Source organism: Prunus avium, chromosome 3 (genome assembly GCF_965620075.1).
Source record: "Prunus avium chromosome 3, drPruAviu1.hap1.1, whole genome shotgun sequence".
NCBI classification, from domain to species: domain Eukaryota; kingdom Viridiplantae; phylum Streptophyta; class Magnoliopsida; order Rosales; family Rosaceae; genus Prunus; species Prunus avium.
In genome coordinates, this window is record NC_142286.1 from 26,090,268 (window position 1) to 26,144,296 (window position 54,029).

Consider the following 54,029-nt stretch of genomic DNA (forward strand, 5'->3'; position numbering starts at 1 on the left):
TTATAAGGATTGCCTTTTAAGAACTGGTCCTTACATTGCCGTAAAATAAATAGTTGAAACTTTTGGTTTCAATAAAAGTGATTGAAGAACTTCTGGTCTTTTATGCCTTTTGAGAAAAATGAGGAACTTCAAGTCCACAAATAGTTATTTTACAAGTATTGATATGGGAGATCTTCTTGTCCCAATTAATTGAAAATGAATTTAGGAATATGTAAACCTTAATTGACTATAAATATAATATAGTATGCACCAATAATTTCCTCATATCACTTAGAACTTTTGGTTCTATAATTATCACATTTGTTCAATATTTAAACTTCATGTTTAAATTATTATGATATGGACTTCGGGTTCCAATATCTGAATTAACGAAATCCCTTTTTCATTCAGGTACATGGTGCTAAAGTTGTTCACAATAAATTGAACACATTACTGTACAATGGGATTTATAGCTCAAACGAGACTACACAACTTATGAGTGTCTTCAAATTTATAAACCATAACAATTAGAGAACCAACTAATATTTGGTATTGATCAACGTGGTTCACGTTAACATTTAATCACCTTTTCACTTTGTGAACCATAAAATTATATATGTACATACACATATATAAAAGGATTTTCTTGCCTTTTTAGATGTATAAAAATTGTAGCTTCTGGCTCATTCCTTTACATGTATAGAATTTAGGATCTTCAAGTCCTTCATTAAATATATTGAGGATCAAGATCTTCGGGTCTTAATTCCCCCCTTTTTTTTTCAGCTCCATCATAATACACATAGAGTGTAACCTATATTATCTTTTCGTTTTGTATAAATGGGCATTGATTGCTTCTGGCAATTATGATTTCAGTTATATATATATAAAATAACCATAAGTATTGTTGATATATATCATAGCCGACCTAATTCACTATGTCATGCCAAAATGTCCTACCTGATTTACTATGCCTACCAAGGCCAAAATGTCCTACCTGATTCACTACATCTACCAAGGCCAAAATGTCCTACCTGATTCACTACATCTACTATGCCAAAATGTCCTACCTGATTTACTATGCCTACCAAGACCAAAATGTCCTACCCAATTTACTATGTCTACCAAGTCTAAAATATCCTATTCATCCTCCGCCACGTGTGCCCTGACACCTTACCACAGTCCACTATTGTTGGTCGCCATGACCGCCCATAGGCCTGACTCGAATCCACCAAGGAATGTCCCGCACAGATTCCGAAGGCACGTCAGACACCTCCTGCAGCAATAGCATGGGTCCTCAACGGACCTATACGGACATCTCACTATAAATATGCCCCTCAAACATGTCCAGGGGTAAGCTCATTCTCACAAAATCACTCAGAACATTCACTATCACGAGTTCACTAACTTAGGCATCGGAGAGGGTTCGGCCGGTACCGCACCGGTGCCCTTCACGGTGGTCCTTTGCTCATTGTGTGCAGGTGAACCCGTACAATAATTTAGGTTTCAGCCCTGCTGAAGCCTCACTGTTGGTTGTGCTAAAAACACCTACAACAGTTGGCGCCGTCTGTGGGAAACGCAGACGAAAGGTCTCGTTTTCCTTTACCATACTAAGCCATATTCATCGGCCCAGCCCTTAGGCAAACCTTTGCCTACGCAAACCATGTTGATGAGGAACTTAGGAGCATCCCAGCCCAAGAGATCTGGGAGGGGCCGGCTCCGCGGCCTAGAAGAAAAAATGGACCAGGTCCTTAACGGAGTTGGGGGGATGCAGGAACTAAGCAATAACCTCCTCGAGCAAAACAAGCTCCTGCGAGAACAGCTAGATCGAGCCCTGGATACTGAGGCGAACATAAGGAGCGGTCTAGAACACCAAGGCCGCCAGAAGACCAACCTGTCGCCCGGGTCAGAAAACCAAACCCTCTCATCCGACGAGGAGGCAGGATCGGAAGATCAATATGATGCTCGTGATATTCTCAACAACAAACGAGCTCGGAAGGAAAGGATGGTCGATGCCGACGATGGAGGAGTAACTGACATTGAGGTCATGTTGAAAGATCTGGTGACCGGGGAACTAAAAAGTGTTTGGGATCGCCTTGGTAAGGTGGAAAAATCTAGGTCGGCTCGGATACTTGAAGGTCCGGAGGGGGAAATCCCTCTACCATATACGCAGGCGCTGCTCGACGCCAAGGTGACAGGGGACTCCAAGCCCCCCAAGATCGCCCTGTATGAGGGTATGTCTGACCCATACGATCACCTGGATAACTTTCGATATGCTATGGAAGGGCGAGGTGCCAATGAGGCGACTAAGTGCCGACTGTTCCCAACAACTTTGAAGGGATCCGCCACCAGTTGGTTCAAAAGGTTGACCCCCGAATCCATTGGTTCATTCGCCGAGCTCAGGAAGGTATTCTTGGAGCGTTACATGATCATGTCCACCCGATTGTACACCCCCAATGACCTGTCAGCAGTTAAGCAGCGACCAGACGAGACCCTTCGGGACTACATCACCCGATTCAACAATGAATACGCCAGGTGCGAAGGGTGTGACGAGGCGACAGCTCATAACGCCTTGATGGGAGGACTCCAAGGGGGAGACTTTTTCTTCTCGCTAACCAGAAATCCACCTGAGACATACAAAGATCTCCTTCGCGAAGCAACCAGCTATTCCCGAGCTGAACAGCTCAACCTAGCCCGAAAGGCCTCGGCAGGATCAAGGCCTGCCAACGAAGAGGCTAGACTCGGGTATCGCCATTATGATCGCTTAGCTAAAAGGAAGGATCACGATGGAGGAGCGAAGCGACGGGAAGGTCGACCCGAGAAGCACAACCGGTATACTAACTACACCCCTCTCAACAGGACAAAAGGAGAAATATTTGCCGTGATAGCGGAGGAGCTCCCCACGCCCAGGAGGAGTAAGTACCCGTACCGGGGGAGAAGGGATGAAAGCAAGTATTGTAGATACCACCGGGACCACGGCCACCATACTGACGATTGTTATCAGCTTAAGGAGGAAATTGAGGCACTCATCAGACGAGGTAGGCTACAGCAGTACGTAGCTGGTAAGGCTGTTCCGATAGAGCCAGTCACATCGCAGGAAGTAGACCCTCCCCCAGCAGCGACCAGGATGACAATCGCCACCATCTCGGGAGGACCCACATTGGCAGGAGACTCCAACCGAGCCATCAAGAGCTATGCACGAACCGCCATAAGGGTCCCAACCGAAGCTATGTCAGTAGGCACAACCGAGCGCCCTCCAAAGATGTCAAGGATAACGTGCGAACCTGTATCATTCACTGAGGAGGACCAATTTGGTCTCCACTTCCCACACACCGATCCCCTGGTCATCACTGCTGAAATAGCCCAGTGCGAGATCGCTAGGGTCTTCATCGATGGAGGGAGCTCAGTTAACATCGTATTCCTCAGTGTGTTCGACCTGCTTGGCATCAGCCGGGATCTGCTTGACCGACGATGCTCACCCCTAGTAGCTTTTGGGGGAGGACACGTGCAACCTCTCGGCCATATGCACCTCACCTTGTCTATAGGAGCACACCCCCGACGTGCTAGCACCACCACCAGCTTTGTAGTGGTAGATTGCCCTACCTCCTACAATGTGATATTGGGGCGACCAGCCCTGGTAGGTTTGGACGCCACGGTTAGCCACAGGTGCCTCATGCTTAAGTTTCCAACACCGGGAGGGGTCGGCTGTGTTCGGGGAAGTCAGAGCACGGCTCGGACATGTTACGCGTCATCAGTAAAACTAAAATCCAAAGTGTATGGAGAGACTTTCTCATTAACCAGCGGTCCCGCCTACCCGGCACCTGCTGAAGCTTCAGAGCTCGACCCAAGAGAAGGGATTGACCCCGTAAATCCAAAACCAGTGGAGGAGTTAGAGAAGATAGCCGTCTACCCTGATCACCCAGAGCGATTTCTCCAAATTGGCACAAGGATGACGACCGTGGTCCGAGAGTCTCTCGTCAAGTTTCTAGAAGCCAACTTAGACGTGTTCGCATGGACCCACGAAGACATGACTGGCATAAACCCAGAGATAATCACACACCGCCTCAGCATTGACCCTCACCACAAGCCGGTAAAGCAGAAGCGACGAAGCTATGACACAACGAGATACGAGGCAATGAGGGATGAGGTCGATAAGCTTGAGAAGAATGGATTTATCCGTGAGGTAAACTACCCTAAATGGTTATCTAATGTAGTGATGGTTAGGAAGACCGAGGGAAAATGGAGAATGTGCGTCGACTTCACAGACCTCAACAAGGCATGCCCTAAGGATAGCTTCCCACTACCTCGAATCGACCAGTTGGTCGACGCCACGGCTGGTCACGAGCTGCTAAGCTTCATGGATGCCTACTCAGGCTACAACCAAATCCACATGCACCCAGACGATCAGGAGAGCACCTCATTCATCACTGATCGAGGTACCTACTGTTATCAGGTAATGCCATTTGGCCTAAAAAATGCAGGAGCCACATATCAGCGCCTCGTGAATCGCATGTTTTCAGAGCAAATTGGAAAAAGCATGGAGGTGTATGTGGATGACATGCTAGTCAAAAGCATAAGAGCAGAACACCATACGACTGATTTGACTACCACCTTCAATATCTTGCGGCACTACGGAATGAAGCTCAACCCGACCAAGTGTGCATTTGGCGTCGGGTCGGGTAAGTTCTTAGGATTTATGGTCAGTCATCGGGGTATAGAGGCCAATCCTGAAAAGATACAGGCGCTCATCAACATGACCCCTCCCAGAACTCGCAAGGAGGTCCAGAGTCTGACAGGAAGGATCGCCTCGTTGAACCGTTTCATTTCTAAATCCACAGATCGGTGTCTCCCTTTCTTCAAAATTCTTAGAGGGAGTGGGAAAGAAATAATATGGACAGAGAGCTGCACCGCTGCGTTTGACAACTTACGAGAACACATGGGCCGTGCACCCATCCTCTCAAAACCAGAAATAGGTGACACGCTATCGTTGTACGTATCAGCCTCTTTATCGGCAGTCAGCTCGGTCCTCACAAGAGACGACAATGGCACACAACGCCCAGTATACTACGTCAGCCGAGCACTCCTCGATGTAGAAACACGATACCCGGACATAGAGAAACTGGCACTAGCCCTGGTCGTCTCGGCGAGAAAACTCCGACCATATTTCCAAGCCCACCCGATCCGAATTCTGACAGATCAGCCACTTCAACAAGTTTTACGAAAACCCGAAACATCAGGTAGGCTAGTTAAGTGGGCAATAGAGCTCGGTGAATTCGATATCGAGTATCGACCCAGAACAACCATCAAGGCACAAGCCTTGGCAGATTTCATCTCAGAATTCACCCTGGCACCATCCACACAAGGGAAAAATACTCCATTGCCCGACCCCATCGAAGAAGCCAACCACCACTGGATTCTATACGTGGATGGGGCCTCCAATTCACAAGGTTGCGGAGCTGGCCTGGTACTCATCTCCCCCCATGCCACGGAAGTCGAATACGCGCTCCGGTTTGGATTTCGGGCATCCAATAATGAGGCAGAATACAAGGCCTTGATAGCCGGCCTTCGTCTCGCCAAGGAGTTGGGCGCCAAAAAGATCCAGGTACGGAGCGACTCACAACTTGTGGTCAACCAGGTGAATGAAGAATATCAAACTCGGGATGATACCATGATCGCATACGTGGCAAAAGCAAGGGACCTACTGTCACAATTTCAGACATATGAGCTAAGCCAAATCCCCCGCTCGAAGAATAGCCGAGCTGATTCTCTAGCCAAGTTAGCCTCAGCTGCAGCATCAGAAATAAAACGGGTCGTGCCAATTGAGTTCCTCGCAGAAAGGAGCATCGACCGGGCGGAGCAGGAGGTGAGTATGCTCAACCAGGGACCAGACTGGATGACTCCGATTCGCGACTTCCTAACCAACGGTACTCTGCCGACTGACAAGGCTGAAGCCCGACGCTTGAAGCTTCGAGCCGCCAGATACACCATGTTGGAAGATCGCCTATACAAGAGAGGATTCTCTCAGCCACTCCTAAAATGCATAACTCCCGACCAGGGGCGAGAACTTCTACAAGAGGCCCACGAAGGGATTTGTGGTGACCATTCTGCAGCAATATCCCTGACAACCAAGATATTGCGTAGGGGATATTTTTGGCCCACAATGAACAAGGACGCCAAACGACTTGTGCAAACTTGCAAACCTTGCCAACACTTCGCTACCATCCCACACCAACCACCTGAGAGGCTCACCACCATGACAGGCCCCTGGCCATTTGCACAGTGGGGACTGGATTTGATTGGGCCGATGCCAAAGGGAAAGGGGCAGACGAAATTCGCTATTGTTGCTGTGGACTATTTCACCAAATGGGCGGAGGCAGAGCCCTTGGCAACCATCACGACCACTCAAGTGCAGAGCTTCGTATGGAAGAACTTGATTTGCCGCTTCGGCATACCACACTCAATTATCACCGATAATGGAAGGCAGTTCGACAACGCAAAATTCAAAGCTTTCTGCTCCGGTTTGAATATCAACCTCCGCTTTTCTTCACCAGCTCACCCACAAGCTAACGGACAGGTGGAGGCAGTGAACAAAATTATAAAGCGCACCATAAAGAAAAAGTTGGGGGCTAAGAAGGGGAATTGGCCCGAGCTACTCCCCGAAGTCTTATGGGCATACCGTTGCACCCAACGATCATCCACAGGTGAAACCCCATACTCATTATCCTTCGGGTCCGAAGCGGTCGTCCCAATTGAGGTAGGTCAACCCACCCGACGAGTAGAGCATTTCGCACCCGAGCAGAGCGGGATTGAGCAGAACCTAAGCTTGGACCTCCTCGAAGAACGAAGACTGCAATCAATTCTCCATCTTGCCGCCTACCAACAGCGCACTACCCGTTTCTACAATCAAAAGGTGAGAGAGAGGAGCTTCCGACCTGGGGACTTGGTCTTGCGGAAGGTTCTTCCTGGTACCCGAGACCCAACTGCTGGTACACTAGGGGCCAATTGGGAAGGCCCTTATACAGTAACTGATATTGCCCGACCTGGAACCTATCGGCTCGCCCAGTTGAACGGCAAGGCATTACCACATCCATGGAATGCCGAACACCTCAGACAATACTTCCCCTGATTAAGCTGAAGGCTCACCATTAACTGGGAAGCATCACCCCACCTACCCGACCTTTGGTGGTCCGGGTCGTATGTCTTTAATTTCCATGACTCACCGAACTTACCCCCGACAACAGTGAATGACCCAGTCAGGGGGTGAGATCTCGAGTGAACCTATCTGTTTCTTCCCTTTCTAAAATTAATTGCAGTATGTTTGTTTTTAGTTTTTTTTCCCGTTTACACATCCTGGTCGGCTCTGCTTACACTTCAAACATCACACACTTGAACCGTCTCATACGAAAACACTCAATATATCAAACATTCGTAAGTAAACAAATAAAACTTAAAAACCAATTTAGAATTAAATCCAAAAATTAAAACAAGTTAAACAAGTTGAGCACATTGTCAAGACGAGCCGACTAAGATCTTAGTAGCTAAAACATTTGTAGGTGCAAAAATGGCTCGACATCTCCAGCGCCCTGCGACACTGCGACATTCGACCCTGTCTACTTCAAATTAGACTTAGGAGAATTGGTACGACCAACTTCTATGACAATCTCCCGGCTCGGCTCAGCCTCCTCCGCATCAGACTCCCCCTCATCCAAACAACTTAAGTCCAAATCCGGATACTTTGCCGCCACCAGCGCAATGAATTCGGCATAACCAGCAGCTCTTGCCTCTGCCAGCTTCTCAGTGTAGGCATCCGACTCTTTGAAGGCCTTGACTGGATCTCTCACAGCACGCCGCATCGCCACTTGCTTTTCCTCTAACTCGACTCGGAGTTTACGCTCCACCTCCAAGTCCCGGGACAGACCGACCTTATCCACCTTTAGAAGTTCCGCTAGTTTTCCCAAATCATAACTCTTTCGCTGCTCAGCTTCATACAGACCGCGAAGTGCACGAGCTTCATCCACCTCTTTCTTCTGCTGCTTCAGTAAGATCGATTGTGAGTCTATTTTCTCCTGCATCCGAGTCTGGTGCCCTTTCAACTCCTCCAGTCTCCTCAAATCCCACTCTCGGTGCTTCTTCACCTGCTCGGCTGCCAGAAAATGCTTCACAGCCAGCTGGAAAACAGGTTACCAAGACAGAATGTTACTGACGCCAATATCTCGTCAAAAAATATATACATATAAATATATTGTACGTACCCGAAGATGATCCTCTAGCGCAGCTGAAGTTTTACCCACATAATTATTCTCATCTGGTGCAAACAACTGCTCAACATGATCGTAAGGGATTGCCTTTTTCACAGCTGCATGAAAAGCAGATAAGGTGGCTCGCCCGACACCAGTAGCATCTGGCTCGGTGGACTCACCCGAGCCAGCCCTAGTTGCACGCCTTTTGTTTCCCCTAGCCGAATCTCCGACGATTTCGACTTGTTTCTCGACCCTGCTCACCTGCCCCTCAGCACCTCTTTTCTCGGTTTGTATCTCCGCAACTCGTTCGGATCGGCGAAGCCCCTCCCGAGCAGACCTATCCTCACCATTTTCCTGCGAAACCAACCCCTTAGGTGTTTCTGCTCGGCTAGCTACTCTGGTTTTTTTGAGAGCTCTATTCTTCAGCCGAGCTTGGAGTTCAGCTTGCTCTTCAGCCGCACCCATTTCTGCTCACTCATCAACAAGTCGGTTACCCAAAAAAAAAAAAAAAAAAAAAACTTATGGATATAATAAATCAGCAAGCACAAGGAACTACACAATCACCTGTCCTCGGAATCAGACCCGCGTTTGCTAGTCTCAGGGGAGTCAGAATGCTATTAACAGACCTCTGCCTGGTACTAAGTCCAAGTACCCGGTCAACACCGACTTTCTCGTCGTCTGTTAAGACCACCGACCTATCCCACTCAACTGCAACAACAGCCAAAAAACAAAAAAGAAGAAGTTAGTGGCAGTACTACATATGTATGGCTAAAAGATAGAGCACAAGAAGGGGTAAACCAAGGGAAGAAGGACCCGACCTGGTTCCCTAAAACAACGAGCAACGCTACAGGTCGGTGTCCGACCCCCTTCCAAAAACTCCCATGCCCCCGACACAAAAAACCAATGTAGTTTCCAATGCTTTGGGTACGAGGGTCGATCTTCCACTATTTTTCCCACAGCACTTTGAAGATAGCAAAAGCCGACCTGCTTGGGACTCCGTTTCAGAATCAGACAATGTTGGAGTTGCTGTATAGTCGGCTCGGTGCCGTTCATTTCCATCCACAACACGTACAAAGATAGCATGACCCCATACGCATTCGGATTCAATTGGTGCGGCGCCACACCAAGAACACATAACCAACTTTGGAGACAAGCCTTCAACGGGAGTCTAACCCCTTGCCCAAACATATCTGTATACAATGTAACGTACCCTGGGGGCGGACAACTAGGCTTTTCACCCTCCTGAGGCAACCTAATCTCAACATTATGTGGAACCCCATAACGCTCCCGGATACAGTCCAGCTGCCCACTCCTCACGGTGCTAGGAAAATGGTCAGCTGACTAGTTTTTTTCAATATAAAACTCGGGGTCCGACGGCACACCAAGCCTACTCGGGTAATAATTTACGCCATAGTCCAACGCCCAACACCCTACTTTCAGCGTGTCACTACCCTTGTATGGGATTATTTCGGCACCACTCCCTGACCAGCTCGGCTCAGCATCTACCCCATATCCAACCCTCACACAATGCCTCTCCACCACCGGTAACCCATCCACCACCTCATCATCAGATGCCCAATTCTCTCCGCTATTTGCACTTCGCTCAAACACACCTATATTGCCGTCATCTCCCTGCTCAACGGAGAACGCCGACCAGTCCTCCGAACTCCCACATCCCGACATCCCAGAGCAAAATAAAAAACAAACTCCAAAGAACAAAAAACCGAACAGGAGAGGAGGGGAATAGCTTACCAAAATTTTCAATAACCCAAGAAGTAGATTTCTTCCAAAATCGCCATCTCCAGAAATCGCACTCTCTGGCAAAGAACCAGAGGAGAGTGAAGAAACGCAAAGAAGAAAAGGCCTCTGCGTTTTCTACAGACAACCATCATTTCCAAACCTGCAAAGTAACTCACCTACAAACCTACCAATTGGGAAAAGCCACGTGGACCACACCAACCTTTTTGGAAGAATTTTTCAAAAAATTCAAACGGGCGTGCGAATTTCCTATGTGCTCAGCATTGGTTTTCTCTAAGAAAGCTGGGAGGTATGCATGTGCACAATATTATATGATTAATATTCTTTAGAATATCCTTTCAAAAAAAAAAAAATATATTCTTTAGAATATTATATTGGTTAAACAATATTGCAATGATATGTGGGGCATGGGGTGTGTCAAAGTGCACGTGAAGATGGCCACCAATTTCACAATATCACAAGGATAGGTGGCAATATCATATTCATATAAGAAGAAGAAGAGAGAAGTAGTTCCTCGCCTTAGCTGGGGACTTGGGGGACTCCTACCAAACATGGCATGACAGGAATTATATATAGATTAGCTCGGTACGAAGACTGATGCAACTCCCCACCCAAGGCGTGACCCTTGAATAGAGAGTTGGGGGACTCCTGTTGATATATATCATAGCCGACCTAATTCACTATGTCATGCCAAAATGTCCTACCTGATTTACTATGCCTACCAAGGCCAAAATGTCCTACCTGATTCACTACATCTACCAAGGCCAAAATGTCCTACCTGATTCACTACATCTACTATGCCAAAATGTCCTACCTGATTTACTATGCCTACCAAGACCAAAATGTCCTACCCGATTTACTATGTCTACCAAGTCTAAAATATCCTATTCATCCTCCGCCACGTGTGCCCTGACACCTTACCACAGTCCACTATTGTTGGTCGCCATGACCGCCCATAGGCCTGACTCGAATCCACCAAGGAATGTCCCGCACAGATTCCGAAGGCACGTCAGACACCTCCTGCAGCAATAGCATGGGTCCTCAACGGACCTATACGGACATCTCACTATAAATATGCCCCTCAAACATGTCCAGGGGTAAGCTCATTCTCACAAAATCACTCAGAACATTCACTATCACGAGTTCACTAACTTAGGCATCGGAGAGGGTTCGGCCGGTACCGCACCGGTGCCCTTCACGGTGGTCCTTTGCTCATTGTGTGCAGGTGAACCCGTACAATAATTTAGGTTTCAGCCCTGCTGAAGCCTCACTGTTGGCTGTGCTAAAAACACCTACAACAAGTATCAATATTATATTACTATTGTAAAACGAAATTAACTAATAACCCAACATAAATAAAATAAAATAAAATAAAATGAGTAAAGTGGTATAAATGAGGAATAAAATAAATAAATTAAAGACTATGAAATTCCAAGTTAATATAATATTAATATGGATTCAATATGTAGATAAAACTACAAGTTTAAGAATTGGATTTCCAACCAATTTAGGTTCATATAGGCACAAATAAGTAATGAACTTCAGGTTCATATATAGTATTAAGATCCATGAAAAACTATGAACTTCAGGTTCATATCAACATATATTCGAAACTTCAAGTTCGAATACGTAGATCTAAATAAATTGAATTAATAGTTGTGCTTTGAACTTCATACTCAAATCGATGTATATGCATTCGAAACTTCTGGTTCGAGTTCTTGACATATGTAGACCTCATGGAATTCTGATTTTGATTAATACAAAATCAAGGAGTTTCATGTCCTTATGTGCTCTTTAAATTCACGGAACTTCACAACCTCAATCATTTGGAATCAAAGAACTTCAGGTTTTGATTCAATCAAAAGGGCTCTATGTCCTAATCAAGTTATATGATGAGGATCGAGGAACTTCGGGCCTTGATCTTTTGTATAATACAAACTCATTATAATAATTAAGATCATACTTAAGATCAAATAAACAAACAAAAAAAAAAACATGGCATTATATTCATGTGTAATAAGAATAAGGATTTTTTTTTCTTAAACGAGCATGATGAAGTCTGATGGTGAGTACAAAGAAACTCTATACCATGTGATGACTCTAGCTCATATAAAAAGAAAGAAAATTCAGAGAAAGAAAACATACCAAGAGCAATGTCGTGTTGATAACGTGTTATATAACTAAGAGGAAATTGTAGAGAGAATTGGAAAGTAGAGGAAGACAATAGAATTGTTCAATCAACTTGTATTCCTCATCTTGATAAGACCTCTTATTTATAGGCTTACAATGGTAAGAAGACATTAACAACTCATAAGTTACAAGCCCATAACTATGGTATTTAATGTATAGGTTACATAGAATTAGAAAGGGTGAATGCTAAGAGGTATGGTGGTCATCCACCAACTCATGCATTTACAACATAAATGATTTTGACTATTCATTGTCTACTGAAGGAAAGATTGAGTTTTCTTAGGAACATAGGTTCATTTATACATCTAGATATCAAAAATTTATTTGATAGGCAACGGAAGGCTTTAAAGAAAATTCTAGAGCCTAAAAACAAAACTTTTCAAAGGATATTAAGGTTCAAGTGGTTGATGTGCATTTCAAAACATTTTTCAATAGAACAAAGAGAGAAATATTAAGAGGAACTCACCCTTGAAGCCCACTTGAGTCCTACTCAAGTATTCCAAGGATTGGTGGTTGGATTCACTTTCTCATTCTCCTTCAAAGTTGCAAAGAAGCAACCTCCAATGTCTCCACACCAAGCTCTACTTTTGGGAGGAAGATGAGACACAAGGGAAGCTAGTGGTGCTTGCAACACTTCCCTTGGTGGCCTGTTCTAGCTTTCTAGGGAATGAGAGAGCTTGATGTTCTCTCTCTCTCTCTCTCTCTCTCTCTCTCTCTCTCTTCCTTCATACATTTTGTAAGACTAAAACCCTGGAGAGAAATGAGAGGAAGAGATGCTTTTATAAAAGCACAAGAGAGAACCTTAGGGCTCTCTCTCTCTCCATATGGTCGATTCTAGGGTAAGGAGGGGGCCTCTTGGTCCAAGTTGACCCATTTGTCTCTTCTTAAACCCCTATTGCTAAAACCCAATAGGCCTTAGTTCTCAAACTGGTTTCTTGATGTCCATTTCATTTCTTATGATTCAACATAATTAATTAATTCTTGAATCAATTAATCTAATTAATTGACTTAACCGTTGATTTCGTCATCTTCCACTATCACCCAAATTACGAGCTTATCGGTGGGCGATCTATTGGATTCTAATTACCAAGGCCGTGTTCGGTATAAGCCCTAGAAGCCAATATAAAATGGATAAATCTAAGGAAATAATATATAATAGTAAAGGGGCAAAAACGTTGTTTTAGATACATAACGTACACAAAGTAACAAGTCCATGGATTAATATATAAATGGAAAATAGTCTAAAGGAGTTAGATGTGCGAGACCTTTCCATACATATAAATATCGTATCCTAAAATGTTATTGGTCATAAGATCACCAATTGGACAATGGTGACCTGCAAAGACTGGTACACATTATGTCTGCTCAATTAGGAGGATGACTAGTCTCAAGTCATTCGTGTAGAGACACTGAGACAGATGTGTAGGTGCTCTATAGAAGATGGAGTCCACTGAACGTGATCAACTCTAGAATTCTTGTATGGAAGTCTTACTCATAAGTGTCAAACAAAGAATTCTAAGTTGTGATAATGCAAATTAATCCTTAGACTTGAGACATCACAGTTGTCTTGTGTATATGTTGTTTCTCTTTGAGAGCACTATACAGTCGTATCAAAATGATGTGACTTAAAAGTGTTCCTCAGGATTCTCAGCGTGTACACAGAGACGGGTGAATGTACAACAAGGAATCTTTGCTCTTAGTAAGAAGAGAGAATACTCTAAAGATATGATTCGTGAATCTTTGGCCAAAGTATTGGATGGAAATTGAAACAAGAACGTTTTCAATTTCATCAAATTGAATCATATAATCAAGATATGTCATATTAGGGATTTTGACACAAGTTTACCATATCCCGAGAATATGACATAGAGTATTGAATTAGAGAAGGATCAAATTGCATTGTAATCACAAACTAACTGGCAGTGGCGGATCCAGAAATTTTAATTCCAGGGGTCAACGTGTAAAAGGTTTTAAATTTTTTTTTTTTATAGAAAATATACCCATCGAAATGAAACGATAATATTCTAATTCATAGTTAATAGATAAAACCATATAAAATACTCATGTTCATTATCAAAGAGAATTGCATCTCTTCATCTCAAATCCTTATCTGTCTCTTCTTGATACACGAGTCTGTAAGACCTCCACCAGTTCAACAAAGTCTCGATTTTTCTTTTTTAGTGCTTCTATATGTCGGTTTGCATGTTTGATGCCTATGCAATTCGGCAACTTCATCCTTCAAGGATGTGACTTGAGCAGTCAATGTGGCACACTCTTGGTTCCTCGCTAGCAGACACAATCCTACATTTGCTACCGAAGCAGCACAGTGAGCATTGAAAAAATTGGTCATTGTGCATATTTGCAGCTTGCACAAAGGTAGAACCAATATGGAAATTAAAGTGTGGAAACACAACATTTTCATCTGTTGTTTATTGGTTTGAAGGAGGAGCAAAGATAAATTCAAATTTGTGGAGGCTTCATGAATCGAAAGAAACTCCATTTTTGATTGATTTTTGATTATGTTTTCTATTTAGTTTTGATTGAAGAGCATCCTCGTTTAAATGGTAATGAAAAGCATCTGACAAATGATGGAGACATGCTAGGTAATTTTTCCGCAAAATTCAATTGAAATCTCTTCGCTTATCGAGCTGTCTTGTCTTATTCGATGTAAGAGCTGTCATGTAATCCCGCGCATTTTAGTATATCAATGTATTGAACCTTACTTATTTATGTTTCTAGTATTGAAAAAACTAATTAAGAAAAATACATGAGAAGGAAAAATGGAAAATAAAAAGTAAACACAAAGTAAAGAGCAAAAGGAACAAAGAAAAAATATATATACAAAAAGAAAAAACTGAAAAGAAAAGAAAGAGAAAAAGAAAGATTGGGAAAAGAAAAAAAAACAATTGGAAACAGAATAGTATATTTCATTTGAATTGTCTAATGTATTGGGGATTGTGGGGTTTATCGGGTAGCAGGTTGCTGCTGCCCCTGTTTATTTTAATATGTTTTTAAAAGAAAAAAACTTAAACAAATGGTGTCGTTTCAACCTGGAGCAAAGGATGATAAAAATAAAAGAAGCGCGTTGCACGCGAAGCTGTTTGTTGCGCTCAAGGTGCTGTGCTCCTTTCAAGCATTTCCTCGAACAGATGGAGGGCATGAATTGCCCAGCCATCTAGCCCTTGCAGGGGTCAATTTTATTTCCTCATGTGGCGGATTCAGGGGTTGCGGGGGTCAATTGACCACCCTTGCTCCTCTGTGGATCCGCCCCTGCTAACTAGGTTCTCTAAATGAATTCTTTTTAGCTTGGGTAGCCATGCCATACTACTAGGTGTCACTCATGGCTTGTGGAAGCCCTGTAAGGACTAATTATAATTAGCTTTCGCCAATAGGGAGAATTGTATGGAGGGATACAATTCACACTTGATTTAGAGTGAATCATTCATACTCACTGCCTCGCTAATTAGAACATATAAGATCGCACACCGAAAAGGAATCAATTGGGAAATTATGAAGAGAATGAATGATTTTGTGACTTGGTCAAAATCTGTGAAAGTCAAAGGTCAAAGTCAAAAGTCAAAGGTCAAAGGTCAAACGATTGACCCGACACTTGACACAGTCAACTAAGGATGACCGGGACCAACACTCGTTAGACAAGTGAGTGATTGAATTAGTCAAGTCACTAGAGTAATTAAATTGATTAGATTAATTTAATTATTCAATTAAAGTTATGAAACTTTAATTAAAGGTCCCATATTACTTGAAAATTCAAAAGGGATTTGACCATATGGACTTAGGCACATATGTGGCACATTATAGAATTAATGTGTTGGGCCAAGATAGCAAAAGATGACACACAAACAGGGGGGGGGGGGGGGGGGTGGCTACATTAAGGCTTGGGGGCAATTTTGTCACCCTTGTGACATTTTTGATCCTATAAGTGTGTAGCTATGGAATCCTATCATCCTAGGGTTTTTCAAGTTGGTGAAATTGGAAGAAAGAAAACATCAAGCTCTCTCTCCCTAACCCCTTGAATCTATCACATCAAGTGAAGGTGCTAGCACCACTCTTCACTTGTTGTCTACTCATTCTCTCATCCCATTCAATCCTTGGTGAAGAGCTTTGGGGAGGTGCATATCTTTGTACCTATTTGGAGAGCTACAAGGTAGAAAATCAACATCAAAGGGAGAGCCAACAACAAAAGAACCACTCCCTCTACTTGAACACCATTCTTGGTTTCAAGATTTACTCCAAGGGTATGAACATCTTATCTTTCTCTCAAATAGGATTTAGAGAGTCTTTGGTGCACACTTTCATAGACTTATAAAGATTGGGACCAAATGAGACTTGCTTGAATCCCTAGTTTATTTAATGCTTCCACTCTTACTTTGATTTCATATTAGATATGGCATGCTAGGTGATTTATACTCTCAAATTTTGGTTGTAGAGTTTTTAGAAATCTCTACGCAACACCATTCCCACAATATTCCTTTTAGGCCGTTACCGGTCCTTGAACACTTTCATTATCGACTATGAATCAAAATTCCCTTTTAATTCTCCCTTTTGATCCGAGGGCAATTCCTGAATCATATCTTAGAACATTATGTCCCTTTACTGGAAGTCGAGATCCCTTGTTGTACACTCATATACCTCTACAGACTTGGTCGAACCTAGGGATGAGCTCAACAATATGATACAGTCAAAGATCAACAATGGATCCATAAGGCAACCATGGTACCTCATGTCTAACCTTGCGTTATTATAACAAGAGAAATCTTGTCTGACATGCAGATAAAACTTCCATACAAGATTTCATGTTTAATCGTTTTCAATGAACTTACTCTCTAGTAAGCACCTATACACTTGTCTTTGTATCCCTACACGAATGACTCGAGACTAATCATCCTCCCAATTGAGCATGCATAGTGTGTACATGTCTTTGCTACTAGTCAATGCCATATTAAACGATCCGATGATCGGGAACATTCAAGGTGTGATTTAAAGGGAAAGGTTTCTCCGCAACCTTTTTAGATCACTGTCCTTATCTCACAAACTATGGACTTGTCAACAGGTGAACATTCACGGTCTAGACTGTTACCTCAGTTGACGTATTTACCCTTAAGTGTTAACCTAAATGGTTGGTTAAACGAAGTATCCATACAAGATTTCATCTAATGATTGGCTTTAGGGCATACTTCTAACAATCTTCCACTTGCACTTAAAGCCAATCTATAAAGATAATAAGAAGTAAGGATGTCATATTCAATGACTATGTGACGCACAAAGATAGGCAATTAGTAGTGTATGAATAGGAAAGTCCAAAGGAAAAAGATCTTCAGTTTGTAAGATTAGAATATGTGCTTAAAGACTCTTAAAGTAGTCCAGTGAATGTAGCTACATAAGAAGATGAAAAAAAAGGTCTTGAAGTTACAGATTTTGGGGAAGAGATTGTTACTTTTGATGAAGAACAAAGCACATCTCGTACTATTGTTAGAAGATCGATAAGGCCTAAGAAGACGCCCAACAAGTACTCTCCTTCTACCAATTACTTGCTTTTGATTGGCACTAGTGAGCCTAAGTCTTATGATGAGGCAGTGCAACATGAAGATCATGTCTAGTGGGAACTTGGCATGCATAATGAGATGAACTCTCTGATGACAACTTGGGAGTTCAGAACTTTGCCGCAAGGAAAAAAGGCTTTGCATAATAAGTGGGTTTACAAGATCAAACAAGAAGTGGATAGAAGCAAAAGGTACAAGGTGCAACTAGTTGTTAAGGGTTTCCAACAAAATGAGGGAATTGACTATAATGAGATCTTTTCACCGGTTGTGAAACACACCACAATTTGGTTGGTGCTAAGCATAGTGGCAGCAAAAAATCTATATTTGGAGCAACTAGATGTCAATACTGTTTTTCTCCATGGTGATTTGGAGGAGGCAAAATACATGAGGCATCCACAAGGTTTTATTGCACCTGGCAAAGAGGACTTTGTATGCAAACTATGGAATATGGCTTGAAACAACGGAGTACTATTGGCTACGTGTGTATTGTTGGTGGTATTGTTGTGAGTTGGATCTCAATTTTACAATGTAGTGAGAATCCAGTTGATATGTTTATGATTTACAAACTGAAGTTCACAACTTCAGTTGGTCTCCAAACTTGATGTTGAATGAAGATGTTGCTGGGGATGGAGTCATTATGTTTGAAGTGTGTGAAGAGTTTTGATGTTTGAGTGGTGTTAAATTGATCTTCAAGTGGGAAATTGTTGAGCTGTGAAGATACAATTCAACTAGGAAAATGATTTGTTTTGTAACATCCCACATCGACCAATGGAGAAGGGGTGATATAACATCCCACATCGACCAACGGAGAGGAGGTGATGTGCCTTATATGTACATGCCCACCTCCATCTAGCACGAGGCCTTTTGGGAACTCATTGACTTCGGATTCATAGGAACTTCGAAGTTAAGCGAGTTGGGGCTAGAGCAATCCCAGGATGGGTGACCCACTGGGAAGTTGCTCGTGAGTTCCTATAAACAAAACCGTGAGGGCAGAGAGGGGGGGCCCAAAGCGGACAATTTTGTGCTACGGTGGAGTGATCCTGGATGTGACAAATTGGTATCAGAGCCACTCTACCATGTGGTACGAGTGTGCCAACGAGAGTGTTGGGTCCCTAAGGGGGGGTGGATTGTAACATCCCACATCAACCAACGGAGAATGGGTGATGGAACGAGCAACTTCCCAGTGGGTCACCCATTCTGGGATTACTTTAGCCCCAACTCGCTTAACTTCGGAGTTCCCATGAATCCGAAGCCAGTGAGCTCCCAAAAGGCCTCGTGCTAGATGGAGGTTGGCATGTACATATAAGACACATCACCTCCTCTCCGTTGGTCGATGTGGGATGTTACATCACCCCATCTTCGCTGGTCGATGTGGGATGTTACATGTTTTCTGTTTAGTTTCCTTCTTGGTTTTAGATTCCTATTTCAATTCCTACTTGGTTTAGGATTCCTATTTTAATTCTATTTCCTACCCGTGTAATCCTAGGTCTTTTGCACTATAAATAAGGCCTTTAGGGAGTCATATTATTTGTGGCTAGTGTGTGGTTAGAAGGTCAAGATGAGTGTGGTCAAGAACGAAATTACAATTGAGTGTGAAGAAAACACTTGAGTGCTTGTAATTGTTTATCTTCTACTTTTATAGTGAATCTCTAGCAACCAGGGGACGTAGCTCATATTGAGTAAACCTTGTCAACAAATTCTTATTTTGTTGTGTGATTGTTTACTTTTTGTCTTTCTCAATCGTGTTTATATTGTTTCGCACTTGTTCTTTCTTGGAGATCAAGGGCTAGATTTCCTAACAATTTCATATTTATTAGAAATTACCTAGTCAAATCCCACCAACAAAATAATTAGCTAAACAAGTGACTTTACTAATCTCATCACTTTGCAGCCCCTTATTTTAAAATCTCATTACTTTGAAATCCCCCCACTTCAAGATCCTATCACTTTGAAGTGTCCCCTCACTTCAGAGTCCCTCATTCAAACAAATTGTAAAAGTTTTGTATGATATTCAGAAATGGGATCCCGTGACATCTCTCTTCAAAAGAGAAGAAAAGACTTGTGATCTGGTCCGGTTTCCACCTCACATCAAAACCAAAATCAATACTAATCAACCGGTGCGATTTGGTTCTGTTTTGGTAAAAAAAATTATGAAACCAGTTAGTCCGGTTTAAATCGATTCCGGTGTGGTTTCTGGTTTTTCCAGTTTTGAACAAGATGGTTTTTTTTAATATAATTTTCAAATTATTATTTTTAACAAATTCCAACTAAAATTTTATTTTTTGGGCTTAAAAATTCACAAATGACCAATTTCATGCAAAGAGAGATGATTGAGCCTGAAAAAGAGAGGTGCTTTGAAGTTGAGTTTGGAGAAATATTTGGTATGGGATTAAAACACTTAGCATTGACTTAAATATACATAGTCGGCATTGGACTTAAATATACATAGTCGGTCTGGTCCAATTTTGTAAGGTATGAAACCAGTTTGAATCAATTCGATTCGGTTTGGTGTTGGTTTGTTGACTTTTTAATCAACTTTTCCCGGTTTTTTTCATCCGGTGGCTCAGTGTTCCGGTCTCGATGCCCAAGGCATTATTCTGTCAAAAAAAGAAAAGACTCAATGGCTAGACATGGTGGAGTCTTGAAGTTGAAGCACATGGTCTCATTTTTTGTTGACTAAATTCGTGAACAGTTTTTTGGACATGGAATCTTTGATCCATCAAACTAAACTTATACACTCGCTAGTACAGTAGCATGAAAAGCAGCGGTATGAAAATACACCTGATGACAACCACTACTTGCTTGCTCCAACAGCAAGTTTCTTCAACAAGATTTAGGAATCTAGTGAACTTCAATAGCAGCTCCGTGAAATTGCACAATAAAGCTCTTTATTCTCATCAAAGTCTGAAATAGATTCAGCAGTTCAAATCTTAAGCCACCAAAATGTCACACTCAAAGCATTCTGCTAACAAAAGAAAAAATCGGAAAAGTGAGCAGCTAATCTGAAGGTGCTAAACGTTTATTCAATTTCCGGCATCGAAACAATCAAACCGTGCATTTGCATTTGTTTATACCTAGTCACTTGAAAAGTGAAAGCATTAGCATATTCGAGTTACGTTTGCTTACCTTGACAACATGCCTAAAGGTTCTGCCTTCACCATTATCAGTTACTTTAAAAGGTAAAACACTCATGAACAGCCAGAACAAAAATCCTAACCTTGCAAATTAGCAATCCTAGCACACAGCCAAGAAATTGATGAAGCAATACAACTGCAATTTGTGCTTGACCTAAATAGGAATCTTGAACACATATCTAACATGGAACTCTAAAATTATTATTACATCTCTGGGATGACAGAAGATAGAGAGCATGCTTTATACCTACAGCCAAATAGCAAGCCTAGCACACAGCCAAGAAATTGATGTTACAATGTAAATGGAATTTTTGCTCCACCTAAATAGAAATCCTGAACACATATCTACCATGGAACTCCAAAATTATTATTACATCTCTAGGATGACAGAAGAGAGAGAGCATGCTTGATAAATCTTATCTGATCTGGAAATGCTTGTAGGTGGAATTTCCTTGAATGGTTATCCGAATTCTTCCACTATTATCACCCTGGCCACATACATCCTTTAACTGAGTGCCTGTACCATTGCGGCTCGGCCCTTCTGCATTAGACTCGACTGAATTCTTCCTTCGCCGTTCATTGTGTCCAGCCAAACGCCTACGACAACTCCGTTTGGTGTCATCAAATTCTGCCAGCTCATGAAATCTGCAACACAACATTTTGAGTCAGGATAACTAACTAAAAGTATTAAGACTGAAATCTAAATACCTGCAAGAGAAAACCAATTTAACAATGTGTAAACACATAGGCCCATTTGTTTCACGGAACGAATTTGAGGGGAAATCATTTCCCATGTCATTTCCCAAGGGATGGGTAACCTAACAACAAATTCAATTTGTGGATAAGAGCCAATGAGTATTGCCACATCTAAGTCTAACAGTATGAAAGAATATTCATCCTCTATGGAAGGCTGTTAAAAAACAATCCCAATAGAATTTACTTTATATAGCAAAATAAAAGTTTCTTTTTAAATTATTAATCTACTTGAACTGTAGGAATCTTCAACTAATATTATATAAGAAAAATAAATAAATAAAAATTTCAAGCAGGCATATACCAGCAATTGCAAACTGAAGTGAGATATAAGAAAATAAGTAACAACTAAAGACCAGAAGTCCATCAACACTAAGCTAGTTTCCCCAAATCCATATGGAAGAAACCAGCAACTACAAAAGTGTGCAAATTTTTCTGGAAAAGTCATAGCCAAAAAGTGTAAAACAAACCAGAAAACTACAGCCAGAAACTGAGCAATAATAAACTGATAAAGTGAAAAACAACACAATAATAAACTGGGCAAAAAAGACTGTAAATTCCATACCCCAGAAACAAAACCAAACAAAAACCAGAGAAAAAAAAAAGCCAAACAGATAAAAATAACAAGAAAATTGGATAGCCACAACCTGCTGCATTGCTGGCAAAACCTTTGCCTCAGCCCAGAAACAAGCACAACCTGAGCCTTAGAATGAAGGTCACAAACCTTATGCCTTCTATGATACTGCTTTGCATCACTCAGATCAGCTGGGCACCTGTCAGCCTGACAGCATCTCATCCCGCCTCCACTTGTGCCTGATCTTTTCACAGAGCCACTTCCACCCACAATTCCTTTCTTCTTCTTATCATGATCTTCCAGTTGCTGATGATGATCAAATTCTTCATCTTCCTCTTCCTCCTCCTTGACCACCACATGGGGCTTCTCCATCCTCATCTGCTTGTTTAAGTTAATTTTACTCATGACCTCCATGGATGGCCCAGATACTTATACGAATAAATAAAAGAGGATGGAACTATTTTGAAGATGAGGAAGAGGAAGATATTAATGGGTTGGGATGTGATGGAGGAATAGGGGGAAGAGAAGGAGAAGACTAAAAAGTGAAGGTACAGTTGTAGGAGTGGAGGAGTGAGGACCACCACCACAAGCTGATGCTCCATAATTCTTTTTTCTGGGTCTTTTGCCTGTTGTCAGTTTGTAGTTGTACAACAATAATGCATTGGCTCACAGGAGCTGATAGCAATGGTTCAATTTTTCTTTGGAGAATTTTTTTATAAAAAAAAAAAAGAAAAAAAGAAAGGGAATTGTTCTTCCAACATTTCCATAAAAACCTGCCCAGGCAATAAGATGGGCTGAAAAGTGGGCAGGTTTTTAGCCCCATCATATGTATGGGTTGGAGGAGGGTTTTGGGCTAAAAAGTGGAAATTTGGCTTTTAGCCTATTGAGATGGAGATGGCCTAACATTGCAAAATGCTCATATCCATGGAAAAAATTGGATTTTGGTGAGGGCTAGTTTGATTTGATATTGTTTTCAAAATATGGTTTTTATTTTTTATTTTTATACAAACGATATTTTATTTTAATCTTATCTAAATTATATGGAGGGGTTTGATAAAAAAAAACCTATAGGAAGGAGGGTTCGAACTCGGGTGCAGAGTGGGGAGCGCATGCGCTCTAGCCATGTTGGCTAAGTCTATGTCTGCTATGGGGTGACACCACAATGAAAAAGTGAGCTAAACTCTCCCCTTCCCAACAAGTGCACCTAGATTCGATTCACGTAGAAGATAATGTTGAGGCAACCAGAACATATTCTCGGAATTTTAAATGTACTTCCAATTTTGAATTGTTGGTTATTTGGAAATTCTTTAATTTATCGTTTAAAATAAAATTAGAGTTTCTCGGCACTTTATGAATCTAAATAGAGTTTTACATGTAAAAAACTAGAGTCCGTATGTCTCCTATATGATTTCTTGACATGTATCCAAGCCATTTAACCTCTTCACAACACTGTTAACTTGAAAATCACAAGTTCAGTATAAAAATTCAAAATCCAACATTTCCCCGCTTCTTTTGCATTTTCGGAAATCTCGGTTTTCACTCTTCCACTTCACATTTCTTTTCACTTCTGGTTTTGTACTCAAAACCAGAGAAGCCATTACAGTTCTCTAATGTGCCGCGATCTCAGGCCTTACGTCCAGCACTTGGTGTGCTCCTTGCTATGGGGTCGCCTGAGTAGCTCCACAGCCAAATTACCGGCCGTCATGGGGTCACCTGACTCCTCTTGTCCCTCTGTGCTTCCGCCCCTGGACATGGCAGTCATCCTGCCTGACTCGCAGCCCAGCACCCCTCTTCACTACCCTCTCTTGCCCTGGCTCTGGTACTCTCTCTCTCTCGCATATATATACCCTTCAATTTCCTGAAAATGTTTTACCAACCCAGGTCGATAAAGCAAGCTCTTGAGGATTGGAACTCGGGAAAGGATTCCGGGTCAGATCTCACCAAGCTTCTATCAGATTGCATTGCTGAATTCAAGGACAATGATCAGTACTGAGACGACATCAGATTCCTCAAGATTTGGTTCTTCTATGTATGTCGTACACTTCTTTCTAACACCTAATTCTACCAATTTTCATGCATTTTGCTTGTATATCTTTGATGGGTCACCTTAGTTTATTACTTTTAATTAAACAGTTGTTTAGTTGCTTTCATTATATATGTTAATAATATACAATATGGAACGTTTTGTCAATAAGATTGATGCTCCATCACCAACTGGTCATGTAGGAGATACTTAGTTTCAGGATTTGTTTACTTGAATTGTGTATGTGGGTTTTGTTTGTAGATGGATTTCAGTGAAGATTTTGAAAGCGTTTTTCAGAAAATGTGGGAGAGTAAGATTTGTGTTGGCAACTCTTTGCTTTATGTCTGGTATGCATCCTTTCTCGAATCCAAAGGAAAATTGTACGATGCGAGCATGGTTTATCAGATGGGTATTTCGAGGTCCCTCTCTTTGTCTCTCTATATAATTTTGTGTGCAGTTTAGTTGTTCAATATAATATAATGTCTACTATGTTTTCTGTGGTGATAGGAATGCTAAACCAGTTGAGTGGGTGAAGAAGGCACATGCCTTGTTTCTTGAAAGGATGTCTGAACTAGTTTCTTCAGCTCAGACTGTAAGTGAGCCTTTTTTCTTTGATTTCTAAACTTTTTAAATCTTAAGGCTTATGTCGTGAAACTTGGGTTGTTCACTTGTTTCTTCCTCCCCTTACTTACTTTACAGACGTTGTATTTCAGTAAGCCTTGTTTGACGGACATGTTTTGTGCTTTGTTATGTTGCAAAACCTGTTAACTTTTAATGTGGCTTATATATTATGTATGTCCTTTGTTTAGATTTAAGACAGACTAAATGAATCAACACATAGGCAATTGATATGTATTACATTTTCTGTTTTATTGCCCTAAATGTTTTATAATTTTGGTTGAAGTGTTGCATAGTTGCAAAATACCTATGTAGTATGTAAGACAATTGATCAATTTTCATTTCTGTGGTGCAGAGTGGCAATGATGAATCAATTCCATTTGGGATCCTCATTAACCCATGGTCCAGCTCCACTATGAAAGTCTTATTAAAGAAAATTAATCATCAACTTATGAAATATGATGTGAGATGGTTTCCCTGTTATAGTTGCATAATCTCTTTTGTAGTCTGATTAAGAGTTAGCTTATTTAGTTTTTGCTTTTCACACGTCTCAGGGATACTGGTGTACTACTAATGCTTACTCAGGAAAAGTGGCGTTGTCTTCTCTGAAGAACTCATCGAGGCACAAGACAATTGAGATAGGTGATTGATTCAAATTATTGGTTCAATATCTGTGCTATATTCCAATATATGAATTTATGCACACAGTTCTATTTCCAACTTCTAAGCTAAGTGAGACGGTTTTTACCTTTCCTTAGGCAGTGGTGTAGGATATGTTAGGCTTCAAAACAAAAAATGCATAAGTATCTTGCGCTGAAATTCTCTTAGTGTTGTGTTTGAATTTGTGGATTTAGAAGAAGACATTTAAACTGAAATTCTCAGTGGAAATTGTTTGAGATTTTAGAGATGGATAGACAAATAAAGTCTTTTTTACTGTCTGCTTGCATTTTGCCTCTGATGTATGAACAGGAGGTTTATTCTTTTTTTTCAATCTTATTAGTATATATCCTTGAGCAATCGGTTATCAGGTAGAAATGATGTTGGAGGATATTTATCATCTCTCTGTTTGTCGACCTCTGCTTGTTTTGGACTGTCCCAATACCAACTAATAGTTCTGTTTATATGCAACTCAACCTGACTTATCTTTAATCTCAACTGTTTGGGGTTTGCTACATGGCCCCTTAAAGGAACATTTGCCGTTTATATCCTGTTCAAAAGTCTTATTTCTAAATTTGAATGTATCAGTGGTTCCTCTTTTTTATTTTTATTATTAATAATATTTTTTTAATTTCTTCCTTTCAAGAATTAGACCTACTACCAACCAACTTCAACACTGCCCTACACTGTCGCCACGGCACCACCTTAGCAGGAGTCAGAATCTTTTTCCATTTCAGAATCTTCTTGGAGACTCAGGACATTCTGATTCCATTAGATAAAATTGGGTGTTTCTTTGTTTTAATTTTTCTGTCATTTTATCTATGGATGCTCCATAGAATGCTAGAAGGTCAATGTATTCCTGTTGATTGTCCAAATCGTGGTACTCGCTGGTTGTACGAAGTACCAGATCATAGGTTGCGCAGGTCAGGGTGGTTTTTCTCAAGTGTATAAAGCATATGTCAGCTGTAATCCTGACGATGTTGTTGCATTGAAGGTAAATTCTACCTCACCTAATCCTGACCAGTGAATTACTGGATAGTTTCAGTCTTTGAAATTTTTGGCAGATACAAAAGCCTGCTTTCCCTTGGGAGTTCTATATGTATCGTCAACTGGATCAACGGATCTCAGACAAGGAAGTATGCATTCCTGATCCTCCGATTCTTTTGTTGTTAGTTGCTAGTTGCTTGTTCTGTTTATTTTACACTTTATATGCCATCGTATCATAGGTCAAGCTTTGGTCTCGCTCATAGAATGCATCTCTATTCTGACTGTAGCATACTCGTCTGCGATTATCTTGCTAATGGAACACTTCAGGTTGGTTAATCATATTGATACCAATTTTCATGTCTGGCACATTTGTTTCTTGTCATGCTTATTATAACCTAAAGATCTTGTGAAGGATGCAATAAACTCGTTTGCAGTCATTGGCAAGTCCATGGAAGAAGTGTTATGCATTTATTACACCATAGAAATGCTCTACATGCTTGAAACTCTGCATGGTGTTTGCATCATTCATGGAGATTTCAAGCCTGACAATTTGCTTATTCGTTATGCTAGGTAAAAGCCATTATCCATGGTATATCTTGAGCGTGTTACAGTGTCTTACAGAAAAGTTTTACAAAAGAGCACCATGGAACTTGAACATAAAGAAAACTGGACCTTTGACTACTGATATATTTTACTCACGATCTGCCACCTTTTTTTCATTTTCCTTCCTTTGTTCTCTCTTAGAGGCTACTACTTGTAATATTGAGTCGCATTCGTTCTTTTTTTTCTTCTTATTCTTACTGCTCTATCTGGTTATTAGACATGTTTTTATAGCTTTAGTTTCTATTAACATTAACCTACGCTTGCATACAGGAATGACTTTACAACAGATGGATTTTGTGACAGAAGTGGTCCCTGGCATGATCAGGTTAAAAGTTTTTTGCTTAAGACTAATATTCAGTTTAGGTTTTTATGACTAATATGGGTATTATCTTGCAGGGTCTTTGCCTTGTCGACTGGGGAAGAGGGATAGATATGCATCTCTTTCCTGACAATATGGAGTTTAAGGGAGATTGCCGGACTTCTGGATTTCGTTGTGTGGGGATGCAAGAGAATAGGCCATGGACATTTCAGGTAGTCTTCGTTTTATTTTGCACTGTAAATTCAGCCAACATTTTTGTATCTAATTTTGCTGTCACCTGTTACCAGGTAGACACATATGGCCTCTGTGTTGTTGTCCATTTGATGCTGCATAATTCTTACATGGAGATTGAAAAGAAACTATCACCTGAAGGTGGTTACATTTATCAACCCAAGTCATCTTTTAAAAGGTACTTTTCTCAGTTCTGCATACTTGGCCATTTGTTTATCATATCGATTTTTTTTTTAATTTTTCTGAGAGGGGTACATCAATTTTTTTCTTTTCATTTCTTTTTTAACACTTTATTATTAGCAAAGTCACCTTAGAAATTTAGGGTCATAACATAGCTGTGCACAAACAAATAGACGCACTTATTCTTTTCATCTTCCATCTCTTAGACCTTCACTCTTCAGTTTGTATTTTGACGATTTTGATTTGTAATCTGATCGTTCAATTGAGTTCAGATATTGGAATGCTGAACTCTGGAGGAATTTATTTACAAAACTGCTTAACAGTGGCCCCCGCGCTAATGACAAGAAGTTGCTGCAGGATTTGAGGGAGTCCTTCCAGGATTACATGTGCTCGGACCCTCTGCTTATAAAGAAACTTAGCGGTTTACTGGTTAAGCAAAGGGCCACATTGGGTGCTTAGTGACCCCATCATCCCTCCTGATTTTCTGTTCTTTAAACCTTTTATGTACATTCAAGTGCCAAACTTTGTCTGTAGATGTGCACATATGTAATTTGTAAAGGTGTATGTTTGTCTCCGAAGAAAAGAGATGTATGCTTGAATTAATCTTCAAATACTATGCAAGGACCATATGGTATTGTCCAAGCCTCTCATAGATTTCAATCTCTTTATAAGAAAGAAATTTCATAGGCCACTTCTTTGGCATCCAACTCTCATGCATTTAATTACATTTATTTTTCCTTTATTTTTTCTTTTTGTTTAATGGAATTTATTAAAGCAAGAACAGCAAGAACCTGAGAGGACCAGAAGGCTAAATGCTAACAAAAACAAAACAGAGAATCAAAAGAGAGCAATAATAACTCGAAAGCCTAACACCAAAGCTAACAAGCAACAAGGAAGGAAAAACAAGGCTGGAACATAATACATACAAGTTTCTCTACGACATCACATCTTCATTGAACAACCTTTACACAATGTATTAATTTACAATATCATACAATACTAAACAAACTTGTCCTCTTATTCTGGTTCTTGGATTCCTGGCACTCTTAACTATATGATGATGATGATGATGATTATTATTATTATTATGTGTAGCTGGGAGCTGCTGTACCAAAAGGAGAAGACGGAGGCGTTGCTGCTGGCACAGCGGCAATGGCAGGGGCAAAAGCAGCTGCACCGCCACCAAAACTACCGTCACAAGGATGTTCGAAGCAGTCAACAGGATGCTCGAGTGTTGCATTACATTCTTTCTGGGACCTCTGGTGCGGCTTCTCTGGCAAACAGTTTTGCCGATCATCAAATGTGATGCCTTTGGATGTCAAATTCTGGCATATCCCCTCTTCCTCGCAGAAATAGTTATAAGAGAATGTGAAATTTGCCAAGTTTGGCAAACAACAAACTCCATCTGGTACAATCCCAGTCATGCTATTGTGAGCCAAATTTAGTTGCTCCAAATGAGATAGCCCTGCCAGGCTGTAAGGTATAGGACCAACAAGCTTGTTGTAGCTCACATCCAACACCCTCAATTTGTACAGAAACCCAACCTCTTGTGGCAAACACCCTGACAAGTTTGTGTTGATTAACAACAGTTCCTCTAAAGTATCGGCGAAACTGACAATGCTTGGGGGAAGGCACCCCCCAAAGTTGTTGTTAGCAACCACCAATACACTGGCTGAGCTTCCACCTAAAGTAGCTGGAAGTACATTGGTGAAGCGGTTGTTATTGACAAATATTGCATCTAGTTTTTTCTGGAAAAGTTGTGGAGATAATGGCCCTTCAAAATCGTTGTACCGAAGATCAAGATATTTTAATGTAGGAAGAGAGAGGACGACCGTGGGGAAAGGGCCAACAAATCTGTTGTTACTGAGATCAAGCTCATAAAGGAGTGTAAGGTTGGCCATACTTTGAGGGAGAATGCCACAAAAGCGGTTGCTATTCAGATGGATGAGTGCAAGATCAGACAAGAGGCCTAATTCCTCAGGGAGAAATCCGGCAATGTCACCTTTATTAAGGTCAATGCCAGCAACAACTTGGATTTTGGGGTCATCAGGAGCAGGAGCACAAAACAAACCCTTGTAGTTACAAACTGAAGGACCCACCCAGTTGGCGGTGAAGTTGTACGGATCAGAGTAAATTACGCGTTTCCATGCTTGGAGGGCAAGGAAAGCTCGGTGGAGTCTTGGGTTCGAATCATCCGATGCTGCAGCAGAATCAGGATGGTAGTGGTTGCCGCGGTGGTGGTGATGGTGATGGTGATGAGAGGCATAGACTTTGCTGCTGCCGTGTTTTGCAGCAGCAGCCAGGTTGAGATTGTGGAACAAACAAGATAGGTTTAGAAGTAAGGGGATTGATATTAATGCATGGATGGCAAGAGAAGTAAATGAATAGGAAGCCATTCTTCACTCAATACTCAGTGAGTTGGTTCAAGGCGAATATTGAAGGCATACTGGCTAAGAGCTGTTTGTTTCTTATATATATAAGGGATCTCTCTCTCTCTCTCTCTCTCTCTCTCTCTCTCTCTCTCTCTCTCTCTCCCCCCCCCCCCCCCCCCCCCATTCAATTTAAGTAATAAGTAAAACCCAGAAATAGAATAGTCTGGTCTCATTTTTAATCATATTCTTCATGTGAGTCCGATGTAAACAGATCGGTTTCTTTCTCAGACTAGATGATTACGCAGAAAGAACATTCATGTTACAGCGACAGTTAAACCATTACAAATGCCCCAAAGATAAAGATACACTTTGAATATCTAACAGGCTCACCCTTCACCCTTCACCCTTTAATTAAAATTTAAATGGTTATATCGAAATCGAATTTCTTAGGTTTAATATTGTATTGTTTGTGTACCAAATGAATGTTGTTGTGCTTCACATTTGAAAGAGTATGATGGCAACAGCATTTGACAAAGTTGTACATATAAATTTCTGCAGCACAAGTGTAAGCTTTCTTTGATAAGGATCAAGGACCTACCTCCATCCATGTAGTTTTCACAGTTGTTTGAAGTGGAGCTGGAGAAAGACAGCTTCAACCCCCCAAGACTCAGAGAGGGGGGATTTCTTGAAGCTGAAGGAAGGGTGGTTGCAATTGAAATGCGGCCGGATCAAGTAGTTCAAGATATGCAAGTCATATGTCACAGTCTTCCCTGCATCTGCCTGGAAAGTGTAGGCTAAACTATAATCAACCTTTGAAAGTACATTTAGACTTTTTAGACCTTTAAAAAAAAGAGGAGAAAAAAAAAGGCACAAACCATGCTTTCCTGCTTTTTGAAGTATTCTGGACTAGTGATTTAAATTGGATTATACCCACAACTAAGGGTTACATGATTTAGAATTCAGGGTTTACAAAGCACCGTATATTTAAGGCCGAGGTGCATTCTTGGCCTTTCTTGGTTGCTAGTTTCTGCTATCATCTCTCATGTTGGAGCTGAATGATATTGCTGCACACAAAGCATCATAAGACTCTTTTCCAGTTACTTCACACTAGGTTTGGTAGAGTTTTACATGTCAGGCACACCGCAAAACAGTGGGTCCCACACCTATAGAAGATACAATTACCTAACACAACTCCCAGTTTGATCCTAGAAAAAGAGGTAAACACTACGCAGCCATAAGCTTACTAAGAATCACACTTGGCCTAACTACATTCCTTTGCATTGGATTTCATTTCTATCAACAAGATCACTCTAAATACAAATATAACCGCTTCTTACACTCTCTATACCCGTTGTCTCATTTTTCTTAAGAAAAGACGCATTAAGAAAATCTCACTTCTACTATATTTTCTTCAACTTGATCTCATTTATTGGCATAACTGATTATCCAAATTTTGATATAAGATTGAAGCAATTAATCAAACAGAGTCCTGCTCACCTAAGGGCCCAAAAATGAGGTCATATGAGCAACTCTTTAACGTATTGTTAGTAGTTTAACACATCACTTATACTCCTGGTTTTACTGAAAGAACTTTTTAACTATTCTAACTCAAAAACAAATAAATAAATAAAAATAAAAATCCAGATTTATCTTCTCAAATGCAGGAGCTCTTTATTTTAGCGAAATAATAATAAATTGGCATACATGTTGAATTTTTTCTCTTTCTCCTCGTATGCTCTCCGATTTATCACAAAAATTAAATTTTCTTTCAAGCTTTTCAAAGGCATCTCCCTCTCAACTTCATCTTCAGTTTTTGTCAATTATTCCTGGGTTGGGAGGGAGTAGCCGTGTGATGGGTGACTATCGAGCATGGTTCGTGTCTGGTATAATGGCCTTCGGCTGCCTCCTCTTCCCTTTTTTCCTGCTGGACTTTTGATTTTAGCTATCTTATGTATTATCTCTAATCGAACGGGGAATCCTGGGGAAGGAAGGGGGAGACAGGGTAGGAAGGAAGAAGAGATGAACGTGTATTCCTCTTTTTGTTTTTGTTTTTTTTTTCTTTTTTTGTGTGGTTAGAATAGGAAAAAGGTTTGTTTGGGTAAAACAAGAGTATGGATGAAGGTCCTTATGTGAGCGGGACTGTAATCAACCAATAAGGCCACCAAAATAACTTCGATCAAAATTGAAAAAATTGGGTAAAAGTGAGGTATTCTCAACACGTCCTGTGTGTACTTAAAAGAGGAGCTGAACCACAAGCGTCGGTGCATGACGCATCTTGCAAACCAAGACATGCCATCAATTATACAAATCAATCTTAGACCTAAATGCCTAACAAAACCCTTCACGTAAGTAGCAGCATAGACAGCTGAAACCATGAGGAATATGGAACCAGACAAGTACGAAAAAGATGTGAAATTTATATACACATTATGCACAAGTTAAAAAAACCATTTTATCAAATAAACTCGAAGGCGACTAGAAATCACTAATTATAAACATAGTTGTGAGACCAGAAACCACTACTTATTCTCAACAAAGAACAAAGGAAGCCCTGATACTACACCCGTCTTAGAGCTCAAACACAGATAGCAAGCACCCAAAATTCAAATTTCTTTCCTGTAACTATGATTTTTCTAATAACAGCACTTCCATTCATCCAAATTATTCAACTCAGACAGTGCTTACACAACCACTAATGATTTTCGTCGACATAGCATTTATTAACCACCACCACCAGACCCATACTTCTTGCCAAGAAGAACAACTTGCAGCTTGTCATAGCCAGCAAGCACACCAGCACCTGCAACAGCACGCAATATATTTGCTCCAGCACCCTTAAACAGTGATTTAGAACCCTCCTTTTTGATGATTTGCTTAAATGCATCTAAAGAGCTATTGTATTTAACTGCTTCTCCTGAAGTCATCATCATCCTTCTGCGGACTGTGTCAATGGGGTAAGAAGCTAATCCAGCACCAATTGTAATTCCCCATCCCAGCAAGAAACTAGCAAAGAAACTATCCTGTAAATCACCATGAGAAAAACAGCAATGAACATCAACATGCCTTTAATGTGTAAATATCTAGGAAGACTAAAGCAGAATTTAAATACATCATTTGCCTACACTTCAGGGGCACATATTCAAATCCAAAACTGTTGGAAAATAAGCTAAAGGATATTTAAAATGGGATAAATATACAGAATGAACCCAAATTCCAACAAAGCATCTGTGCTAATTGCACAGTACACATTGACCCTTCACCAACTGACTTTGGGTAAGGTAGGCAGTGGTCAAAACAACTCCATGAGCAGCTACATTGCAAATAACTCAACCAGCTGACTGTGTTTCATATTAATGCAAAATATGCCGTTTTACTAGCCCACAATTTATAATGAACAAAGGAAAACATCCAGAGTATAAGACCCACAAACAAGTCAAATAAGCACACACACAAAATTCCAAAGGGGTTACAAGTTCAAAATATTTAACATACCTGCAGGCCACCAGTTAGAACAACAGGTTTCAGAGAATCGTACATTCCGAAGTAGAGCCCACGATACACAATAATTCCAACACAAGAGATATTGAATCCTCGATACAGCCCAGCAATACCATCAGACTTGAGGGTTTTCTTGTAAACATCAATCAAACCATTAAACTGCCTCCCACCACCCGTTTTGGCAGCCTTGGCATCATTTGCCAAACGTGTTCTTGCATAGTCCAGAGAATATACAAAAAGAAGAGATGAAGCACCAGCAGCACCACCTGATGCCAGATTTCCAGCGAACCACTTCCAGTAACCATCTTTATCCTTCTTGAAGTTGAAAAGCCTCTTGAAGTAATCCTTGAAAGCAAAGTTTAAGGCCTGATACACAAGTTTTAACAATTTAGAATGGCAATTAAAGGCCACAAGCTACATGATGCATAATAGAAAAGCTAACACTCCAACACAACAATGCAGATATCTTGAAGTGATCTCTCATATTTTCTTTATAAACAATAAGCAGACAACATTTAAATAATTAAAACGAAAAAAAGAGCTAAAGATATGCCTATCAAGTGAATCAAAATTGACCTGGGTAGGAAAGTATCTGATAACATTAGCAGTGTTTCCTCTCCACAGAGCAAGGACACCCTCATCCTTAATTGTCCGGGCAAAGCAGTCAGTTATACCCTTGTATGGTTGAGAAAGCCGACCAGCCTTGATCATCTCATCCTGATTCTGTATTAGTAGTTTAACACGCTCAATTGGAGCAGCTGCGGTTTTGGAAACAGCAGCAGATACACCTCCCATGAGGAAATCCACAGCAAAACCAGCTACTCCTTTCTCTGCTGGAGCCTGTACCATAATGGGGGACAAAGGTGAGACTTGTGCAAGGGCAGTGCTTTCAAATGTTAGCAGGGGCCTCTGCAAACCTCCATTGGGATAAGCACCAGTCACACCATAGTTTCTTGTGTGCAAGTTGGGGGAAAGCCTAGAAATGAGAGAAGACTGCCCATGTATTTTCTGAAATACCGATGGATGGGATGACCCATCAGCCATGATTATAACTCAAGCCACTGACCTGCAAAAGAATAACATGATTTCAAATACAGCCATGCACCAAGAAGCGGGGTCTGTTTTCTGTAACTGATACATAAAATAAAATGACAGGGTAATGAAATAAGATAATTCTTCTCACAAGCTTATATAAATGGAATTTTTTTCCATAAGATAGCAAATTCTTACAAATTGACAATACAAATATAAACAATGCACCAGAAGATTAACTAGTGGCACAGCCCATGTAGATAATCCCAACAGAATACCTCACAAACTGACAATACATACATAACTAATGTGCCATATCCTCGATGTGTCCTGGAAATAAATTTCACACAAGTTCGACAAACTGTCAACATTAACTAACGGTTTTGTCAACTATACATGAGTAAATTTATTTTTATTTATTACATTTGATCATTTTCAATTAACAAGGTGAAATTTTGAAGTACGACATTGTCTCATTTCCGTCTACCCAACAAAATTTTCACTGCATATAAGATTAAGAGAGGAATGTTCGTGGTGGGCATGAGGATAGTAACTAACATTTCTTCTTCTGCCAATCAACAAAGAGAAGAAGAAAAAAAAACCCAGAACCTTACTTTCCTTGCTCCAGTATGACCTTTAATTTTCCCAACTTTATTTGTTCTTTTGACCATTGGTCTACACAAAATTGATTACCTTACGTACCTAGCTAAGAACTGAATTGTGATTTTCTCTGAAATCAATAGTAAAATATTTTTACAAATTATAAAACCCAAATTTTCATCCATTCAAACTTTCATTTCTCAGCAACCAAATATAAGTAAACATCCATGCATTTCATAAAACAAGAATTTAGAGGTGTTAACAACAACAACAAGAACCAGGTAAGATCAGTTAAAAATTAAACAAAAATCAAGAAAAATACAATAAAAAACACAGAAAATGGTCGTTAAGCAGAGCACAAGTCACAACTAGTTTCTACTGGATTTTCTCAGCAACCAAACAAAGCCGAAAAGGTGAAGAGTCAGAGGTGAAGGATCAGAGTTGGAAGAAAACCCGAACCTGAGAGGATCGCAGAGGAACAGAGGCACAGTGAGAAGACGAGAGTGTGCGCAGAGGGAGTGTTGTAAATAGGAAGTGAAGGAGATATAAATGAGACCGGAGGGGAGAGACAATTAGGGTTTTTTAGAATGACGGTTTTACCCTGGTTATGCCTTTAAATTAACGACTTGGCCATTCTTGCGCCTTTGAGTTTTTGAGTACGAGCAATGAGCAGGCTCTAGTTGACCCCACAATTCACCAGTGACCCGGGTTGGTCAAAATGTTATTTTTCCGTCATGTGAATATGCTAACTGGATCATGTTTATTCAAAGAGATTTTCTATTTAAATCCCGCACTTCTCTTTGTTCACTTCAATACTTAAATCATTAAGCTGTAAGTTTTATTATTATGTAAAAAGACAAAAAAGGTCATCCAACTTAGTAATTAACCCTAGTACATCTATACACCCCACACCCCACCACTCTTCATATCAAGTTTTAGAAAAATACAAACTCCTTTATATCCTATTGCCAGATTACTCTTCTCCTTTAAAGACATAGAAAATTGACGAGCCTACCTCTTTAAATATGCGTGAGAGTTGATGGAAAGGCTTGTTGATTATCAACTCAACAATACCCAAGTGTTGGAATTCCAGTTACAGTTCTTGGAGAGAGGTAAAGTTGTTCTCTTTCTCTAGAAAGTATTAAATTTCGGGTTTAAGGTTCTATTTGTTAGTGTTTTTTTGTTGGGAACAAAGAAAATTGTGGGGTTTAAATAGAAAATCTCTTTTATTTCTTATTTTTTCAGTTTGGGGTGTATTTAAGGGTAGTTTGGGAAGATAGTGGGGTTTTCTTAGAAATTGTGAAAATTTAAATTAAAAGATGGGGTGAACTTAGAACATGGGGTGAACTAAGAGAAATGTGGGGTTTAAATAGAAAATCTCTTATTTAAATCTAGTTTGGTTAAAAAGGTAAGTATATGCTGAGTTGGTTTTCTTTTTGTTTATCTTGTGATAAAAATTTATCAAACATTTATCACACTTTGACTGCTCATAGTAGAGCAATACCAAACTACCAAACTACCAAACTAGTTCATAGTCATTCCAACAATTTTGTCCTGGCATTCGAATACTGCATCTGCAACCGTCATTAGTCAGTCCGGTTGACCAACCGTCATTAGTCAGTCCGGTTGACCAACCCACACCGATCATTGACTTTTTGGTCAAGCAATTTATCGTCCACAAATTTTGGTCGGGAATCGCCGGTTTGTGGTATTTGCGATTCAACCGAACAACAATAAAAAATTCTTTAAAATATTTTTACACCCGTCTTTACATAACCAGACCCTTAACATCGTTTACTCAACTTTTTTTTTTTTTTTTTTTTTTTTTTTTTTCAGTTGAACATAAACATAATATAAATAAATAAATAAATAAATAAATAAATAAATAAAAACTCATCTCTACATCCAAACCCATTTACCCATATTACTTCCTCGACCGCGTCTTTATAGTTCATAGTCGTCGGACTCTTTCATGGTCATGTTCCAAATTCAACTACGATCTCAACAGAAATTCTGTCATGACGATGATTCGGTGAGCTTGGTAGTAGAGTTAACTTTCTCACGGAAACTACAAGGAACAAACTGAGCCTCTCCATTTTCGGATAACTAGTCTCTGCATCGAGGAGGGCTTTTGAAGTGTAGAATACCGAATGTTGTGCCCCTAGCTCTTCTTGGATGAGAGCTGAGCTCACTGCTGAGTTGGACACCGCCAGGTAGACAAACAAATCTTCACCTGATACGGGTTTTGAAAGCATGGGAGGTAAAGCGAGGTAGGTCTTCAAGTTTTGAAAACCCACTTCACACTCTTCATCCCACTTATCACTTTGTCCTTTCATTAAGGCATTTAAGAATAGCTTGCACTTGTCGGTGGATCTCGAAAGGAATCGATTGAGAGTTGCTGCTTTGCCCATTAGACTTTGTATCTCTTTCGTTGTGGCAGACGACTTCATGTTGAGGATGACCTTGATTTGATTCGAATGTACTTCGATATCTCTTTGGGTGACTAAGAATCCCAAAAATCGGCCAGATGAGACTCCAAACGTGCACTTCCTCAGGTTCAACTTCATGTGGTACTTTTCGGAGTATACTGATGGCTTTGGCAAGATTCTTGATGTGATCTATTCGTTGGGGAGCTTTGACTAGCATGTCGTTTACGTAGACCTCCATAGTTTTTCCGATCTGCTCTTTGAAAATCTTGTTCACGAGCTTCTTGTATGTTGCTCCTGCGTTCTTTAGCCCAAAGGTAGCAATATGTGCTTATTTCGATTATGAAAGAAGTCTTGGCTTTATCGTCCTTATGCATCATAATTTGATTGTAGCCGGAGTATGCATCCATGAAGCTTAGCAGTTGATTACCGGAAGTTGAATCTACGTGTTTGTGCCTAATAAATCACGGCCATGAGCTGGCCGAAGGAGCCCCTTTTCTCGGCCCTGGCACTTGCTCGTAAAACTGAAACGCAGCGTTTCAACAGGGTGCTTTGCCTTCCTGAAGACAAAAGAAAAATGCTAAGGCATGATCATCTCGGCCTCGAGTGCAGGCCGAGGCCGAGGCCGAGCAAAATCACGGCCAAAGGCATTAAAGGCGAATCATCACGTGACAACAGGGTCCCAGGCTTCATTTAATGAAGTAGTGCCTCTGTTTATTGCAGCAAACCCACTGACCACGAATAAGCATTTAATGCACGAGGGAAGGTGGGAAGTGATTGAAGTCAGGATTTGGTGATGAGGATCAGAGTGATTAGACGTAGACATTCTCACAAGAATTCTGGCAGCTTGAGATATTAGGTCACCAGCTATCAAGGCCATAAATGCGTCTTCACGGCCAGAAGCGCAGAGTCCATGATCGGGGCGGCGGCCGAGATTCACCAGGATTTATGGGGTCACACCACCATACTTCACGATCCCAAATGTCGATTGGACTACCCACTTGCTCTAATCAGGCTCCACCATGTGGATTTTCAGCCTCGAGTACTCCTCCAGGAACTCTTCCTATAAATACAAGGCTCAAGCTACATTCAAAGGGTTCAAACACCAAACCAAAGCCTCCCACGGAGCAACTTATTTTTTCCTGTAATGCACTTTCAATATCTTTACTTGCTTTCCTAAGAGTAGTGTTAGACTGTAAGAAAAATTCATTCATCAATATATCATATGACCCTTGATTTTCAAGGCGCCGGAGCACCATCCCTGTTGTTCGTTCACTCACCTCATATATCATACGACCGTCGCTCCCTGAGCAACGGGCCGGAGCACCGCCCAAAACCTACCACCAACACCATCACTCAACGGCCTTGTAGTTCAGGCCGTGAACCTAACAGCCGAGACTAGTTCTTCTCTCGGCTACAATCGTTTGATTAGAAGACGAGTTCAAACAGGCGCACCACTTATCCATCCTACACTCATCAACATCTCGACGCACGGTAGACCGTGCTGGCACGCCCGCGCACAACCGCACCGCACCCAAAAGCAGGAAGCCGCATGTCAACGCATATCCCCTCGGCCCGGAACTCCAGGCCGTGAGATTTGAGCGGCAGACACTACGAGCTGATCAATTCTTGGCTTGGGAAAGTTGTCTTTCGGGCATGCCTTGTTAAGGTCGGCGTAGTACACGCACACTCTCCACTTGCCTTGGTCTTTCTTTGCCACTAGAACAACGTTGGTCAGCCACTTTGAGTAGGAGACTTCTTCAATGAAGCCGTCAACTAGGAGCTTGTCAAACTTGGCTTCAATGATGGCAACTCGCTAAGAGCGAAGTTGCATCTCTTTTGCACTACTGGTCTACTGGCTGGGTTGACATGAAGGTGATGGCATATGATCTGTGAATCGATGCCTGACATGTCAAATGGTGACTACGCAAACACGTCTTTGTTGTTCTGGAGAAAGGCTATTAGCTCCACCTTTTCCTTTGGGCTTAGGCCCATGATGATCAACACTTTTCTTTCTGGCTTATCAGGATTAAGGGGTACTAGCTTGACGTCCTCCTCGGGCTTCCATCCTTCTTCAGTAGAGACCTCCGGACGGATTCCCTCGTCTTGGTCTTGATTTTTTTTAAATTCCTATTGGGGAATGATTTTTCCTTTCCTTTTCTTGTCTGCTTGACTGTCAGGAAAGGCATTTGCTTCCTCCCCTGCTTGTTCTACTCTTTTCAAATATGCTTGACTTATAGGGATGACTGGGCTTGCTTACTTTCTTAAGCCCTTAAGCTGAGCATCTTCTCACCATTGCCTGATCGCTATTAATCTAGTTGACACCACCCCCGGGGATTGTGTAGCGGATTTTCTGGTTCCTGGCAAAAGGGATGGCGGTGATCTTGCCAATCCATAGTCTACCCAGGATACCATTGTAGGGGAAACCTTATCGATGATCATGAATGTCTGAGCGCTAATCACTGGTGTGGAGTAGACATCGAGCTCTACCATTCCTACAGTGATCGAGGTTGCTCCGTTAAAGCCGGTTAGCGACTTGGCTGACTTGTTGATCTTGGCCTCCATGCCCATTTGTTGGACTACTGAAAGTTGTAGAATATTGGATGCGCTGCCCTCGTCTACATGAATTCACTCGATCATGGCTTGCATGATTTAGGTGCTTATGATGAGGGCGCCATTTTGCGGTAGATCAAGCTCAATCAAATCTGTCTTTTAGAAGCTGATCACAGGATCGTCTTCAATTGTTAGGCAGTTGATTAAAACTTGGGATATGACAATGGCTTGTTTAATTTTCATCTTCTTTTCCTTGTTGGTTAGCCCAGTTTCCTCGGAGTCAACAAAGATTGTATTAATCCTTATGACCTTCTGGGAAGGCTCCTTAGCGGCATTGCGATCCTCGATTTGCTGGAGGGCTTTATTCGCCACAAACTCCATGTAGTGGCCTTCTCTTACGAGCTCTTCGAAGTGTTGGTACTCTTCTTGTGAGGATCTCCCTTCAAAGGTGGTGGTCTCCTTAGCCAGGGCTTATCCTTCACTTGGGCCAAGATTTGATGTATCGAGATAGTGAACTTCGTATAGCCTTCATTTGATGGTGCGCATAACAGGACTCGACCCAAATTTCACTTTGGAATCTACGTTGAACCCTGTGCATGTCCAATACCTGGCAGGTGCCGGGCACACTTGACCAAATTACCATTCTAATTTAAAACTCAAAAATTCTTTATGGTTTCACTTATGTCGAAAATTTGGCAAGTCTCCCCTATAAATTGCTCGTTTCCCAAAAATTTTCACCTGTACAAAACGCAATTCATATAACTACAATCGTTCAGCATGCACAATGTTAGAATACACACAACTCAACAGTAAATCTGTGTGGCCTTAGGCCTTACCGAAATCCTAGGGCAATATCATAGCAATACTAATTATTTTAATTTACAAGAATAGTACGATTACAGTAGATTATCCTACATAGTGGAAAAGGATGAGTGGTGGGTGATGATCGCCCTGTGATGGTGCTCCGGTACACGACTACTGCCTGAGGGCACAAAACATTAAAAGTGTGAGTGGACAAAAGAAAGTTTTGGAAAATATAATATCAACATACTAACCCCACTGTTAAAACATTTAGAAATTCAATTATATCAATGTTCTATATTCGTACAAAAAAATCAAACATGCATATCTATATACATATAACCGATCATGCATTCAATCAAATCATCAGAACCATTTGAAAGCATTGAAAAGTGATAATTCCTTTCCACCTAGGTGTACCCATCATAAATCTGTCAATTCCATGATTTTCTATTTATTTCCCACATTACACCGTTAATTCTAAGTGTCACATAAGCGACACATTGTTCGGTTCATTTTTACACATGATTTTTCATGTTATTCACCTATTATTTTGAGTTAGTTCTTGACATTTTATAGCTTTTTACTTCCTTTTTGTGTTTTCTTAGATTTTACCTTGGTTAGAATGAAAATGAGCTAAAAGTGCATTATTGGTTATAAATTCTGATTTTGTTCATTTTCGTAGGTCAACTTCTTGGCCTTGGATCAGCATGCTCCAATGCTCGGATGAGGTGAAGATCTTCATGAAACTTGTTCCAATGGATGTTAACTACAACATATCCAAATTTGAGCTCCATTGGACAAGTTTAGCCTATCCAACTGATCCTATATGTTACAGCAGCTCTGGAAATCCGAAGTAGGCCAGTTTTTTTACCTCCATAATGTTATCTTGATTCTTCTTGTTACCATAACACTTGGTAACAAGAAATTACTTTGGTTGAGAGATATTATCTGAAACAAAGAGCATCTTGGTGAAGACAATAACAAAAGAGCCCATCATGGCAAGGAGACAAGGCTTAAGGCTTTAACAAAAGTAATTGTTTTATATTAAAAGATATTTTGGAAAAGCTGGAAAGGAGGAGAGAGGAGTGCAAAGAGCATCAGCCATTGCAATCAGAATCATTCCATAATTTTGCAGAGATTTTGGAGCTGGAGATGAAGCTTGGAGCTAGGGAGCTCAAGGAGGAAGACAAGGACAACAAAGCAAGAAGTGGAAGAGATTTCCACCATTGAAGACCTTGAGCTCCCATGTTCACAAAATCTGTAACTTCTTTCTAGTTTTGTTTTGAGTTTGTATTTGAAATAAGTATGAGGAACTAAACTCCATAGCTAGGGCTTAGGTTGAAGCCCTAAACATGAATACCTTATTGTTTTGATGCTTTGAGTGTATGAATTTCTAGATGTTGTTGATGAACCCCATTCACTAATTGAATCTTATGATATGTGTTTGCTTCCTTTGCTTAATCACCTTAGGTTGTATGCATGTAGCTAAAGTTGAGAAGTTGTGTAAGATAACCAAGAACTTCTAATTAGCAACAAATGATTGAACTTGTTTAAGTGAGCATCATGTGAATTGGTTTCTTGACAACAATTGATGAATTCCAATTCACCAAATTAATCTATCCTTGATGTGTGTTTTCCTTGATTGATTACCTTTGAAAGCATGCTTCTTGAGGTTGTTGGGATTATGTGTATCTTCATGTTTTCCTAAGCAATAAATGGATGGAGTAAGAACCATCCATGTGAATTGGTTTCTTGAATACCTAATGTAAATACCATGCTATTAGGATTCTTGTGATGTTCATATTCTCTTTGAACTTAATGGGTTTTCCTTGTAATTGAATCGAAGTACGAACCATACCTAGGTTCGGTTATGGGGAGGGCACAAGTATTGTAGCACGAACCATGCACTTTACGTATATTAGAGAGAATCAATGCGTCTTGAGCCACGACCCATGGTCTTGATTGCGAACATCTTCATCAATACGTTTAGAGTTCATGACTTGAGTATCCATGAACATGGGTAGAATTGTTTAGGGTGGATTCCGAAACCCTAGTGTTTGTTACTTGGTACTTTCACATTTTGATAATTCATCTCTGCCATTCTCATTTTAAATTCAAAGTCCATTTACTTTCATGCAATAGAAATAGGTCACTTGAACCAAACCAAACCCCCCCCCCCCCCCAATGTGTGTGTGAGTTGTGTGTTTGATACGTTGTGTGTCTTGTTTACTGAATTTTATTTGTTTCTGTAATTGTTTTTGACTTTTGGTCCGCGTTGTATTCTTCCATTTTCTGTGCTGAATCCAACCGTATAAAGAACTTGAAATTTGGATAAACGGTTGGAAAGTTATAGGCAAAACACTGGACAGAGGTCGAAACTGGAAAAACAGAGAAACGAATCTGCCCAACAACGACCGGTCATTACTGTTCAGGTGACCGGTCGCACATGAATCTGTCCAAAAACGACCGGTCGTCACTGTTCACGACCGGTCTCACTGTTCATTTTCACTGTTTATGGCACTGTTTACAGGTGATAAATAGGTGATAAAAGGGTGATAGAAAGTGCTGTTTCTGTTTTTCTTTGGTTTCTTGTGTTGTTTCATTTCTTTTACATTTCTTTACTCATTTTTAGTTTCCAATTTGCATTTGTGCATTTGTGGTGTGTTAAATTAGTGTTCTTTACGTACTCAAACTAGAACTTATAGGAAGCCGACAAGTTCTTCGTGGGATCGACCCCGTACTTACATAATCTTTACTTCATTAGATTCGTGCACTTGCGGGTATTTTTAATTGGTTGTTTACACATTAATTTGTGTCCTTTTAGGAATGCAAAATTTTTTGGCGTCGTTGCCGGGGAACTGGCACGGCTGCTTATCTGTTTTGTTTGAGTATGTTTAGAGTACTTAGTTTTATTTTTGTTTATTGATTGTTGTTTCATTTTATCTTGATTTGTTTTTGTTTCTTTTTCTTATAGGAACATCCGAGGAGTCACCTCCACCATCACCAATGGCAACCGCAAATGAAATTGTGGAACTTACTATGCAAGAATACTCCAATAAATTTGTGATGGAGGAAGCAAATGCATTTGCCTCATGTCAGAATGAATTGCCTATGAATGAATATTTCCCACAAACATACAATCCGGAGTGGAGAAATCATTCGAACTTCTGGTGGACCGACAATCCAAATTTTCAACAAGGGCCATATCAACCATATCAAGGCCAACATAATACTTGTCCACCTCATGATCAACCTCAACATTACACTCCACCACAATCTCACCAACAACCTCAAGGACCGACTTTGGAAGAACTTGTTGCTTCAATGGCTAGAACCACAGATAGTTTCACGAAGGAAACAAAAAGCTACATACAAAGGAATGACGCCCACATGCAGAAGAGAGATAATGCCATAGCCAATTTAGAAAATCATGTGGGGCAAATTGCCACAGCTTTGAGTCAAAGGGAAGCTGGGATGATGCCTAGCCAAACAGTGATTAATCCAATTGAGCGTGAGCATGTTCAAGCAGTTATCTTGAGAACTGGTAAGGTAATTTGTGAGGTTAATATTTCTGAAAGTCTAATTAAAATTGATGATGAGATACAGGTTGAGCAAGTGATTAGGCCTAGGGTAAAAGATGCAATCAACATGGAGGAAAATACACAAGCAGCATCTCCACCTGAGTGGATCCCAAAGCATGAAATTGCAAGAAGGGCAAGAAAGGAAAAGGTATGTCGTGAACCTACTGATGAAGATATCTCACGTGCTCCTTTTCCTCACAGGTTGATGGGTTCTAAAAAAATTCAACATGCCAAGGACATATTGGAAACTTTCAAGAAGGTGCAAGTCAACATTCCTCTCTTGGATGCAAACAAGTTCAAGGAATGCGAAACTGTTGCATTAACGGAAGAGGTTTCTGCTGTTTTGCAAAGGAAGCTTCCTCCCAATTTACAAGATCCAGGAAGTGCCATAATTCCATGTGTTATTGAGGAAGACAAGCTGAACATCCATGTTCCAAGTACCAATCACATGTTCAATGCCATCCTTTCTACTCAAGTGAAAAGGCTACCTAATCCTGAATATGTGCCTCATCCATCCAATCCACATATTGAAGAGCGCTTAAAATTGCTTTTGAAACCTACTCATGCACATAAAAAGAAAAGAATACAAAAGGGGTTGATTAGATGGCAAAGAGATTTGAAGAAACTTCATGTTCGGCACAAGGAGGCGATTAAGCCAAAACCCCCCAAGTGACCAAAGTATGTTGGAAGTCCGGCAAAAGACTTTAAACTTAGCGCTTCTTGGGAGGCAACCCAAGGTGAAGAGAAGAAGTTTGTTGTCATCCTAATCGCTTCAAAGTGGAGTTTCTCTAGACTCAAACTTTCTTTTTATTTTATTTTTGAGTTAGGGTTACAATTTTCCAACCAAGGTAATTTCGATTTTCTTGTTGTTTCTCTTTGTTTTTCTTACTTTTGCTTGTTTGTGTTTTTATTTTGTTGTTAAGTTTGGGAAGTGATTTTGATTCATAATTGCACAATCAGAAACGGGACTCGAATGCTTATTTCATTTCTTAACATGTGATTACAAATATAAACTTGAAAATGCATACATAAATTTCGGAATCACATGTTTCTTTTGCATTCTGGGCCACCTGAGGCTTCTGCTAATTGCCTCTATTTGCTCGCACTTGTAGAATCTGCAGCAGCTCTACATGATCATCATTCCTTTTTTGCAGCATCTCTACATGCTGGTTGGCACTGTAGAGCCACTTCTGCAGGTCCGCCACCTGAGCTTTCAGGGCCGCCACCTCCTCACTCAGTGCCCCGCACTCTCGTGTTCTCGCCAGTAGGCGCATGCCCAAATTGGTAGCCGAGACCGCGTGGAGCACGGTTAAATTGTGGGACTCGTCCACTGCCATCTTGTCAGACCTCTGCGCCACATGCAGATGATCCGCCACTGTAAGTCTGCTGACAGTCATGCCTTCCGGCAGTACTGCCCTACACGGCACCGCCTCAGAGAAGTTTGAGGCCGAGCCATGATGGTATGAGGAGTTTGGGAAGATAGGGTTTGGAGGAGCCCTTATCTCTGCATTCGGTGGTGCAAGCGACAACTCAAGGTTGAGGTCATCAATGAGCATAGCTGAAGATGCCATTGATTTTTATGTCTGGACTATTTGATGGTTTTTCTTGAGTTTGCAGGATGAAATGCAGGGTACTCCTCCTTTCAACCGAGAAGTGGTTTAAATAGACATATGCTCATAAGGGAGCCGACACCACTTTGCATTTCCTAAGCAATTTGCCGTTGCGTCCAGTTAAAAGGGAAGCATTTCTACTTTCACTTTACTTTCTTTTCCTCCCTGTTTTCTGGTGCATTGTGTTTTGATTTCTTTTTAGTTTGTCGTTTTTGTTTTATTTCAGTTGGGGAAGTGTGATTTGTTTCTTTTTCGTTTGTCGCATTCCCTTTATTCCAGTTTGGGAAGTGCGTTTTGTTTTTCTTCTTTGTCTTTTGCAACTTTCTTTTATTTTATTTTCGAAAATGAGAAAATAAAAATTTAAAAAAAATAAAAAAAATACACGGGAAGGGCAAAGACAAACAGGCACACTAATAATACACTAGAATCACTTTTTTACAGTGCTCGGTGTCTCGACCATAGGACCTTTGAGTTTAGCCCTATGGCTATCCTCTTCCGAGGCTTCAGGTGCAGTCTCTTGGGGCTCATCACTCGAGCTCCCAAAGATCGCACTCTTAGCTTGAGCGTAACCACTCTCGCGATCTGTTTTCTTGCGTTTACCCGGTCGGTCTAGGTCCTCCAGCTGCTTTCTCATGTCCTGGGCGTAAACACTTACCATCTTTGAGAGATTTTTGTTCTCTTCCCGCAACGCCTCCAGCTGGTGTCGATTCACCTCCACTATCCTTGCCCTTTCCCTTTTTAAACTTTTAATAATACTCTGGCACTCTTCAACCATACTTCGCTCTGCCGCCAACTGACCTCTTAGCACCTCCACCTCATGGGACTTTGCAATTAGGCGATGACCCACACTTGCGACTGTTGCCGTGCTTTGCACGCTTAGTGCCAGAGCATCGCTCACGATCCGGTTGTCATCCCTTGCTCCCAGCACCCGTATATCCTTGGGAGTCACTAGATTTCTAGCAACTCCAAGGGCAACATCGTTGTCTAGCAGTATCGAGTCATTCACTGTCACGGGCCCCCGTGCGGAGGCAAAGTAGGGCATCCACACTGGTGCCACTGCTTGGCCCCGAGTCTGAGTCGGTGGAGCTAGGTTGAGATCCAACGAGAATGGATAAGAAGAGGCCATTTGAACTTTCTTGTCTTTTGTTCTTTCTTTTCTCTATTGTGTGTTTCTGAGTTTGTGTGTTTTTCCCCAACTCTTTCTCTTCTTCTTTTATAGAGTTAGTTTCTACGTAACCCTAGCTACTGCGCTTTTGCGTCTTGCGCGGCCCTTACGGCCTATCCCCCTATGTCACCTCACCTGTTCCCCAACCCCTTTAATTATATTTCTGCCTTTCAGCGCTTTCAAGAAACGAAAGTCGTCACACCTTCCTATGAAGCCAATAATTCTGGCTTGGGAATATGAGAGGGACCTCTGCTTGTTGACACGTCCCTCGCTTGGTTGCCCGTGACTCACAGGTGCCGAGACATCTGGGCCCACTTTTTCTATTTTTCTGAGTTCTCGCTCTTTGTGCTTCTGACTTGGTTTCTTTGTTTTATATACTTTCTTCGCTTTTGGGCTTTCTTTTGGGTTGGGCTTTCATTTTGGTTTGTACGTTTCTTTGGGTTGGATTTCTACGTGCGTAGGACTATTGTTAGGGCTTACTGTTTGGTTTGGTTTTGTTTTGTTTTGTTTTGCAACCGTGTTGTAGTTGTTTTTCTTGTTTGTTCTTGTATTTACTTGCTTTATTCCCTTTATTTCTTGTTATAACGTTGTTGATGCCTGAATTCTTTAACATTGGGGACAATGTTTGTTTCTAAGTTTGGGAAGGGATAGCAAGTCTTTTTCGTTTCACTTAAATTCTTGCTTTCTTTTATTTTGTTTTCTTTTCTGTTTTGAGTCTTGTTGTTTTCAAGTCACTTTCCGGACATATATGATGAGATTGTGATGAATGTTTACATGACTTGATTGAAAATGCTAAAAAAAATTTATTATTCACTAAATGGCATCGTTCTAGCATGATATGTTTGAAACCCTCTATGCACTTGCCATTTGTTTCATAATTCTCCAGTTGAGGGACTTGCATGATCCAAAGAATTGTATCAAGCATGAATTAGACTTGTATAACCATATAATGTGAGCTTTGAGCCTTGTGCTTCAATTCATGAGTGTTATACACATATTCTTACTTTTCTTGTCATCTGAGTTGTTGTTTGATCTCATTATTCATTGATTTGGTTGAGCACTTAAAAGTCACTCATTCTTGTGCAATTTGATTACATGACATTTGAGAAATGATATTAAGGCCCTCTTTGGACCGTTTGTGCCTTTCAAGCTAACCCTATGCATGCTTAAGCATGATTTTCCATTGTTAACCACCTTGAGCCTATATGTATGCATTTTCTTTCAAGTAACCAATTATTACTTCTAGCCTTAGCCTGAAAAACAAGAATTTACCTTTCTAAGGAACTAGTGAGCTTTAATTTAGATGTGTTTTTCATGCTAAGTTTGGGAAGGGGTATTACATTCTAAAAAAAAAATATACAAAAAAATAGAAAAATACAAAAAAAAAAACAAAAAAACAAAACAAAACAATGAGTACTTCACTCAAAGGGTGAAAGAAAAGAGAAAAGTTGTGGTTAAGTGGCAATGGTCTCAAATTCAATTCCATGTTTCTTGGTTGTTCGAATGGAAGGAAGGAGTGTGAATCATAATTAGTGGAGGTATAAGGCTTTGTGGTCTATTTGATCACCTAAAAAAAAAAAGAGTGAAAATCTCAAGCGTGATGTTTCAAAGTCTTTTAGTCAACTGTTATGCTCTTACATTGTGAGTTCCTTGGACTTTGTTGTATCCATATCCTTCATTTCTTACTCACCTTACACCCTTAGCCCCATTACAACCTATAATAAAGACCTAAATTGATCCTAAATGTCATGTGGTTGAATTTGCACACATTTTTCAGCTTTTAAGTGTTTGGCATCCTTCTTGAGATCATATTCATGCATGTTTTTCATTTTGCTAATTTTGAGTTAAGTCCATTATGGTTTAACTCTATTCTCATATTTACTATTGAGTGTTGCATTGTAACCCTCTTCCGAGTGATTCATTTGTGAGAGGACAATTCTGGTGAGATTTGAAGTTACATTTGTGCTTGGTATGATTTTTGAAGTTGTGTGAAAACTGAAATTGGAGAATGAGTTCCATTTGGCCATCACACTACTACACTTGAGCATGTTGTGTTCTGAACTTTGCCGCCTTGTGACTAATGTCTAAACTGAGTTTTTCTTGTGAAAACTTTTGAGTCATTTGCTTGAGTCGCTCTCTCTTTGGAAAGTGTTCGGAAAGTTTGTTTCGAGTCTTGTTTTAGTTTCTGTTTTGCTCGAGGACTAGCAAAAGATAAGTTTGGGAATTTTGTTCGGTTCATTGTTGCATTCCTAAAAGGACACAAATTAATGTGTAAACAACCAATTAAAAATACCCGCAAGTGCACGAATCTAATGAAGTAAAGATTATGTAAGTACGGGGTCGATCCCACGAAGAACTTGTCGGCTTCCTATAAGTTCTAGTTTAAGTACGTAAAAAACACTAATTTAACACACCACAAATGCACAAATGCAAATTGGAAACTAAAAATGAGTAAAGAAATGTAAAAGAAATGAAACAACACAAGAAACCAAAGAAAAACAGAAACAGCACTTTCTATCACCCTTTTATCACCTATTTATCACCTGTAAACAGTGCCATAAACAGTGAAAATGAACAGTGAGACCGGTCGTGAACAGTGACGACCGGTCGTTTTTGGACAGATTCATGTGCGACCGGTCGCCTGAACAGTAACGACCGGTCGTTGTTGGGCAGATTCGTTTCTCTGTTTTTCCAGTTTTGACCTCTGTCCAGTGTTTTGCCTATAACTTTCCAACCGTTTATCCAAATTTCAAGTTCTTTATACGGTTGGATTCAGCACAGAAAATGGAAGAAAATAGCGTGAACCAAAAGTCAAAAACAATTACGGAAACAAATAAAATTCAGTAAACAAGACACACAACGTATCAAACACACAACTCACACACACATTGGGGGGGGGGGGGGGGGGGTTTGGTTTGGTTCAAGTGACCTATTTCTATTGCATGAAAGTAAATGGACTTTGAATTTAAAATGAGAATGGCAGAGATGAATTATCAAAATGTGAAAGTACCAAGTAACAAACACTAGGGTTTCGGAATCCCCCCTAAACAATTCTACCCATATTCATGGATACTCAAGTCATGAACTCTAAACGTATTGATGAAGATGTTCGCAATCAAGACCATGGGTCGTGGCTCAAGACGCATTGATTCTCTCTAATATACGTAAAGTGCATGGTTTGTGCTACAATACTTGTGCCCTCCCCATAACCGAACCTAGGTATGGTTCGTACTTCAATTCAATTACAAGGAAAACCCATTAAGTTCAAAGAGAATATGAACATCACAAGAATCCTAATAGCATGGTATTTACATTAGGTATTCAAGAAACCAATTCACATGGATGGTTCTTACTCCATCCATTTATTGCTTAGGAAAACATGAAGATACACATAATCCCAACAACCTCAAGAAGCATGCTTTCAAAGGTAATCAATCAAGGAAAACACACATCAAGGATAGATTAATTTGGTGAATTGGAATTCATCAATTGTTGTCAAGAAACCAATTCACATGATGCTCACTTAAACAAGTTCAATCATTTGTTGCTAATTAGAAATTATGTTCTTGGTTATCTTACACAACTTCTCAACTTTAGCTACATGCATACAACCTAAGGTGATTAAGCAAAGGAAGCAAACACATATCATAAGATTCAATTAGTGAATGGGGTTCATCAACAACATCTAGAAATTCATACACTCAAAGCATCAAAACAATAAGGTATTCATGTTTAGGGCTTCAACCTAAGCCCTAGCTATGGAGTTTAGTTCCTCATACTTATTTCAAATACAAACTCAAAACAAAACTAGAAAGAAGTTACAGATTTTGTGAACATGGGAGCTCAAGGTCTTCAATGGTGGAAATCTCTTCCACTTCTTGCTTTGTTGCCCTTGTCTTCCTCCTTGAGCTCCCTAGCTCCAAGCTTAATCTCCAGCTCCAAAATCTCCGCAAAATTATGGAATGATTCTGATTGCAATGGCTGATGCTCTTTGCACTCCTCTCTCCTCCTTTCCAGCTTTTCCAAAATATCTTTTAATATAAAACAATTACTTTTGTTAAAGCCTTAAGCCTTGTCTCCTTGCCATGATGGGCTCTTTTGTTATTGTCTTCACCAAGATGCTCTTTGTTTCAGATAATATCTCTCAACCAAAGTAATTTCTTGTTACCAAGTGTTATGGTAACAAGAAGAATCAAGATAACATTATGGAGGTAAAAAAACTGGCCTACTTCGGATTTCCAGAGCTGCTGTAACATATAGGATCAGTTGGATAGGCTAAACTTGTCCAATGGAGCTCAAATTTGGATATGTTGTAGTTAACATCCATTGGAACAAGTTTCATGAAGATCTTCACCTCATCCGAGCATTGGAGCATGCTGATCCAAGGCCAAGAAGTTGACCTACGAAAATGAACAAAATCAGAATTTATAACCAATAATGCACTTTTAGCTCATTTTCATTCTAACCAAGGTAAAATCTAAGAAAACACAAAAAGGAAGTAAAAAGCTATAAAATGTCAAGAACTAACTCAAAATAATAGGTGAATAACATGAAAAATCATGTGTAAAAATGAACCGAACACACATCCTCACAGAACTAGGAAAACACAAAGTTAACCCGAGCCGCATTCCTCGCAGAACTCAGGAGACACTTGGTCAACCTGAGCCGCATTCCTCGCACCTCATTGTCCTGGTATCCCTAGGACTCGTGGGGCAACTGTCAAACCCGCGCTAACTCAACCGAAGGTAACTAGAATGTTCGTGGACATCATTATATCCGAAGGCAATATTTTCCAAAGGCAACATTTTGGGTACCTATGGTGGTTTAAAAAAAACACAAGCCTTTCTTGGAAAATTATAAAACTATTTATCACTCAATCCTTAAATCCTGTTACCATTTCCTTTTCTACTTTCCAAGCCATTCACATTTAATCATAAACAAAATTTAATAAAAGCATATGAATTCAAACTTTATGATTGGAAAGTAAAAGTCATAAATAATTCATTCATGATCAATTAATAAAACTTTTATTGCATAAAATTCATTTATAAAATAAAAGTCCACTCACTGTGCGTCCGAGCTAGCTTGACCCTTCAAGGGTTCTTCCTATGGGTTTAATGAAGCCCGAGTACCTATTTAAGTGATTAAAATACTTAATTAATAACACAGTTCAATCACAAATATTTAATCAAAACCCTGACCCCCGGCCTTAAAAGTGCATGTGTGTAACTTAAGAAAGTTCTTAGGCCCATTTTCAACAGTTCTGACAAGTGGAATGGTCTGAAAAGACCCGAGATTAAATATGCGATTAAATTCTCATATTGGTCAACCTAGTCCCCTGTGAGGTCCCCGACCTTCGATTAATAATCTGAAAGTTCCTATAGGTTTAACAAAATTTACTAAACACGTGTTGGAAATATGCCCTAAAAGCCAATCATATGATGTAATCTTTTAAGGATATTTCATGTATTAGACTTATGTTTAATCCTCTTAAAGGGCAAGTTTATTGTTTATTCGTAAATGTCTCATTAACAGTTACACATACTTAAACAATAAGTCCAAGGGATGTGAGATAGAGAGAAAGTAATCTAAGGAAGTTAGATTCAGGAGACCTTTCCTCTATTATCTTCATGCCCTAAATGTTCCTAGTCATAGGATTGTCAAATGGGCACTGACAATCCGGAAAGACCGGTACATGCTATGTCTTCTCAATTGGGAGGATGACTGGTCTCAAGTCATTCGTGTGGAGACACTAAGACAAGTATGTAGGTGCTCAATAGAGAATGAGTTCACTAAACGTGATCAAACGAAAGTTTCTTGTATGGAAATTTTACTTATATGTCAAACAAGAAACTCCAAGTTGCAATAATGCAAATTAGTCCTTGGACCTGAGGCACCATGGTTGTCTTGTGGGAAGGTTGTGGATCTTTGATGATGCTATAAAGACATGTCCTAATCAAGGATGTGGTACAAGCATTGTTTGGGTTCACGATTGACTCATGGAGACATGTGAGTGTACAACATGGAATCTCTATTCTTCAGTAAAGAAGGAGAATGCTTGGAAGATATGATTAAGCAAATCTCTTATCATAGTATTCGGTATGACCTAGAAGGATGTTCTTGTCATACTAATACAAATCATATAAGACGTGACAATCTCATTAAGGGTTTGACATGCACCATGCCCTAGTAATGAGATTAAAAGCATTGTAATAGGGAAGGACCGTATTGCATTGTAATTCCAACTGAATAGGTTCTCTGCTTATTCTACTGTTGCATTCCTAAAAGAACACAAATTAATGTGCAAACAACCAATTAAAAATACCCGCAAGTGCATGAATCTAATGAAGTAAAGATTATGTAAGTACGGGGTCGATCCCACGAAGAACTTATCGGCTTCCTATAAGTTCTAGTTTGAGTACGTAAAGAACACTAATTTAACACACCACAAATGCACAAATGCAAATTGGAAACTAAAAATGAGTAAAGAAATGTAAAAGAAATGAAACAACACAAGAAACCAAAGAAAAACAGAAACAGCACTTTCTATCACCCTTTTATCACCTGTGAACAGTGCCATGAAC

General features: G+C 40.4%; 3 protein-coding genes and 1 pseudogene across 4 annotated transcripts; 1 reads left to right on the top strand and 3 right to left on the bottom strand.

Annotated features, from left to right (window-relative positions):
- Nucleotides 1-20,918: 20,918 nt before the first annotated feature.
- On the bottom strand, nucleotides 20,919-22,829 carry LOC110767871 (squamosa promoter-binding-like protein 4). The gene is made up of 2 exons (XM_021971537.2): nucleotides 22,260-22,829; nucleotides 20,919-21,504 (listed from the first exon to the last, which is right to left on the bottom strand). The coding sequence occupies exons 1-2, from the start codon at nucleotides 22,598-22,600 to the stop codon at nucleotides 21,276-21,278; spliced, it is 570 nt and encodes a 189-aa protein (XP_021827229.1). The 5' UTR covers nucleotides 22,601-22,829; the 3' UTR covers nucleotides 20,919-21,275.
- Nucleotides 22,830-23,594: 765 nt separating this feature from the next.
- LOC110767835 (mitotic checkpoint serine/threonine-protein kinase BUB1-like) lies at nucleotides 23,595-28,511 on the top strand (annotated as a pseudogene). The gene is made up of 14 exons (XR_015834682.1): nucleotides 23,595-24,005; nucleotides 24,068-24,215; nucleotides 24,471-24,628; nucleotides 24,717-24,801; nucleotides 25,183-25,290; nucleotides 25,382-25,476; nucleotides 26,382-26,478; nucleotides 26,549-26,620; nucleotides 26,709-26,798; nucleotides 26,884-27,041; nucleotides 27,345-27,399; nucleotides 27,471-27,605; nucleotides 27,681-27,802; nucleotides 28,077-28,511. The product of XR_015834682.1 is annotated as a mitotic checkpoint serine/threonine-protein kinase BUB1-like (transcript).
- A 102-nt stretch (nucleotides 28,512-28,613) lies between these two features.
- LOC110767840 (Leucine-rich repeat (LRR) family protein) lies at nucleotides 28,614-30,320 on the bottom strand. Its single transcript, XM_021971497.2, has one exon. It carries the CDS (start codon nucleotides 30,198-30,200, stop codon nucleotides 28,890-28,892), a length of 1,311 nt encoding a protein of 436 aa, XP_021827189.1. The 5' UTR covers nucleotides 30,201-30,320; the 3' UTR covers nucleotides 28,614-28,889.
- A 2,294-nt stretch (nucleotides 30,321-32,614) lies between these two features.
- AAC3 (ADP/ATP carrier 3) lies at nucleotides 32,615-35,925 on the bottom strand. The gene is made up of 4 exons (XM_021971507.2): nucleotides 35,766-35,925; nucleotides 34,251-34,740; nucleotides 33,669-34,040; nucleotides 32,615-33,196 (listed from the first exon to the last, which is right to left on the bottom strand). The coding sequence occupies exons 2-4, from the start codon at nucleotides 34,716-34,718 to the stop codon at nucleotides 32,897-32,899; spliced, it is 1,140 nt and encodes a 379-aa protein (XP_021827199.1). The 5' UTR covers nucleotides 34,719-34,740; nucleotides 35,766-35,925; the 3' UTR covers nucleotides 32,615-32,896.
- Between the last annotated feature and the right edge of the window lie 18,104 nt (nucleotides 35,926-54,029).

Coding starts and splice junctions, on each gene's coding strand:
- LOC110767871 (XM_021971537.2), bottom strand. CDS start 22,600: ATGGAGGTCATGAGTAAAATTAACTTAAACAAGCAGATGAGGATGGAG. Junction 21,505..22,259: donor TTTTGCCAGCAATGCAGCAG/GTTGTGGCTATC, acceptor GTTGTGTTGCAG/ATTTCATGAGCTGGCAGAAT.
- LOC110767840 (XM_021971497.2), bottom strand. CDS start 30,200: ATGGCTTCCTATTCATTTACTTCTCTTGCCATCCATGCATTAATATCA.
- AAC3 (XM_021971507.2), bottom strand. CDS start 34,718: ATGGCTGATGGGTCATCCCATCCATCGGTATTTCAGAAAATACATGGG. Junction 34,041..34,250: donor TCAGATACTTTCCTACCCAG/GTCAATTTTGAT, acceptor CTTGTGTATCAG/GCCTTAAACTTTGCTTTCAA. Junction 33,197..33,668: donor TTCTAACTGGTGGCCTGCAG/GTATGTTAAATA, acceptor GGTGATTTACAG/GATAGTTTCTTTGCTAGTTT.